Source organism: Lycium barbarum, chromosome 3 (genome assembly GCF_019175385.1).
Source record: "Lycium barbarum isolate Lr01 chromosome 3, ASM1917538v2, whole genome shotgun sequence".
In the NCBI taxonomy this organism is placed as follows: Eukaryota; Viridiplantae; Streptophyta; class Magnoliopsida; order Solanales; family Solanaceae; genus Lycium; species Lycium barbarum.
Window position 1 is genome coordinate 134,486,250 of NC_083339.1, and position 72,089 is coordinate 134,558,338.

Consider the following 72,089-nt stretch of genomic DNA (forward strand, 5'->3'; position numbering starts at 1 on the left):
GATTTAATGATTATTTAACAAACACAAGCCCACCAAATCCGAGGAAAGATACTCAGATTTTGTCAAAGCTCCTATTCAAGCCTACTACTTAATATTAATTATATTGTGGGGAATTGTTAACAATTTAAGTTCTTACCACTTGGTGTTCGTTGTGCTCTTAATGAATAATTAAGAAATTGAGGCATTTTTTGCCAAAGAAAAAATGACAGAGAGAAGCAAATCACGGTTCCTTTATTTTTTTTGGACAGGAAGCTAAAATCGTAAATAGTTTTGAATTTGATTTGGACTGTAAAAATTAGGTAGCTAACTAAACAATTTATGTCATTATCGTCGTGAAACTACATTTACTTGATTACTCAACTCGTTCAATGTTGAATTATTTTATTAGACTTTGTAAGAGAATTAAATGTAATGTTTAGAAAGGGTGATATACGAGTCCGCGATCACGCGCAAGTTCTTGTTTTCCTAGTGAAAAAAACTATTTTCATGAAATAAATATTAGAGTCATATACGTAAATATTTTTCCCACACGAAATACTATACTAATGTTATATACATAAATATTTATTAACACATGATGTTTATACTATACTAATGAACACAAGACATTTGTTTTTATTTATCATCTAGTCATGATTATAAGATAGTAATACATAATTTTCCAACTTATATTTCAACTGTTAAAGTTGAAACCTAGTTTAATGTAACACCAAATACACATAAATATTTACCCATATACTTATTGTAAAGTACAGTATATGACATCTGATTCGTGCGTTTCTTTTCCTTAATGTAAATTAAACAATATTTTGGCATGACTGAAAATGAAATTAAATGAAAATATGGGCATGCTTTTCTTAACAGGACTATGGGCAAGATTTTTATTTTTTTTCAACCTGTGGCAAAGATTATTAATCACTTATTTGTCAAGTTATTTTTGTCAACAATGTTGTATTTCTTACATTGAAATTTTATCATATTTACAGAAATTAAGAGTATTTTCTAATTCTAAAATCTAGTGCACCGTGCGATAAGTGATGTGTATGAACGAAGCGAATATAAACTTTTGCAATAAATTCAATCGAACAACTGTTTTCAATTCGAATTCATATGTATATTTATACATAATAGATCATACTCACCTTGTATTTACTGTTTAAAATTCTTAGTCATCTGCCTTTGCCAGTGTAATGATTAAACAAATGTGGTTATAAAGTTTTAACCGTGCAAATGGATATATACATTTGTTAATTGAAACAAATACCAGTAACACTTCATCATTGAAATATAACTAGTTTAATACTCCTTAGAATTCACATTTCACTAATTACTCCTGAAATCCGTTCGCCACTTTAATTTAAACCTTTGTTCTTTTTCATGTGCACAGTGATTCATGGACCAAAAAATATGTTTTTCTATAACAAGCAAAATGGAAAGTTCTATTCACAAATGGTTGACAAATAGTGATGATCTTTACAGTGATTTGAAATGCCAAATAGGAGTACTACCTTTTGTTGGCAAGTTTTGAATAGTAAGCAAGAGGCGGCGTTAAAAGAGTACAGGCGCCTCCAGTATTGGACCAAGTCTAGTCCGATCGCACATCAAATCTCTGTATGTGCAGCCAAAAACATCAAATCAATTTAACAGTCATCGCCATCTCCTCTTTCCCCAAGAAATCTCCCTGTTGGAGTAAAATATTAGATCCACTTACGTTACAAGATTAAGATCAAACTAGCAATATAAATATGTTTATTCATTTTAATTAATCAATCTTTAAAATTTATATTTTAAAAATAACTTTTAAAAATATTCTAATTATTATTATATATAGCAACATATACAAAATATATGTTCCATCACTTTAGTTATAATTAAAAAAATAAAATTTAAAAATTTAAAAACATATGATGAAATTAAGTCTTTGAGATAAAAAAAATCGGACTTTTTTCTCATTCTGATGACAATTAAAGTTGTTCATTGATGTGAAAAAGAAAATTAGTAAGAATATGAGGTAAAATTAATATCTTGATTTTATATTTTTTCTTTTAAATTCTTTAATATCTTATATGTATACCGACAAGTTGATATCCATCTCAATTAACTAACTGTTCAGATCCAAACATAAGAACCATTGTTGTACATATCGAATTTTTGAAAATCAAAATTAATAAAATATTTTTATTAAATTAATTAAAAAATATATGTTATATCGTCACAAAGAAATAAAAATTAGAAAGATATATGTTATATCGTAAATCACCAAATTTTAATTCCAAAATGAAAATATAAAGTAATATATTTTATAAATGTAAAGAAACAATAATCAGAGAATGCAAAGGAGAGTAAAATAAGTAAAGTATTAACAAAGGAGGAAAACGGGGATAAAAGTCACTCCCTCCCTTCACTTTTACCTATCCACGTTAACAAATCAAGAGAAAAAAAATTCTTTTTCTTATTTTACCCTTCACATTAATTACTCATTTTTAAATCATTTCCTAAGGCTATTAAGACAACACACCAATAAATATAGATATTGTGATAAAATATATGCTTCATTCATTAATTCTTAAAGAACGTGAAAAGTCAAAAGTGAATAAATAAAAGTGCACGGAGGGAATAAATATGTGTAGGAGAATTAAAATTGAATGCATACGTGTATACATGAGAAGAGAATAAATACTCAGTACAATGACATATGTCCAAGTGCGATAAAAAAGTAGTTGGTCAAAGTGTATAATTTATATAAATTTTGGTACGAATTTGCATTGATATAGTTCGTCTCACTTCACGTTTAAAGTATTAACAAAAAAGGAAAACGAGAATAAAAATCACTCCCTCCGTTCACTTTTACTGTCCAGGTTAACATATCAAGAATTTTTTTTTTCTGTTCTTATGGAGTATTAATTTTACCCTTCACATTAATTACTCATTTTCAAATCATTTCCCAAGGTTATTGTGACTTACACCAATACATATGAATATTATGGTAAATTTACACTTCTCCCATATTACTTACCACTTTCTCTTTTGCACGGCCCTTAAGAAATCATAAATAAAAGATATAGTTTACTATCTTACCCTTATCTCTCTCCAATAAATACAATCTATTAAAAGTAGACAATTTTCAAGAACATTTATTATTAAGGGTAAGATGAAAAAAATTTAATTAATTTTATCTTGATTTTGTAAATGAACAAGTAATTTGGACGGAATGGGTAAGATGGAAAATATTTAATTAATTAATCTTGGTTTGTAAATGACCAAGTAATTTGGACATATATTTTTAGTAATGTGGCCAAGTAATATGGACGGAGGGAGAAGTTCATTTGTTAATTATTAAAGAACGTGAAAAGTCAAAAGTGAACAGGTAAAAGTGCACGGAGGAAATAAATTATGCAGAGAATTAAAATTGAAGTGCATACGTGTATAAATGAGAAGAAAATAAATATTCAGTACTATGACATATGTCCACGAGCGATAAAAAAGTATTTTAGTAATGTGGCCGAGTAATATGGGACGGAAGGAATACTTCATTTATTAATTCTTAAAGAACTTGAAAAGTCAAAAGTGAACAAGTAAGAGTGCACGGAGGAATAAATGTGTCGGAGAATTAAAATTGAAGTGCATACTGTTATACCCTATTTTAACCGAGGTCAAAATAGTTTATAACATTCCGGTAATTCCGGGGTTATCTAAAGTTGAGGAGTCGCCACCTAATTATTTACGGTGAATTAGGACACCTGAAGTTTAATTAAAGTAATTATCTAAAGTTGATTTTATTTTTAAAGTCTACGAAACCAAAAAAAATTCTAGGTACGGGTTCAACTAACCTAGAGGGAAGGTATTAGGCATTCTCTAAATTCCATTAATAATGGTTAACCGACCGAACTCAGATTTAATTAGGCTAAGAATGTAGATGTAATATTTTATAATATTTAAGAAATATCTTTATAAGTATTGCTAAAGTTATGGCTAGCAATATAAACATGTTGTTTTAAATAAAACTTGTAGAAAGGATAATAGTTTGCATAAAAAGACCTTAGTTATGAATAAACCAAAGGAAGTATGGGATTGTATAACGTTTTATAAATATTTGAAACAATTTAATAACTAAGTGTTAATTGATTTTAACAGTTATATATATATATATATATATATATATATATAAAATTACTAGATAAAGACGTTTATTTATAACAAAAAGGGTTCTGAATTTGAAGTTGGTAGAAAGGGACTTAACATTGAATACCAATTTTAATAATTAACTAACTTAATTAGATGTAGAAAGAAAAATATGTTTGGCTGTTGGAATTGTTAAACGTCTCGTAAAAAAAAATGAAACAGAATAAAGTTTTGCTAAAATGTTACTTTTATACTTGCTAAAGTGATATATTATGGGCTTCCTCTTTCAAACTAACTAGGTATTATACTCCTATGTGACAAATGTCCTATTAGGCGAGAGTTAAATGACACTAGATAATTAAAAGTAGTCTAATTGTTAATGCTATAATGATCCGGTTTCAGTACACAAACACACAAAGTATCAAACAGAGAAAAGAGAAAAACAAATGTAGGATGATAAGCATGTTCTTCATTCAGCTCCCTGGAAATAGTAAACTGCCCGCAGGCTTTCATTATTCAACGGACGTAAAGGAGAAATGATATCATGTTGGCTCCGTGCGGCATCGGCATCGTTGAGTCTCAAATGAAACTCTTCGGCTCCGGTAAATCATGAAACAAAAGAAAGAAAAGACATTAGGAAAGGGATATCGAAATGCGGTAGATAAATAAAAGAAGAGTAGAACATCACATAAGACCTGCGATATTTAGACATGCTCAGGATCCCATAAGAAAGGCTAGCACATTTAGGGATATACAATCTGTTATACTAAGTATGCTACAATGTCTATGCATAGGTCGAATTAAATGGAAATCACTGGTAGCGCAAACTGGTGCCTAGCTTAGACAGAATATATTAACGTTCTATAGGAGCATACCGAAATCAACAAAAGCATTCAAGTTGCATTCAACAATACAAGTTTTGGACTAGGCATGGTAATGGACAAACAAGCAGGGCAATCGTACGGCTCTTCAGAAAAAGTGTCTTCGTCGTCTTGTGTTGACTCGATCGTTCAAGGTAGGAGAGAGAGAAAACTTGTATGGAAATGGAGTGGCAAGTCTGCCATTGTTGAAAGGAAAATGGGTCTTTGTTGAAAAGGGGAAAGAGGAGAAGACGACAGGATGAGGAGCGTAGAGAGAGGGAGAGTATGAGAGAGCATTGCACAAAAATGGGCGTCGCGGTCTGCCATGGCTAAAGGCGATTAGGGTTTTACTCAAAAGAGAAAGAGATGAGAGAGAGAGGAAAGGGAGAGGAAAGAGGGAGGCGTCTCTGTTTCTGTTAGGTTTTAGGAGTGAAAACGTGGGGTTGGGCCGGGTCAGGTGTTTTAGTTGGGCTGGTCGGGTCGTTGGGCTGGTCTGTTGTTGAAATAGGGTAATGGGCTGGTGCCGAAATTGGTTGTGGTGGGCTAATTATTTGGGTCATTAATTTGGCTGAAATTCCTCCTCCATATAAATTCCATTGGGCTTTTAACTTAATAACTAGTACAATATATATTATGTGTAGAAAATAAAGGACATAAAATCCAAAAATAAAATGATGACAAGGCATTAAAAATTGTGATAAAGTAATGCTCGTAATGTTGATAGTAAAAATAATGAAAATGAAAGTAAGGATATTAATAATAGTAAAAAATAAAAAATAGTAGCGAAAACAAAGTATTTAGCTCGTTAATAAATTTAAAACTCCGAGGAAATAAATTGGAATAAAGGAGGGACAAAATTAATATAAAAATGCCGGGTATCTTGGTGAATTTTATGTTGTTGTCGGAAGTTCAGTGTTCTGAAACCAATGAAATACATTTTAATATACAAGATAAACATGTGACATTTACAGACCAATCATTTAAGAGAGTCACTGGGTTATCAATTACTGAACCTCCTAGATCTTTCTATGCTAAATATAACAAAACCAATGGCAGTCGTCTTTTGAGAAGATATTTTGGTGTTGAAGATGGTAAAAAGAATTTGGAAATGAGGGATTTGAAGAATGTGATGAGTGCTGAAAATGTAGATTTTGAAGATGACCTTGATGCGGTGATGCTAGCAGAGGTATACATTCTTGGTCGTGTTTTATTGGGCGGTAGAATTGATAAAAAGGTGTTGTGGCAGCATATTGTATACATAGAGGACAGTGAATTGTTTGAGCAGTTTAAGTGGGGGTCTTTGTGTTTTGCCGAACTCCTGAGGTGTTTCAAATCAATATATAAGCAAGGGATAAACAGACAACATTGATTATGGTGTTGTTGGTTTTGTTTTTGGCTTTAGTGTTTGGGTTTGGTCTAGGTTCAATGACTATCGCAAACAATATGTTGATATTATTGGCAATTGTCGTGAACCTCTGATGTTGTCGTATGTCAGCAATAAATCTCTGTATACATGAGAATAGAATAAATATTCAGTATTATGACATACGTCCACGTGGCATAAAAAAGTAGTTAGCTAAAGTGTACAATTTATATAGCCTTTGGTACAAGCATTCATTGTTGTGTTAGTCCCTCTTGGACACTTATATATAATAGAAATTTCAATTAAGAGAGTATCGTACTTTCTATTTCATTTTAATTCTGTAACATTATATATTTTTATCGATTTGTTTCGGAACGAAGGATAATTTTTTTTATAGATAAATAACTTAATATTAGAATTTTTGATAACCATGATATGTTGTCAGCTTGTCCGCACCACGACTAACTCCACGATACATGTGCTAACTTTTACCAGTACATGCACATGGTATTATCCACTATTGTTTGGGCAAATGGGAAGAAAACACTAAATATTTTTGTTGTGTTGAAATTTTAACTTGAAATCTCATGGCCCCAACACTTCATATTATCCTTGTGGAGAAGTTTTTGTAGCCACACAAGTATTATTTCATATAAAATATTTTCAAGAGTCTTATATTACAAAAAACTAGATGATGAAAGCCCGTGCCCAATACAAAAAATAGTACCACACTTTTCTTTTTAATCTATCTAAAAAAGAATGATATATTTTTATGTTTAGAAATCATTTAACTTAAAACTTTCCTTTTTACCTTTAATGAAATGATTTAAATCCACATAAATATCTATGACTTGTTTTAGACCAAAAGTTTCAAATATCTTTCCTTTCTTTTTAAACTTCGTGTCTAATCAAACTATGTCACATAAATTAGGACAGAGAGAGTACCTTTTAGTAATATAATTATGAAATTTTTATTATAGAAAGTATTATAATTCAATTAATTGAAAATATCAATAAATTCTTTTACTTAGTCCGCTTCTCCCATATATGACTTTCCTTGTTTGGTTCTCCAGGTTGAAAGATTTGAAATACACCTTCTCCTACCGAGTTTCATGCCATCATCTCTTTCTATGTTACACCCCTTACTTTCGAAGAAGCACTTATTAAATTTCAACGTAAGTATGTCGAGCTATGGCTAAGTACAACAACTTTGGATTATGAGGAACGAAGCATTATTAATTATATTGTATGAGTAAAGGATGAATTATGATCTTGTAAGTCGTAACAGGAAGGATAACCTTGGAACCAAAGGATATGACTATTATCAAGTATTATTAATGATAAATATCATGTATAGAGAGTTTCGGAAGATTCCGGGACCAAGCAAATCGAAGAAAATAAGTTTGTCAAAAATTTAGAAAAAGTTAGCAGAATTTTGGGCAGATTTTTAGTCAACTTTGGAGGGGTATATCTCCTAGTATATTAGGAGTTTTAAGGTGTTTCGAAAGCCTAAAATGAAGTTCTTCGTGTCTAGTTTCCAACGCAACAAACCTCTCCTCGATACAACATCGGAGTAGATAATTATGGATGTTACAATTTAGGCTGACAGAGCAGAAATGCTGCTACAGTGACCGGGCTGCTTCAGTAACCGAGCTGCTATAGTGCCACCGACTCTAATCCACTATATAAGGGCACAATCTGACCCTAAACTTCATTTTCTCCACTCCTCTTCGTCCAAAAATGTATGAGAACTCCCAAGAAACATTGAGAGGTAACTAGTGAGCGGATTAAAGTGACGGGACTATATACGAGGTTCGGAAAGCGTATAGAGTTTTGTGATTCTTGTGCCAAACACCAAATCTTGACCGAGCAAAGGAATTTATCAAAGATAAACAAGATGTCAAGCTCTTCCAGCCTTGATTGAGGTAAGAATATTCTTGTCACACCCTAATTCCGCTAGGGTGTGATGGGCACCCGACCCTTACCTAGGGCCGAGCGAACCCTCAGACTCTTGCTGCACATAAAATCATGTCAAACTTTTCAAATCAAATGAGATGAAATACATCGTAAATTTTTTTTTTCCAGAAATATTCTTTCACGTAGCTTCCAAGCATAACGAATCAATAATCATACAAAATTCAGTACATAACACAGACCGACATTTTGGCTGACGGAGCCGCTTACAGACTGACAACCAATACCCACGACGCTGTCTGCAAAGTCTCTAACGTAATCCAGAAAGCATAACATACCAACTCTGACTCGGCAGCACTCCGGGAACAAATGGAGCTTGCCATCTGCACTGGAACATCTTCTATACTGTCTTCAACTCACCTGGGAGTACCTGCGCGGCATGAAACGCAGCCCCCCGAAAAGAGGGGGTCAGTACGAAATATGTACTGAGTATGTAAAGCATACAACACAGAAAGCGAAGTCACAACTGAAATATGATATATAGAAAGCAAGCACAATAGCCAGCATACTAAGGAGTCGTATCCGGCGTACAACAGGCAAAAGAAGTTCCGGAGAAATCAACACGGCAATCGGGATGACAAAATGTTTGCTTTCTTTTGGAAAACATCTTTGTTTCACACACATAGAAGAATCAACGCACAATTTCCGCGGCCATAAGTCCAGCGGTCACAATCACACATACCGCGGTCAAGTATCCAGCGGTTTTCTATCACAAGTTCGACATACCGCGGTCAAGGGTCCAGCGGTCTATGTCGGCATAATCACAAGTGCGGCAGACGCGGTCAAGGGTCCAGCAGTCAATGCCACACGTCCGGCATGACGCGGTCAAGGGTCCAGCAGTCAATGTCGGGCACGCCGCGGTTGAGGGTCCAGCGGCCAATATCACATATGCGCATATTCACATAACCGGCCCGGGACTCGGTAACACAGAAGATAACCAGACAAAATGCCAAATTATCACTTTCCAAACATAATCACACATGCCAGGATCATGCATCACACAGGACTCAGGTATACCAAAATCGTATATCGGAAAATAAAGAAAATAAGTAGTTTGTCCAGAATCTCAGGGTAAGATTTTTAAAAACGCTTTAGATGTCAAAAACATTTTATAATGCTCATGAAGGTGGTCATAACACCTATCATATAGTGAACAGCATAATAACCAGGAGTTACCTGCGAACTCCGGACAAGAGTACATTGGCTAAAGCCGTACATCACATGTCAGGGTTTCGGTCCCCACAATTGGGTCAATAATCATTAAAATCCGTCTCGGGATAGATAAAATATCTCCCGTTTAGTAGTCGGAACAATAACCATGAGTTCCCTTGACTTACCGTACGGGAATAAGACAAACAGAACAATAAGAGAGGCATCGGGGATAGCGGGCCCACCTCGGGCCAAGTCGAGGCGGCGGACGAGAATCACGCCCATTAGACTCTACGGAGTCATCCAAGAAAGTTTTAGAACGATCGGGTTACATTTGTAAACGTTTTGGAAGTCCAACCACTTTTCTAGTAAAATGCACCTTTTATAATTCAATTCTATTGAATGAATAGTAACGAAAACTAATCTCGGGTTACGATGAGCAGGAAGGTCCCCGAGGCCGAAATCTCAACCTAGTAGACCTAGGGCATGCCAAAGAAGGAAATGATAAGCTTTACATACCTTTCGCGCTACTCACGCTTGTCCAAACTCAATCTCCGTTTCGCCCAAAACCTACAAATGGTCATTTTTACCAATTGTTAACTATAAGGCTTTTGGTATTCAATCTTTAACTCATCACTTGTCTACAAAAATTTGGGCAGCATTTCCCCTATAAACTCGTCTATCCGAATTTCCAATTGCTCTCCTGTTGACACAGAAATACCAACAATAACATATGGACACAACCATATCTTCAATTCTTTTATTTGAACAAGAACAACAACATATCAAAACAGCCCCCAACTGTAACATAACGATGTCCGAAATTCTAACGAACACTTGCAATACACCAAGCACCCCATATGCACTTCTTATACCTTATTTCATGCATTATTTTCAAAAAATTTCAGGGAAATACAACAGCAGCCACTCGACACCACATCATCTACTCATGTGCAATAAAACCACATTATTATCTCTATAATCCTTACAACAACCCACAACAATTTAACTGCAACTCTAACCATTAAATTCCTTCACTCTCCTCACATATCCATGATTACAACAACCAAAATATTAATTCAAATCAGTCCATCAATTTCAATTAAAACAGCCCCTCACCCATAAATTTCAACAAAACAACAAACGAGTTTATAATGTTGTTTTCTCCGTTCTAATTCGTTAAAACTCTAAATAAACACTTTAATAACATAAAAGGAATTTTATAAATACCTTATCAGAAGCTCCACCACGAAAATTTCATCCCCCAAGACCAATATTTATCTCAAATTGAAGGCAACGCAACGTACAACGTTTTTCTCTTCATGAGCTTCGGGATTCGGAGCTCGGATTTTGATCAAAATGGCTTCCTTAGCCTAGGATCTCTCTCTCTCTCTCTAATGTTTTTGGAGGATATTAGCTGAAAATGATCAGACCTCAAGTGAATTTTCCATATATATTAACGTTAATGGGCCTCATGGGCCGAAACATTAGTGTTTGGGTCGGGTCCAAACTTGCAGCCCTGCCAGCCCAAATTGCATCGTCCATATTTCCTTATCCAAATATCATTTTGACGAGAGGTTTGTTGCGTTGAAAACTAGACTCGATGAACTTCATTTTAGGCTTTTGAAACACCTTAAAACTCCTCATATACTAGGAGATATGCCCCCAACAATATGGGCTAAAAATCTGGTCCGAGATTTTACTGAAGTTGTTCCGATTCATTTTGTTTAGATTCGTTTATCTTCTAATCCTCTTCCAACTCTCATGTAACCTCTTATACATACATATACATACCCATATACATACATAACAATCCATACACGTCTCGAAGGGTCCGGAGAATCACCATAACCTTAAACGTAACTGGAGAACTTACGAAGCTTCGACGAAACTCCAATCGCAAAAATATATTCATATCTTTTATCCATCTTCTATATCATTACTAATAATCTCAAATACTTTAAAAGGGCACTCACATTACCTCATATACGCTCATAACGCGATTTCAAATCCTTTAGGTTACGATGTCACCTCGGGATACTTAAGGCAACCATATATATAACGATATTCTTACTAACTCGATTAACTTTCCTTGAACTTTCTTAACTCATTCTTTCTTGTCTTAATTAAAATAGCACAGACTCTTACGGGGTGTAACAATTCTTTACCATGGATATTATGAATTGTATCACGGAGATTTAGTTGTTAAAGCTTCGTAAAGTCTAGTGATTGGTTGATGAATTGGGAGAACATCATATGGGATGTTTTATAGAGCCTATTAGTGTTGATGATGTTGTTATTGCTATTGTTGATGTTGTTGTTGTTGGGCTGTTTGATCACCCTTAGTGGTCTTTGGGGTGTAGTATAAATAGGGGAGGTGCTGCCCGATTTTCCGAAGGTTATAATATTAGCAAGATATGATAGTTGCGACACTGTTTGTTGATGACGGTATTATTTCACTTGTTGTAGACGCAAGAGGATTATGTTAAGCTTTATTGTGGATTGAGAAGGCGATTATCCAGGTATGTTAAGGCTATCATTTCCTTATTTTTGGCATGATCTATGACAAGTGCGAAGCGTAATGATATTCATAATGAATCCACTCCTAGATGTAGGATATCCTGAGTTCCTTGACTTCTTAAGTCCGAAGGGGCATCCATAAGTTGTACGCATTCATAACGATGTCTAATTCCCGAAGGAGACATTCATAAGTTTTCCTTATTCCTATGCATTTCACATTTGATTTTTCAGTCTCGAAGGAGACAAATGAAAAGGGGAAGAAGTTCCCATTTTTGAAAAAGGGGAAGAAGTTCCCGTTTTGAACTAAAAGTTGCTTCGTAGGGAGTCTTTTGATGGTTTCCAAAGATTTTCATGCATTTGCATATTTACATACATGCACGACATCATTTCATGGGGAAGGGGAAAAGGGCTAAGGCGTTATATACGCAAACCACCTGATCAGCTGGTATACGATGATTATGATGCCCGAAGGGGCTGCGAGCAGGGCGAAGGCATGCATTATATATATATATTAAAAGTTCATATGCATGTACATTATTTGCAGTGGTGGTTACCGGTACAGATTGAGTTTCTTACTCTTTTATCATCCGAGTCGAGATATATTGTTTCAGTTCTGCGTTACATACTTGGTACATTATTCGTACTGACGTCCCTTTGCCTGGGGGCGCTGTGTTTCATGCCACACAAGTGCAAACAGATGAGTAGAAGACATTGGCTATAGGATGTTCCCACGCTATCAGCTGGATTGGTGAGCTCCATCTCAGTTTGGAGTGTTGCCGAGTCAAAGTACTTATGTTATGGTATCTCGTATATGTTAGAGACTTTGCAGACAGTGTCCTGTGGGTAGTGCGTCGAGACGTCGACAATTGTGTATAGCGGTCATGTAGGTCGACGTGTTCATATGCACTGTTTTAAAGATTTTAGTGTGACCAAAAGTTTTCTTTGAATTAACGATAAGGGAGAAGTCCCTGACTTGACGAAAGAGCTTTATTTAAAAGGTTTTTCATGTTTTACTTGACGGAAGTGTCATTTCATAATTTAAAGGTTCACATAAGATTGTGACTTATGAATAGAATGGTAGTATGGCACTCAGCCGATTAGTGTCTTGGGTGTTAGTCGCGGCCCTCCGGTTTGGGTCGTGACATTCAATAACACTGAAAAACGCGTTCATGTGTTAGCATATGTTGTAGTCTTAAATTTTTAAGTATAGACCAACTTCATCATTCTAAGAAAATATGTGTATAAGTTTATTGACCGTTTATATTTCGTCTTCTTGATGTTATTCCTCATTATTTGTGTGAGACGTATGTGTCTAAAATTAGTGCATTTTTATACTTACCCAAAGGTATAAGTTTTAAATCTTTTGGTTTTATGACTTCTTTAGCGGTTTTTGTGTTCAATTTAAATCGTTATTTTTTTTTTCTTGAATTTCTCTTTCTTTAAATTTTCTCTAAGCGTACTTTTACCATTTTCTGCACTTATTGTCATTATTTAAATGTCCTATTTTTTTTATTTTTTTTTTGCTATTGTCTCCGACTTCTTCACGTGGATCCTACCTTAATTTTTTATTTTTTTGCAATTGTCTCCTACTTCTTCACGTGAACCCACCTTAATTTTTATTTTTAAAAAATTATTTTAACTATATTAAAAGATTGGGTGGTTGGCGACCAAACCCACTCTTCTAATATAGTAGAAATATTTATGTTAAATATTTTCAAAAGCCTAATATATTTAAAGCATATTTAAGTTTAAGAGTTTCAAAAGTTTTTTCTTTCTTAAACTTTGTCTTGAGAGGGTAGGTTCAAAATAGTCCCTTAACTATGAACTTAACAGTTTTAGTCCTTTAAGTTTGCCACAAGTTAACAAAAATGGTTCCTTAACTATGAGGGTTGGTAAAAAATACCCCCTTAAGTATGTGCTTAACAATTCTTAGTTAAGGGACCATTTATGTCCTTTTCTCTAATTTGGAACAAAGTGAGTCTTTTATCCCACTTTATCTGACAATATTACTATTTAGACAGTTTTAAGATGTCTATAAATACTTTGAATTATTTATTATTGTAACTTATAATATTTTTTCTATAGTTTTCAATATGTAAACTTTTTCTTTTTTTGAAGACTATATATAAAAATTCACAAAGAAATACATAGTTGTACCCTCGTACTCTGAATCGTGTCACAAAAAGCGGGAATGGAGGAAGTAATATTGATCAAATTTAAATCTTAGTCTTCTAATTATTAAAATGAAATTTGTACACGGTACACATGTATAAGTAGGAATCAGTATTTTAAAAGGCGAGGCGTAAGTCCCGAGGCACGGGGCGTAAGCCCCATGGGTATTTAATTCTTAGTATTTCATAAAATAATATAATTAACAATAAATACTTTTAAATAGGTAAATTACATAAAAAATAAAAGAAAACCGTAAATAAATGAAATATGTGTGTGTATATATATATATATATATATATATATAGAGAGAGAGAGAGAGAGAGAGAGAGAGAGAGAGAGAGAGAGAGAGATGCACTTGATCCTCACAAAAAAAACTAATCAAAGCAATCCATTATACGCAACTTACAACTTGTAATTATATATAACATAATTTTACAAGTATAAACAATACAATGAAATGAAAGCTCTTATGAAATGCAAATCAACTCTAACATCTTCAAACAATGCAAAAATCACAATTTTTTAAAACAATATTACTATCATACTATTCATGTTATCTCCCTATAAGCAAATAATTAATAAATTTTATTAGTATCATCATTAAAACGTAACTCTTTCATGAATAAAAACAAAATTACTTCAAAATAGCGAAATAATAACATATGAAAATTTTGATACGTAGGACAAAAGACCAATGACAAGTGAAAATGTATAATTCGGTTATGTATTTTTAAAAGAAATATAAAGTGATGTTCACTCTCACGATATTCTCAAATAATAAATATGCAATACTATGACTTGGTCAGAGGCGGACCCAAATGGAATGGTGGGAGTGCACGTGCACTCTCACCCTTCGAAAAAAAATTATGTTATATATGTGTATATAGCTTGAGAAAATAGTAAATGTGCACTCTAACAAACGAAAGTGTCTTTGGGGCTTCCCTTACATGTCATCCCGGATCGAACCCGAATATCACTTTTAATTATTTTTTGAGCCCATTTTTAGGAAAACAATAAGTTAAATGAGCTCGCCCAAATTCAAACATGCACTGTCACCACATGTTGCACAGCCTTAGCCTCTGAGCTATCTCTTTCATTTGCTTCACTGTGTTAAATTTTATTTATTACACATATTTGACCTATATACTTGTATTTTTGTCACTGCTACGCTATTAGTGACCGGTCCGACAAGATATTATCCCTCACTCATCATTAACTTTTTTATTGGCGTTTATGTTAAGATAATGGTGCCCCCGCCGTCTTAAAATCCCGAGTCTGCCTCTGGACTTGTTATTTGATTTACATCTAATCTTTTTATTTCTATAAATGAAAAACTATTAAGTATCATTCATTTGTTAAAGAATTATAAGGGAAACGATTTTAATGAAGGAATTTAACCATATAATTTGTGTAAGAACTGTTAAGTAAGCCGTGAGCGTTGGACGTTAAGGCATGCTTAGGGCGTACAATCGGACGCTTAGGATGTAAGCCTCAGACGAACTAAGTCCCGCACGTGAGCCCCGAGGAGTTTTGCCAGTGCCTGTCCTGGGGCGAGCCTTTGGGTGAGTCTTAAAAGTGCCTTTTAAAACACTGTTAGGGGTCGTTTGGTAAACGGTATAGAGTGGGATATCCCAATACTAATTTTGGGATTAATTTTATACTATGTTTGGCAGAAGATATTTTCTACCAAAAAAAGTATAAAATGAAGCCTAAACATGAGATAGCCACCTTATCGTATTAACCTTGGGAGTTGGGATTATTATATCGCACCTCCAAGATAGGATAATTAGTCTCCGAATTATAATTCTGATATTATATATAACTCCGGAATAATTTAATCCGCATATCAAACGGCTCCGTAGGAATACACAAAACTTTAAGAGTTAAATATATAAAGTAATATATATCAATAAAAGTTATATCATTGAAGTTTGTTAAAACTGAAAAGTAACAATATTTTATGCGATGTTGTACATGAAAAACAGTTAGAAAAGAGAAACAATGAATTTAAAAAGAACAAAAGGAACTCCAAGCAGCAGGGAGAGATACGAGTGGACAGCCAATCTAAATCCTTTTGATCTTTTTCCATCAAATCTCTTAATCAGAAAAGAAAAGCCACCTTTTTCGCATTAAGTAAACTTTGGATTCTATTTGTTCAGATCGCAAAAGATTCGCCTGAAAATCGCGGAATCCCAAGTAAATCACTTTGCTAAAATTGCACGTTCCGTACTCCTAAAGTAAATGCCTTTTACTTCTCTTTTCCAGTACAAAGATTATATAGAGAGTCAATTAAATGAACACACCTAATTTAGAAGGAACAGTACTTCCCACTTCTACGATTTTGCTAGCTTCTGTTGTCAAACTGGGTGGACTGATTGACATTGCAAGTTCAAAAAAGAAACAACATTTATGTTACTGCTACTACGACTTCTGTTGCTGTAATTCCACGTAAATTGATAGCGAGAGTTCCACTTGAAAAAGAAATAGTACTCCCTCCGTTTTAAAAAAATTATTTTTTTTGACTTAATATAAAATTTAAGAAATAAAGATTTTTTTTTTGAAATATGTGATTCAAAATAAGCCTTAGATATTTGTATGACTGTAAATCATCTGATAAAGTTAAATTTTGTTTCTAAATATAAAATGAGACAATTTTTTTGAGACAGACTAAAAAGGGAAGAAGGACAATCTTTTTGAGACAGAGAGAGTATGTTTAATGAATTATTTTGTGCGGATGATATCAGATTATTCTATCTATTTTTTTTATCTCGATTGGGTGAGAAATATAGATTGTTACGAGTTATGACACTTCACAAAACTTAGGCTTGTAAGGTGAGATGAAATTATCATCCAGCAATTTTTTTTTTTTTTTTTTTGAGGTACAAAAAGAAAGAAATGAGAGAATCGAATAAAATAGTCAATCTTCCCGAAAGGCCTGTTTGGAAAGCCACCCATGTAATTGAACATCCTTAACTAGATTTCTGGCTCTGCTACTGGACTGACCCCGCGGTCAGCCCAATTTCTTTTAACCTAAACCCACATTCTAAGGCTATAACTCCATTGGAGGTTGTTTCTCATCGGATGCGAAAATCTCGAAGGACTTCTACAAAGATCATACCCAATGGCCAGATGTGATCCTTTCCATATTGACAGTTCCAATAAGGATCCTATGTGATGATATGATTTAGGCTATCCTTGCTGCAGATTACTTGGTTAATGTATTTGGTTTGTTGTGATTAATTGAACCGAAACAGGTCAATATACTTCTGCCGTTATACTATTAGTTCAAATATACTCTTTTTCCGTTAGGATTATCCAACGTGAATATCCAATCCTATGTGACACTAACATTTGATGAGATTGACGTCACATGAGATGTCACCTCAGCGCCCTTAATCCGTTTACGCCTTCCATCTGATTTCATATACGATAAACATGCAGTACAATGAGCTGGGATAAATAACAAAAATACGGGGAATGAAATCTAACGGCTAAACACTTGGCCCACTCTCACTTGGATACGTATCCTATTGAGTAACACACTCTCGGAATTAATTGCAAATACTGAAAAATAACTTAACTAAACGATAGAGACTTAAATGTAAATAAGAAAATACAGATAAACCTAAAATCAGATTTGAATTTCCCTCTTTTCCTAATAGATGATGATTAAACGCGGAGAACCTGCTTTCAACTCTTTTCCAATCTTGTAAGAAACATAAGCATCAACAAAAGCATACTTAACTTGATCATAGTCTAGCTCCTCGTTATCCCAATTTCCCATAGTATATGTGTTTGGGCTTTTCATACTCTTCCCAAAGAACAACTTTGCACAGCTCCTTGAAACCAGCATTCCTCAGGTCCGTCTTGCCATACTTAAAAGCCGCCAAGCCTCTTAAATCAACCACATTGACCATACTTAACCCGTGATCCTTCTCCAATATCTCAACGTCATTCTTAACTCCAACCCCAACAAATGTATATTTGGGATTTCGAAGAAAACTAACCAAGGAATCGGGCTGTAAAGAAGTTGAAAGATGAGGCATCGACGACCAACGCAAAGCTGCAGAGTTGCAACCGGATTTTGTTGGTCGCCACTTGATATCGAAGCCAACAGTTAGAAGTTCGAGCATTGCAATCGACTTCACGTATCCAAAGAGTAACAATGCTTGCGGCGTGAGTTTGGGTTGTAGTTATATTCTGGCCCCGCCATACCATAATCCACAATACCTATAGGTGGCATATCATCAAATGGGGGGAACAAAGTTGCTGAACGGCTCCAATTTTTTTTTTTTTTATATAAATTTTGAGTTTAGAAGGGGCAATTCTGAATACTCATATCCACTGTAAATCTTCTACTTATAGACCTGGATGTGGCACTTCTTTTAGGTTTGAAAAGACATTTATCTTTTTTGCCATATTAGTTTCTCATTTTTTCTATTAAATATAATTATTTCCTCTCTTTCAATATGAAGGATATAGCCGTTGCATCATTTTAGCTAATGAAACGTATGGTTATGATGAATAAAGTGAAATTTTCAGTTACAGATTCATATTTAATTTCCGTTTTCTATTAGAATCCTTACCTAGCAAGATTTCTCTCAGAGACGTTGGTAGTTTAAAACTCTGTTACTACCAGTAGCTTATCAGCAGAGATGATGTTTATCGCAACTCGTCTTTTTATCTTTTTACATATATGGATGTGGTTATCTTGAGAAGTGAGCATATTTAACTTTACTTTATAGATTTAAAAAGTTAAAATAATCTTAAATGTGATGGAGGTATAGATTTTCCTAAATGCGAGTCATGGCTGTCGATGGAGTTGAATCAAAAATCTGAAATATTAATATAGCCAGTGGAATTTGAATTTAAAAGCGCACCTAGCAAGTTTCCCTCAGAGAGACGTTCAAGTTCAAAATACATGGGATGATATATGTTTTCAAAATATCACTCATGGCAATTAGAAGGAGTCTGGAACCAAAATGCCAAAAAAAAAAAAAAGCATTTTGAACCAAAATACCCAATAAAAAAAAAAGTTACCAAAATACCTTTAGCGCAGTAATTTACTGCGCTAAAGCAGTTAATGGGGACGGCTCTGTTAACTACTATAGTGCAGTAATTTACTACGCTATAGTGTCCCTCCCATTTTTTTTTTCGGCCCTTTTGGTTAACCCTTCTTCCATTACACTTTTTAACGTACTTTGACCATAGATTAATCATGATTCGGGACCCCGAAATTTCAATATTTTATATAGAACCCTACTTATTTTTGTGCGATTAACAAGGTAGGATCAATACATCAAGGATACACAAAAGTTCGGATGACCGTTTTAGTGGTTGAAAAGTGCTCGAACGCCATTTTCGTTTGAAGGCTCGGTGACATTAGCTTGAAGTTCTTTGCGAATACTTAAACTTGTTCATTAATAATTAATCAAAAGTTAGTCAAAATGGCAGCATTCATACAAAAAAAAAAACTTAATTAAATTGCATCATTCATAACCTTGAGTAGATGAAAATACTTAAACTTGTTCATTAATAAGAAACCCAAACTTTTTAAAATACAATTATCAAAGTAAGAAAAAAACTTTAAAAAACATTCATCAATTAATGCCCTTGAGTTGATCTTCTGCCACCACCGCGAGATGTGCCACCACCACTAGAGGTACTTCCACCACGAAAGTTTCCTCCACCACGAGAGGTACTTCCACCGCGAGATGTAGTTTGACCACCATGCCGTAAAGGACACTTGCGCTTATCATGACCAACATAATTGCAAAATGAGCATTTTCGAGTGTATCTCCCCGGTGGAACATCCATTTCATTATGAATACGCGAGTATGCATTCTTTCTGAATTTACAGATAAATGCTTTATTTGCAACCATTGAAAATGGATCTGGTGGCCAATAACTCTCACTACCAAGTGGGTAGAACCTTCCAGCATACGTTCTTGCATAATTTTCAACCGTATATTCCTCAGTCATGTACGGGGAGACGTTCTTTCCCATTGCGATAAAACACTTGAAGGCATGAGAACATTGCATGTGATATGATTGCCACTTGCCGCATGTGCATGTTCTTGGAATCTCACAAATTGTGTGGACGTTACCTCCTTTACCTTGGTGCACACTTGTTGTGAGTTCAAATATGCGCTCTGCAGGGTTGTACTCCATCCGGTCATGTTTCTGAGCCTTATATTTGTGGTACTCGAACAGTTTTGACGGTTTTGGCATCCATCTTAGACCTGTTGTTGCATGTGTTTTGGCCTCTTTTGATCTACTGACGAACCGCTGCCCCGTACCATCACCTCAACTGTCAAATAGAAAAATGTCATGATTCGAATCAAAATTTATATAACGTAATTTGATGAATAGTTGTTACCAACCACACAACATTCCACACAAAATTGAGTTACAATGTCATTTTTTGACCAATTTAGAGATATCAGTCGTGTTATATCGTTCAGTCCAGCAAACAATATTTGAAGCAATGGGTAGGACCTGGGAACTAGATGATGATGATTTTCATTACTCAAATAACCCTAACGATAGATTCAATCGAGAATACAATAATAAAATGAGAGAGGAGTGGGATTGGCGTGTTAGGGAGGCTGCAGCACTGGAGCACAAGTTAGCGTCAGTAGGGCTTAAACGCCCAAAAAAACGTGTTACGTCAATGCCTCGCGGAACTCTACAAGAGTTTAATTTGGCTCTTAATCGTTTTCGCGAAGAGAACAATCGGATGCAAATACGTTACCATAGGGTAGAATATGGTATACATGGTAGCACAAGATTTAGATCCAAGTGGGATTCGGACTGTGAAATGTCCGATGAAGATTAATATTTTTCTTACAATAAGGTGAGTAGGTAGGGTCATAAAGACCCCCCCCCCCCCCCCCCCCCGAGGGTACTTGGGGGTTTGCAACTATATAAGTAGCCCTTTATTTTGTTATTAGACTATACCATATTCAATGTCGAGTAGTAGAAACTCAGCTTGGTCTTTAGTCTTTACTCCTTCCAAAAGAACTAAATAGCAGTGATGATGAGAGTTCAAATCATAGCAGTTTTTCGAGCGATACCAGTGATTTCAAACTAGATGAGCTAATTCCCCACCTTCTTATAGAACGTAATGATGATTTCTGCAGTGTGAAATATTCAGATCCGCGGGAATATTATTGCGGTTTACGCCGAGAATGGTCACATCGGCTTGCCCAATCAGAACGTCTTGTTCGTGACTTGGAAAATCTCAACGCTCCAATCCCAACAAGGTACTCCTTGTTGACACCCAATTTTGTCCCTCCTTATTTAATTTTATTTACTCGGGCTTCTAAATTCATTGATAAGCCAAACACTTTATTTTTACTATAATTAATATCAATACTTTCATTTTTATTACTTTACTATTAATATTACTAGTATTACTTTATCACAAATTTTAAATGTTCGTCATCGTTTCATTTTCGGGTTTGGAATCGTTAAATTAATTACAAGACGACACTTTGTAAAATCCTTATCTTCTACATATTAATTATTAATTGTCTTTATATAGCATGTACTGTACTAGCTATTAAATTAGAAACCCAAAAATAATTAAATAGAGGAGGAAGGATCAACAATTTTCAGCCAAATCAATGGCCCAAAATACAAATGCAATATTATTTCCCTACCCAAATAAACAACCCGCATTTAATACCCAACCCACATTTTTAACCCAACTAAAATACAAAACGGACCAGCCCATTACCATTTCCATTCGGACCAGCCCATTACCCGACCCGGTCCAGCCCACCTCTTCCTCCTTAACCTAATCCCTTCAACCTAAAACCTTTTTCCCTTTCCTTTCTCTTATCTCCTCACCGCCGCTCACCCCTCCCCTTTTCACCCCTCACGCCTCTGCTCCCACTCTCCCCTGTCTCCCTCACGTTCTCTCCATCCCTCCCCTGCCATCTCCACGTTCACCGCACCATGCCTCTGCCACATCCACTTTCCTTTGCCCCCCACACGCTGTTCCCCACTCCTCTCTCACACGCTCCCCTCTCCTCACTCTATAAAGAGAGAGGGAGATCGAACAGAAAAAAGGAAAAGGAACCCAAGGATCGGGAGCCACGAAAATCCCCTACAAAACACAAGTTTTAATCAACAAAAAAACAGCCAACATATTACTCTACTTTCATTTTTCAGTCTAAGACTTTGGTTACTTTGATCGGGTCCGAGTTTTGTCGAGTTCGGGCATAGATTCGACGACTTCGACACCCCAGTTCATTGCACACAAAAGAGGTAAACTTCGATACATTCATTGCTCATGGTCTTTAGTTTCTGTTTTGTTTAAGATTTTTTTTGTTTATTCTGCGATATGTTTAGTGATTGTGTAATTTCTTTGTCGTCGCATTATTTGTTTGATGTTTGGGAGCTGTTAGGATAGTACATTAATCGTTAATTGAATTTGAAAGATATCTAGTGTAATCCGGATGCCTAAGACTGAATTTCCAGGACTTAGGATACATTTAAAATCAAATATACAGAGGATATACTGTGGGTTATCAAGACAAGAGGAAATTAGACATTCGATATACGTCTGATATATACACTACTGTGTGTATATCCTAGGTATATTACATATACGATCAGGACAGGCCAACATCGTTTCTCTTTTACTCTATCTTCTAGTAAGATACCCGTTATGAATGTAATTTGTTGGGATAGATATGATGAACTGATAGTATGACATGTCGATGCTGGTTGTTAAATTTTGTTTGGCCCTGTCATGTTTCGTTAGTTTCCAATTCTGTCGTTAGTGTGTGTGTTTAGTTCAGTTGTCGCGGTTTGACAATGGATGGCATCCATATGTTATTATCTCATTTCAATTTAGTTTAATCTCATTTTATTAGTGTTTAGATGTTCGTATGAGCTCATGTTGGGATGATTAAGTCGAGATGATTTGGTGTTCCAAAATCAGTTGATCTCCCTTAAATGCTTATCTCTTTCATAATCCTGTCTTAACCTCTTTTGTGCTTAATGTATATGTCCAAATTCTGTGAGCCTAAGAGAAGTCTAAACTTATTTGATGTGCTACTTTATTGTGAACTCGTTACTATCATTTGCTTGACTGTGTTTGTATCTGGTTTCTTTCAGCATGATAGTTTTTCTTTCCCTCAGTCTGTGGTCCTTTCACTTGTTTGTATCTTGCATGCTTGAATATGGTGTGGAACCGTATATGAATGCCTCTCTTATAATATCTTTATCATACCTGATCTCTGCATCTACTTGCCTATTAATTGGACTGTTTTTAGAAAATATGCTGACACTTCTACTGTTTTGAATTCGACCTTTTGCTGGCACTTGCATATATTGGTACACCTATCTAGATTTAGTTACTTTCCTCTTAATAATTAAGGTTATTATGTCATTGATAAATGTGAGATGTTCCATTTGCACCAGACAGGGTATTGAACCTTAGATTTTAAAACCCCTTTTTTTTTTTTCATTGACGATTATGCTTGCTGGTTGTCCATGTGCATCCCACATCCATGCCTCTGTCTTTCATTTATTATTGCTTGTTTAACATGCTTCCATTGTGGCTTTCACTCTACTTGTCATGGTGAGTATTTGAGCTGCATTTAATCTGCCCCCTTGCGCTGGTAAGCAGTCCACATCCTCGTTTCCTTCCTCACTCACTGCTATGTAGATGCCGTTTGCTATTAGTATCTTATGCAATTTATTCTTGCAATGTGTACTGCCACTACTGGGTAGAATGTGTGCTTTAAATGTTATAAATGCACTAATGTTGTTAAGGCACCAAGGCTGTATACCTATGCATACATAAGGTATACTTCAAATATGCCAAAAATATGCACAATATGTATATAATTTGTTTTGTTTGAGTTTTATACCTTACATGTTTGGTGTTATCCATTGATCGTATACTAATACTTTGCCTTCATTTTTATGCATGACCCTCGTATACGAGTTCCGGATTCGTCATCTCCCGCACCAGATGTTGGGCCAAAAGCCCAACGTAATTCTCCTACCGAGTCACCCCCCCTACAGTGGCAGACAGCAGCAATACATAAAATTTGGGCTAAAACCCACTAGCGAAACGGACTGTAGTAGCAGTCCATGAAAAAAAAAAAAAAAAAACGGATCAAGCCCATTTACATTATATCTACCCTTTCATTTTTATTGTTGTGTGCATTTAATGTGCATTGTATGACTAACATTTGTGCTTGTTAATTAAGATAAACCTTAGTGACATTAAGGGTTTTAGTTTAATAATGGGTAGTTAATACCACGAATTACATTCACTTCTATTTTTAAAACTATTCATAGTATCTATAACATTTATTTGAGTAATTGATTTTCAAATAGTATGCCCATATATTTTTGGGTTAAAGAAATCATTTTCCACTCTTACTATCTTATGAATTTCAAAACGTCATTAAGTAGGGATCCAATTATATTTTATAAACATTTTCAAGATTTACCTAACTATACATATTTTTAGCCAAAAATTGGTTAAATAAAGAGTGATAGAAATAGAAAGATAAGTCCAGGCATTTTCATACCATCATATTCATATAATATCATTTTACTTAAAGATTCACATTCGTCGCATTATCTTTTAAAAGACTATTTACTCATAGACAAATCATCCTATTTTCTACAAATCTTATTTTGAATAACATTACTATATTTTTCATTTAAGGCCTTAGCCATATCTTTAAGTCTCATTTAACATTTAGAATCTTCTTTTACGCAAATTATTATGTTTTCTACAAGTATTATTTTAAACAACACTATTATGCTTTCGTTTAAAACCTTAACAACATTTACAAGTCGTATTCAAAATAGCATTAGAAATACTCTTTTATACAAATTATTACTTTTCTACAGGTCCTATTTTAAATAGCGTTCTTATATGTTTATCTATAACTTTAGTCACATTTACGAAGCTACGTTCTTTTCTATAATACTATGTTTACACTTAGCCTAACTAATTGTAAGTTCGGTCGGTTAACCATTGTTAATGGGTCTTAAAGGGTGCCTAATACCTTCCCTTTAGACTAATTGAACCCTTACCCAAAATCTTAAATTTCGCAGACCTTAAACAGAGCTAACTTTAGGAAATAATTTTGATAAACTTTAGGTGTCCTAATTCACCATAAATAATTAGGTGGCGACTCTCAACTTTAATTAACCCCGGAATTATCCGGATGTTATAAATTATTTTGACTCCGGTTAAAATAGGGTATAACACTCCTTAACCATGCTTCAAGTAGGTCCAGAAACTTGCGAGCTTGCCGTGCAAAGGATTAGAAAAGAAAACAATAGAATGCTGGCAAGATGATGTAGATTTTACATGCTGAAGTTGGCCGAAGAACAAGCATCATCAACCGGTAGAGAACTAACTGCTACTGAAAAAAGATGTGTCTCAAGAAACCGCCAATATTTTTCTGAGGACGATATTGAGGACTTGTACTCTGATGATGATTAAGAATGTTGTAATTTTAGTTTTAAGTTTAATTTATGATTATGCTGTTATTTTGAAGAATATTAGTATGTTAAGTATTTTCATCTACTCAAGGTTATGAATGATGCAGTTTAATTAAGTTTTTTTTATTTTTTTTTATTTTTATGAATGCTGCCATTTTGACTAACTTTTAATTAATTATTAATGAACAAGTTTAAGTATTCGCAAAGAACTTCAAGCTAATTACTGCGCTATAGTAGTTAACGGAGCAGTCCCCATTAACTGCTTTAGCGGAGTAATTTACTGCGCTAAAGGTAGTCTGGCAACATTTTTTTATTGGGGTATTTTGATTCAAAATGTTTTTTTTTTGGGCATTTTGGTTCCGGACTCTACAAGCTTGTAAACCCTGCCCCGCACCCAATCATGTCCCATTAAAACAGGGATATTGCTAATAAATCAGCCCTAAAATTAAGCAAATAGAGTGGAAAGGGTGTAACTTCTAATGATTGTGATGATTATTCATTCCTCTTAATTCCCACGTTGGTAAGACTTAATTATTGTTCTCTAATCCAATTCTAGCTTCTCACCCACTTCGCTCTTTTTCCCATACATTTACCACCAAATCAGCTGCTAGTTTTTATTAAATATTCTATTTTTTCTTTCAGAAAATAGTTTTTTTTTTTTACATCCATAAACATCCTAAAAAAGTATGAAGAAGCATTGGAATGATTGTTGTAGAAACTCTTGTAATGGTAAGGGGAGAGAAAAGAGAGATGGAATGGCACTTGGAAAATAAATGAAAGAGACCAAATTATAGGGTAATTACTTGGCATAGCTATCTCTAAGAGAAAACATGATTGGATTATTATTTGTTACATTTGCTTAATCTGTTTAACCAAACAAATACGTGCATGCGGTGATAAAGATTTCTTTTGGCAGCATGTGCATTAGTAATAACAATGGCTTCGGTATGCATTTACCCAAGGCATACTAACCTACTCGTGGGCTATAGCATAACCTGTCCACTGGACTTGGATATGTATAACCCAAACTTTAATCTCTGGGCCTTTTGACTGTAATTGATCCAGTATTAATCGATGAGAGGCTCTGGCCGTTGGTAAGTTTTAAAATTGTCTTTGTCGGGTGTTGAAACGTGGCTTTCAGTTATTGGGAGCAAGACAATGATAATGTCAGAATCACCATCCAATCAACATCAACTTGGCCAATTCCTAAAACAAGACAAGATAAACTAATTTATTGCCATTTCCTCCATCATTTGTACAAAATACGACTCCCTATTCCCAAATATCATCTCATCTCTATCCTTTGGTCTCTCTGTGATTCTGTAATCAAACAGCTTCTTTTATGGCTACTAATCGCTGGCTTAGGCCCGAGGTATATTTTATCCTTCACTTTTGTCTCTACTTTTTTTTTTTTTTTAAATCACTAAATAAATACTCCTTTGATGGAGTAGGTATATCCGCTGTTTGCTGCCGTTGGTGTTGCGATCGGAATCTGTGGACTTCAGTTGGTTCGTAATATGCGTATCAACCCTGAAGTCAGGTTTGATCTGTCCCTCGAATACATGCTTATTTTTGGTTATTTATTTCTTAGTACTATGATTTAGTACATGCTACACTACTGTTTTTAGTACTATCTGTTTTCGGCTGGAAATACTAGCATGTTTCTTTTTCTTTTGGTTAATTCCTCTCAAATAGTTCCTTTTTTCCTACTAATTACCCTTTGCATACCTTGGGTCTCCTTTTTTCCCTGTCATAGATATGATTTCAAATACTTGGAATAATATTTGGGGATCATTTAGAAAAAAAGTATTTATTTGTCAATCTGGTCTATTATTTCAACTTCAAACTTTAAATAGAGAATTTTTAGTTTGAAAAATAGTTTTGAGTAGCATTTCAAATGAAATAGTAATGGTTTTGCCTGCAAAACTTTAATTTTGTTCTGAGTGAAATTCATGTCCAAATAGAATTTCAACTTCCAAATACCCTTTTTCAGTTTCATTTACAATTTTTTTTACCAAACTTCTACTTAATGAAAATAAGAACAAGAATGTTGTGATTTCAATTAAATATTTGTTATTGATAATCATATCAGCATTCGGTTATAGCGATTGAAGTTAATGTTTAGAAGCAACGTAAATTTGTTACACCAAGTTATATGATCTCTTAAATTATACAAAGACTGAAGGATCAAGTTCTCTTCCCCACTATAAGGGTTGCAATAAAAGAAACAAGCAAATAAAAGGCAAGTAATGAGATAATATTCCCTTCATCTCTATTTATGGCATTTTCTCTTTTTGGATATCATTCTAAGCTTTTGTATTACAGAGAAGCAAATTGCTTGATATCATTCTAGCTTTTACATTACTTAAATAAACAAGTACTCTAGTATCTTCATGTATCGAATATTTGCAGCAACATTTATATATACTGGTTTTGACACTGGACAAGAACTTACCATTTTTCTTGTTTAATAAAATTGGAGCAGGGTAAACAAGGAGAAAAGAGCTGCTGGCATTCTGGAGAACTTTGAAGAGGGAGAAAAATATGCTGAACATGCCGTTAGAAAGTTTGCTCGTAGTAGGTCGCCAGAAATTTTCCCTAACCTCAATAGGTTCTTCAGTGACCCTCAAGAGAATTAATCACCCTGTAACAGGGTTAGAATAAAGTTATCAAATTTCACCCTTATCATGGTGATTTGTAATGTAATGTGATCATGATTCTAATCAGCTGTGCTGGATGCATTGCAGTATGTGTGTGTGAGAAATATGTTGATGACTTCCCTGTGGCAGTTTGTATTAAGACTGATACGTTATATGTTCAAATGGTTTTTCTGAATGAAACTCGAGGTACAATGATTAGTTGAAGGAGAAGATACTAACAATTTTATAAAATGAGACAAAGTTACGATCCTTGAAATAATCTGGAAAACATAACCATATGTAATAACTAAAATAAATTAGTTGCATTTGTAATAAATAATTTATATGTAATAACTAAAATAAATTAGCTGCATTCGTTTGACCATAAACCCTTCTCAAGGCATTCCAAACAAGGAAAATATCTCAAACACCAGAGACATTTCTTGGATAATGAAATACACAAGTCAACTAGATTACATATAACGAAGATTCTAACTGTCGTGAACAACTCTTCTGCCGCTTCGATTCTCAACTTTTTGGCTGTTTCACTTGAATTGTCCAAGCATCTCAGTTGTTTGTTCAGTTGGTGCCTCAGAATTCATACACGGATTTGTGGATTTGTGAAGGAAAAAGAAACTTATCAGGGTGGAAGATGCTCAACATCCATTTCATATCTTATTCCTCTAAGTAGAGTCTTCGCTGTTTCCTTCTCCTGCATTAATGACCAAACAAAGTGAGGGAGGGAAGCTGCTCAAATAGTTGATTTCGAGAATGATTAAGGGAACATATGTTATGTTAACTTATCATTGTAAGAAATTGACACTTAAGTACTTAACAACAGGAGATAAAACTTACGGGGCCAGAATAATCAAGAAGGCGGGTGCAATAAACCTCTGCATCTTCAAATCTCTTTTGAGCTTTATAATATCTGGCAAGAAACATTAAAGCTTCAACTAGGTTAGGACCTTCCCGTTCTTCAGCTTCCATAATCTCCAAATCTTTCTTGTAGTAAAATGCTGCCTCTTCGGAACGACCAAGTTCAGCATGCAGTTTTGCTAGCTGGTGAAGTGCAATCGCTTCTCTGTCATTACAATTTGCAGCCCTTCTGTAACATTTGATTGCCTCCTCAAGCATATGAAGCTGTTCTGTTTCAAAACACTGGGCCATTGCAATCCATAATCGAGAATCACTTGGCTGCAAGAACACTGACTTTTTAAAATAATGAAGAGCATAAAATGGCATCCCCATCATCTCATACGCTTGGCCTAACCCATACCAGGCTCGATAATCACATGGATTTATGTCCACAGCCCGCCTATAGGCATCAACTGCTGCTGGAGTGTTTTTCATCTCTACATACTCATGACCCATAAGTGTCCAAGCTGATAGATAATTTTTATTCAATTTAAGAGCCCTCCGAAAATACATTACAGATTTCTCATGCTGCCCCTTCAAACTGTAATAATTCCCAATAATGCAACAAGACTCTGGCCTGTATTTATCTGTCAAAAATACCCGATGTGCAAGATAACTTAAGGCTGAAAAACATTCCTTTGCATACAGCACATTGGAATACATATCCATATCTTCAATTCTATAAGGGTCATTTCTTAGAAGTTCCTCAAATATGACTTCTACTTGTTCAAATTCTCTAAGACTGTACTGAGCTTTAGCAATCTGGGCCTGGATATAATTGCTAAAACTGAAAGTCCCTTGCAAATTTTCATATTTAACCAATGATTCAGAGTGCATACGAAGCTCTTGGTAAGCATAGGCTAGGAAGAAGTCTTTCATCCAGTGGTTATTAAGGTTTAAACTGTTCAATGTTTCAGCAGTGGTGCATAACGACTGCAGCTCAGACCAAGCACTCCAGTTCCAGGGGTAGCTGTTTACTGACTCAACAAGAACTGTCCTAGCACGATTGTCACTGCCTTTCTGCTTAAGAACAAGACCATACAAGTAAAGGCAAAAGGAATCAATATTTCCAATTTTTCGAAGAGCAGACAACTCCCGCTCAATAGAAACCAGTTCGTGGTTCACAATATCACTCTTGCCTAACGGTCCCTCGAGTTCTATCATCTCTTCTTCTTTTCGCTTTTCACCAGCCTTAACAAGCAATAAAGAAGCAAAAAATAAGTATCTATCACCAGGCTTATTGAGTACAATTTAATATTAACATATGAAATAAAGCTAGTTGACTTTATATTTTCTTTTATGGAAGTACATTTAATATTTATTTGTTTGAGAACAAAAAGGAGCTAAAATTTCTCATATATTCTCCTTCAATGACATTTTACTATTCTAGAGAGCATAACAAAATTAGGAAGGGGCCAATCAGCAAAGCTACGCACTGATAACCAAAAAGAAAAAAAGATCTGATGCTTGTATATCCTCATCTCCCCGCTAATGCAGACAACAAGAACCAACCACTCATGGCTCTCCCTTTGCCTGTTTTATGTGACCAAGTTTGGTTAGAGATGGAGTTTAAGGCAAAAGGCTTAAGATAATTTATCTGAATCAGTTAAAGTGTGTCACAGAATTGCTCCCTTTTGCTTCAGGTCCTATGACACGGTTTAATCAGTTGAAAATTCATTCAGCTCTTAGTTGATTGAAAAGAGTACTTTACACTAGTGTCAATCCTGAATGGTACATTTTATGAGAAGGTCACCCATTTCCTTATAAAAAAGAAGAAGAAAAAAAAAAGGGGGGGGGGGGGGGGGGGGGAAGGTCAATCATTCGAGGAACGAACAAAAGGTAGATAATGACACGACATGGAAGGAGTGACATACTACGGGAAGTGAAAAATAAATTCAATGTACCTACACTATTCCGATATGTATTCTCTTCTTTTGGTTGATGATACATTTTTACACTTTCTACTAAGTTGAAAAACCCACTTTTTTACTGACCTGAGAATCTCAGTGGAGAGTGATAGGGTCCATGCCAAAACAGTTTAAGTGAATTATAAGTCTATCTAAGCAATAAGGAAAAATATCAACAGTTCCAAAGATAGGACTGAACTGAAGTTAAGCTAAGGAACCCCCAGCTCCCCACAAAAATAAATAAAAAATAAATAAATAAATTAAAAAAAAAAGAAGGGTGGGGGGTGAAGAAGAAGAGGAAACTCTTTTTCATCCTCAAACGTACGCCAAAGGAATAAGAGAAGGAGACAAGGGAAAAGTCATATGTAAACTCCAGATAAACATACAGCAATATAACACCCGAAAGCTTAACAATCACTTCTTGAAGAGACAGTATTGCCAGTAGTTTGACGGCCAGCGTAAGGATAATCTAATTATTAATAATCATCTAAATAATGAATTCATTGGGACATTGACACCTGGAAACATGTTACATCAGCACCTGAGTTTAGTGTTGAATAAGCCAGGGATATTGTGACCAAGTGTGACAGAGTATAAGCAAGAATTCCCACACCATGTGCATTAGTCCAGTACATCAACTCATGGAAGTGATATTAAAGAATTTCCATATCTTATTTGACGAATGGGCGAAGAAGCTACCCTGAGAGACTCAACTAGGTAGTTGTGTATAAAGGTGCTGACAAGATAACTAAGCTTAAAGAGAAATAGAGTGAATATTGTTGTGTATACAAGAGACTAAGTGGGCAGGAAAAAGGCTGTTGAGTTTAGTTTAAAAAAAAAAAAAAAAAGTTACAAATTAATGTATGGTGGGTTATATAAAGAAATAGGATTGTGGAGAAGATTATAGTAGAACCATGATTTAAGAATAAAGTTGTAGAAGTAAAGAGAAACGCTGATAGGATTATCTTGCCAAGACTAGTATACAGAAAGGAGAGAATCAATGACATTAGTGTCTATACTTTGTAAATACGTTAAGATGAAGAAACCAAAACCAAATTTTGGAAAGAGAAGAATACCATGATCCGAGGGATCTCAAATGAACAATACATCTTTATAGGAAAGATCTTAAGCACATGTGGATGGAAATCTGCACTTTTCTGTTTGATATTTGGATCTTTAGTGCCATTTGCTTAAGGGAAGCTTAAACCCTTCACTAGCTATCTAGCAACCAACTACCCAAGTGTGTGGCCTAGCGGTCAATAAAGGGGGACAGGCTCAAATCCATATTAAAAAACACTAGGTAATTTCTTCCCATCGGTCTAAGCTTGGTTGGCTTACCCGTGGCTTACCCGGTACTTGTGCTACTGGGAGGTAGCAGGTACACGGTGAAATAGTCAAGGTACGCATAAGTTGACCCGAACACCACCGTCATTAGGAAAAAACTATATGCCAACCTACTTATACACTTGTTCAGTTAGGCAAAGAAAAAAAGGATATAACTCCAATTGATATGAGGCTTGTAATATGAAAAGTTTAACGCACGTTAGAATAAAGATGTCAAAAGAATCTGGCCTTTTAGAGACAGCATAAATAGCAGCAACAATGAATGTTTAGGGGATTAATAACTTGCATTAGCATGCTTTCACTATATTTTTAAACAGATAAATTTCTTTTATTTGTTTTCTATTAACAACAGAAATCACCTCAGTGCACAGACCGCTTGAGTGAGATATGGAGCTGAGTTTGTTACTTAGAACTTAGCAGCAAAAAATAGTAAGCGGAGAAGTCTCCTCTCAAGTGTTCACTTCCCATGAGAGAAATCTCAACCACCATAAATATTACCCGAAAGTCTTACATTTTTGACTGTTCTGAGAAGATTATCTCCTTTTTATATATGAGAGAAAGCTCAGCCACAATAAATGTTACCTGAAGTTCTTACATTTTTACTGTTCTGAGAAGATTTTCCCTTTCTTGTTTCAACTACATACCCACTGAAATCCCACAAAGTGGGGTCTCGGGAGGGTAGAGTGTACGCAGACCTTACTCCTACCTTGGGAGGTAAAGAGGCTGTTTTCGGTAGACCCTCGGCACAAGGACAAGCAGTTCGAATCAGTATAAAAGACATGGAAAAATACTGTAAATTTCCCTTTCTTGTTCCATCTTTGATACGCAAGGAAGGTCAATTCAGAATAGAGAAAGACCAGTTTATACAATAACATAAAGAATAAAGCTACCTTGAAGAAAACAACAAAACCAAAAAGCACAATCATTGTCAGAATACTAAGGAAAATATATTAGTTTCTTGCTATATCTGCACAACTTCATTATAACCCTTAAAGTTGCTCACTGTAAGCTGTCACCTTTCCTGGCTATTTAAGGAAAAGACAAAGCAAAGTAAAGTGAAACTAATAAAGAAATATAATGATGACAGACACCACTTTCCTTAAGCTATCCAAACAGAATCACTCTCGGGTGAAAGTTGATTTCTTTACCTACTCCCTTAAGTAACACAACATAGGAAACTTAGCCGCATCTTCAAGAACAGAATACCTAGAGAACTCAAATAAGGTATAAAAAGACATAAGACTTCTCTGAGTGATGAAAATGATGTTCTCTTGTTTGCAAAGTCATTTAATACACATGGAACATGATTGAGCTTTTAATTCCTTCGGTAATGTAATTGGATCCGTAAATGCTGAAAGACACAATTGAGATACCATAGATGACCACACCATCTCCTCATGCGTATAGTATGAATTACTTAACAATTAACATATTATCTAAAAGGTGACTACTTACACAAAATTTGATAATATCAGTACCAATTAACATATTATCTAAAAGGTGACTACTTACACAAAATTTGATAATATCAGTACCAACTGCATAGCGTTATTAGCTTCATCAATGCCAATGCTTAACTTAAAACCAGTTAGAAGTTCCCCTTTGCTAATAATTCATCTAGAAGTCATTTAGATTCACAAAATGATAAAGGTCATTGCTTTTTGGTCTAATAACATCGATACACCCCCAATGACAATATAAATTAATGTGCATCAATAGCGCATTAACAACACATCAAACACCAGGTCAATGCTTTCACTCAAAAACGATAAGCATGAAAGAGGGATGAACAAAAAGAAACATTGATAAAATCAAGTACCAAAGCATAGCGTTATTAGTTTCATCGATGCCAATACTTGACTTAAAACCAGATAGAAGTTCCCTTTGCTAATAATTCATCTACAAGTCATATATCTGGTCCTACTCCATATTTCCTACAAATTCAGATTCACAAAATGATAAAGGTCATTGCTAAATGGTCTCATAACATTGATACACCTGTACGGCATTAATGTATGTGCTTCAAAAGCGCATTAACAGCAAAACAAGCACAAGGTTAACTCTTTCAATCAAAAAAAGATTAAACCATGAACGAGGAGCGAACAAAAATCAAGTAAAAAAGGGACATTTCATAAAAGAAAAGCTGATAGGAACAAACCAAGAAAAGGGCATAACAGCGCAAAAACAGAGCTTTCTTTCCAGTCTGATCACGAAGCACATGACTTGCCCGTCGATACTCTCTACAATCGAAGTAAGACTTAGCAAGCAAGTAAAAATCACTGTCAATGACTTCATTATCATCCTCCAGGACAGGTGGCGTAGCCACGTGGGATACACCAGCAACAGGGGTAGAAGTAAAAGCAGCTTCCGTAGCTGTACGGAAACGGCGACGTATGCTGGAGCTGCCACGCTGGAATCTAGTGTGAGATGGGGTGTACTTTGCTGGGTCTTGCTCAATTCCCACTAACTGCTCTGCTGCCCTGTAACCAAATGAAAAAAATATCCCAATTAATTAATGTATAAACAAGCCTTGTTTTAGGGTTTAGTTGGGGGAAAGAGGATATGTACCATTTTGAGGCGGAGTAGAGGCAGCGGTCGCTGAGGTGACGGACGGCGGCTCGGAGTTCGTTTCTGCAGTTGTCTTTAATACCCATTCGATGGATCTGTCAAAATTCTACATACAAATTATGCAATGGACGGCAGAATTTGGATAAAATGGAGGAATTAGGTCGCCGGATGAACGCGCGGGTTCTGTGCTTTTTCAAATTTTGTACTTTCTACTTCCACATACTGCTACGCTGGATGGAATTAGATTTTGTAATTTCATTCATCATTGCATCTTGAAATAAAATTTTGTAGTAACTAGAAAAATAAATAAAGTATATCCGTAAATCACAGAAAATAAATAATTTTAAATTCCGTCCTGGAGACGCAAATTAGTTACCGCTTCAAATAACTTATTCTTTTATGGTGCGGTTTGGCTGAATTTTTACATATTAGGAAATCAAATTATTAACTAAGTTGATTTTTAAATATTTAAATCAAACTAAATTTAGATAGTATATCATGATATGTTTTGTTGGTTTCAATTTATCGGCTTTAGCCCAAAAATAATTGATATTGTAGCCTCTAAAATTCGATCCAATTATTTTAATAAACAGTATTATATACTCTAAAATTTGATCCAAAATTACTAATATTTCATTAAACCAAGAAAGCATTTAGTTTCTGTTGTAAATTTGCACTTGAGACATTCTAAAATAATCCCTATTATTGTTTCAAAGCATTTGAAAAGCACATAATCAACATATTTTAGTCAAAACTCCTCTTAATTTTTTGAAGTAAGTGAATCCCTTAATTTATATGCCCAAGCCTAAAACACAAAATATTTTGGACTAAACGAGTATTTTCTCTTCCGTTATTAAATTCCGGAATAATTATTTGACATAAAGTATGAGAGGAAATAATAACATAATTGTGACATAAGTAGTTTTAAAATTACTAATTCTGAAATTTAAAAATTCTAACAAACATGAAATATACAGTTGTAATCCCACATTTAATCCCGCGACCTTATGCCACCAAGCAAACACCCTTTTGTGTTGAGCGCTCACTATTTTCATGTATTAGCAAACATGAATTAAAGGGTTCGTTTTAACGCAACAGTCGGTGAAATGTCGGCTCTGCACAAAAGTACAATCCTCAAAGCACCTCTGAATCCCATTTCCCTGTCCCTCCGCCACTTCACCACTCTTCCACCACCTTTACCGCCGCCACAACCACCACTGGACCCCACCACAATTTCCAACATCATACTTCAAACAAACCCAGAATCATTGCAAGACACCCTTAACACCCTCACTCAATGGACACCAAACCTCGTCCACGCTGTCCTAAAACGTCTCTGGAACCACGGCCCAAAAGCCCTCCAATTTTTCAACATCCTCGATCACCACCCTTCATATTCCCACTCATCAACAGCCTTTGATCACGTTATTGATATCTCTGCTCGTATGCGTGATTACAAGGCCCTTTGGAAGCTCGTGGCCCGAATGGAAGCCCGGCGACTCGGCCCGAATCCGAAAACATTTGGTATCATTACTGAGAGGTATGTTTCGGCTGGGAAACCTGATAAAGCTCTGAATGTTTTCCTGTCTATGCATAAACATGGTTGTCCTCAGGATTTGACTTCTTTTAATGCGTTTCTTGATGTACTTTGTAAATCGAAACGGACTGAGATGGCTGATAAGTTGTTTAAGATGTTTAGGGGAAGGTTTAAAGCTGATACGATTAGTTATAATACGCTTGCGAATGGTTTTTGTTTGATTAAGAGGACACCGAAAGCACAGGAAATTTTGAAGGAAATGGTGGAGAGAGGTATGGAGCCGACTATAACGACGTTTAATATAATGCTTAATGGGTTTTTTAAAGCGGGACAGATTAAGGAAGCTTGGGAATTCTTTTTGCAGATGAAGAAGAGGAAATGTGATATCGATGTTGTGACTTATACTACTGTAGTTCACGGATTTGGTGTTGCGGGTGATGTTGAGAAGGCTCGAAAGGTGTTTAGTGAGATGGTGGGGGCTGGTGTACTTCCGTCTGTGGCTACGTATAATGCTTTGATACAAGTTTTGTGTAAGAAAGATAGTGTGGAAAATGCTATTTTAGTGTTCAATGAGATGTTGAGGAAAGGTTATTTGCCGAATGCCAAAACTTATAATGCCATTATCAGGGGATTGTGCCATGTCAGGAAAATGGACAGTGCTATGGAGTATGTGGATAAGATGAAAGAGGACGGGTGTGAGCCAAATGTTCAGACTTATAATGTTGTCATCCGATACTATTGTGATGAAGGGGAAATCGAGAAGGGGCTGAGGGTGTTTGAAAGGATGAGTACTGGGGATTGTTTACCTAATTTGGATACATACAATATCTTGATAAGTGCAATGTTTGTGAGGAAAAAATCAGATGATTTATTAGTGGCTGGGAAATTATTGACAGAAATGGTTGACAGAGGATTTCTTCCTCGAAAATTTACCTTCAACCGGGTTCTAAATGGTCTTTTGCTAACTGGTAATCAAGATTCTGCAAAAGAGATTTTGAGGTTGGTAAGCAAATCTGGCCGCCTCCCCTGCCATTTTAAATTGTGAGAACAACTGCGTATGTATGATACACAAACTAAGTGCCCTTCTGAAGCTTAATGAAACGGTAAAGCTATAAATCTGAGATGAGTTTGTTACTTGCCCTGAAATTCAATCTTGGAGTGTGGTAAAGATGTGGATAAGTATGAGTAATGTGAAGAGTTTGAGATGAAAATGACTTAAAAAGCATGCCATTATCTTTATGCAGCAGCTCATGAGCATGTTTGTCGCCACTCGTGAAATTCAATCTTGGAGTGTGGTAAAACATGGATAAGTATGATGAATGTGAAGAGTTTGAGATGAAATGACTTAAAAAGCATGTCATTATCTCTATACAGCAGCTCATGAGCGTAGAGACTTGGCATTTGAAAGGACTTGTGTTGTTTAGCAGGGCGCTCTGACTTTGGTCCATGACTTGAAGGAGGTGGAGTTGCAAATAAAGTATATCATGCAAATGGAGGTGCACAATTTCATCAAGCGATCTCAGAGTGCTTTCATTTTTGCTTCTACTGGATAATTCTGTACTTCTTATTATTGATATGTATGCAACACAGAAAGGACAGTGACATCCGGTCAAAACCAAATCCGTGTTTACAGGTTCTTTTTTGCCCTCCTTTATTCCTGTTGAAGGCAAAATGAAGGTTAGAAAATAAAGTGGGGTTATACATTTACTAAATTACCTCAAGTCTAATAATCTCAGCAACCTTGCCGTCAGAGGCGGATCCAAGATTTGAACTTTGGACTTTTACTAAAATTCATTTGCTTTATGAGGTTCGAAATCTTATAACCTTTGCAGTTTTAAGTTTAAGAATATGAGTTCATAATTGCTAAAGTTGATGAATGACTTTGAGGATGTTGTTTTTACCCCGAAAGAGAGAAGAGGGGGGGGGGGGGGGGGGGGGAGATACTGTTCAATAAGAAATTTAATTCTGTCTCAAGTTTAATATGTGCTCTCTTCAACTGCTTGATCCCAAAGAAACTAGCAGCTGAACACGCTGAGACTTTGAATTCCTTGCGTTTTGGGATTCTTTTTCTGTGATTTCAGTCTTTGGTTGGAACAACAATGAGCTATAACTCTACACAAAGATGGAAATTCTTGTGTTCATGTTCTTGTAATCATTAACTAACCTGCACCAATTCATGTCTGTAAATGTATAATAGTCAAAATTGTTGCTGATGCGTTTAAAATTTCATTTATGGCTTCATCTATTTGGAATGGCTATTTCTTTCTAATTTTCTTTAAGGTGTTGATAAGCCAATCCCTTGTCTTACCTTAGGTTGTTGGCCTGTATTGCCTTGGGAGAGCTGCCTTTTATTTTCAGTCTGTCTTGAAATACTCAGTTTATGCATCATTGGATTGCTGTGCTTGGATCAGATATCGAGAGTTTCCTTTTCCTTTTATTACTACTTTCAACAACAAATTCTTGTCTATGCGGTAGGATATATAGTGACTCATTAGAATGTTTGAATTGCCAATCTTTGTGAAACACAGAGCGCACTTAAAACACCGGATGATTATGCAAGGACATAGTGATAATCTATGCTGTAGGATATATCAGATCTATTTTTTCATCCAACCTTAACTAAAGCTTCAGACTTTGGTATCATTATAATAGACTAGAAAAACTACAGGATTACTTACTCGGAACCGAAGGTGCTCCTATTATAATAGCTCATAATATTAGAGATTCATGCATATTAATAGATTTTTTTACTTAATTTTATTCAGTTCTATTTTAGCTGAGTGTTTCTACCCCACCTTTCTGTACAATGTAAATTTGCAGTGCTGAGATATATAGTAGCAACATCTTTATCAAAGAAAGAAATAGAGTAGCAACATTTCCTAAGTAGACAATAGGCTGATGTGGTTCCCTCTTCTTTTTTTTTTTCCTTAATGTGTACTTGTGTGCTATACAGCCAATACAAACTCATCAATTCACATGCTAGAAATCTTTTATTTTCTTTTTACTAAAACCCTTTTAATGATTCATAATATCACTTTCAGTGGCACCAAAAGCAGAGAAAAAGCCAGCAGAGAAGAAACCAGCCGCAACAGATCGAGGAGAAAGAAGCTGACAAGAAGAAGAAGAGGGTAAAGAAGAGCGTTGAGACTTACATTGATGAGCAGTTTGATCAGTGATATATTTGAGAAGCTTGCTCAGGAGTCTTCAAGATTGGCTAGGTAGAATAACAAGCCTATTACTTCTAAGGGAAATTCAGACTGCTGTTAGGCTTGTGTTGCCTGGTGTGTTGGCTACACATGCTGTTTCTGAAGGCAGTAAGGCTGTTTCTCAGTTTACTAGTTCTTAGATGGGTGTTGGGGTGGGGTTGGTATTTTTGGGAATGTAAAGGTAGTGCTTTTGTTGGGTTGGAAAAAAATGTAAGATTTGCAGCTGGTTCTTGTGCGATGAAAGAATGGATATGAATATGAAAGAATGTGTTTTTGTGAAGAAAAAAAGTAGCTTCCTTTTATCAAAATGTAATAATATTCATCTTCTTTTGTAAGTTGAGCATGTGTAAACCAACACTGCTGGCACTATGTTTCATCTAATGTCCAAGCTGTCGATAACTGATATTTTGTTCCTTTTTTAGAATCCGCGACTTTTATAGGACGAAAAAAAAAAGAACCAAATTAACACACACACAAAAAAAAGGTTTGCCAAACTGCAAAAATACAAGTTTGGCCTTTCACGCACGAAATTCGTGCATGAAGGAAGCCTTTTGTTTGTGTTTTTTTTTTTTTTAACCTATCAAAATCACGTTTTTTTTTTCCATATTTTGGGCAAAAATTAGTCATATTTCTAAACCTTGAAATATCAATATTTTATATAGAATTTAATATTTTTTTTGCATACAATAATGTTGGCTCATTACATCAAGTCCACCTAAATGTTTGGATCGTCATTTTAGGGGTTCTAAAGTGCCCCGAAGTAAGTTTTGTTAGTTTTGAAACTTGTCATATTTATAAGGTTTTGATTTAAGTGTTTTATTATATTTGAATGTACAAATATAAATATTTTATTTAATAATAATTCATCCAATACAAGAGGTTTATACTAATTTGAAAATAATTCATTCCATTAAATTACAATACAAATTCAAAGTGATACAATAATAAATTACAATAACAATACAATCTTCAAGTTCTAGAGACTTTATTACTTCGAGACGTGCTTGTACCACCACAGCCTTGTTGCCCACACGAACGCTTGTCATGGCCATATTGCTTACATGTAGAGCACTTGCGAGAGTAAGCTCTTTCACTAACATCCATTTGATTGGGTCTACGACTCCGTGAGTTAATGCCCAATTTTTTGATGTAATTCCTTATTAGCAACCATCGAAAACGGCTCGTTTGACCAATGAGCTTCATTACCAAGTGGGAGGAATTGGCCGGAATATGCTCTAAGGTAACTGTGGACCTTGTATTCCCCCGCCACATAGCTTGTTACCGTTTTTCTCATTCTCTCGAAGCACTTGACAGCATGAGAACACGGCATGTGGTATGTTTGCCACTTACCACAAGTGCATGTTCTTGTTTCCTCATAAACGGTATACACGTTTTCACCCTTACCGTTGTAATAACCCGTCGCAACTTCATACACATTTTGAATTGGGTCATACTCGGTCATCTGGTGATGCTCACATTTTTTTCTATAATGCTCCATATTTTTGAAGGGCTTTGGCATCCATGTCCCACCTTCGGCTAATATCGCTCTGGCCTGCCTTGTCCTAACCACAAATCGCTCCACAACCTGCTTGAAAGTCATTCTCACCATTGCGGTGACAGGTAGTCCCCGAGCAGATTTCAGCAAGCCATTGAAAGACTCTGAGCTATTTGTTGTGAGCATGCCCCATCTTTTGCCTCCATCAGCATGAAGCGACCATTTTTCAACTTCGAGCTTCATCAACCAAACGTATGCGGGTTCACTCACTGCCCTAATCAGATCCATTTTTGCAGCCCATTTTCGTTGTTGATGCTCCATCGCAGCCTGATACGCTCAAATTACACCTATTAATGGCGTAAAGCGGACGTTGTCAAATATAGTAACCCAAACGAAGTTGGGGTCGAATCCCACAGGAAATATGGAGAGAAAAGGGTACTAATTGTATGCGATAATAGTCTTTAAAGGCTTTAATCCTATTCCGAATATTTTGAAAAGAGATTTGGTTTGTAATAGCTATTCTGAAGTGTTTGGAATTTGTTTAGATTTTGAGAACCAAAGTTGTGTCCCCGCAATGATTAGATGTTATGCTATGGGTGTCAATATGATATATTTCTAATGGGTCGAGGTTATGCATGCACTTAATCTCTAATACACTTTCTAATATTTTCCAATAGTTAGAAAGTATTTCTTTTCATGATTTTCCCAAATGCAGAAAAGTTATAAATAAGGTTGATTAAATATGCCAAGTAGAACTCATATTATCCCTAAGCGAGTTCATTAAACGAGGGTTAGCGCCCCGAGTCCTTGTTATATTATTTCAAATCACACCCTAGTTCATCTTTCCAAATGAACTAGGGTTTGTGCATGAACAAGTGTTTGCAACCACTTATAGAACAATGAATACGAGAAATAATAAAACACATCACAACCCAATATATATATACAATGTTAGATACCCATTACATAGTACCCATCATTTGGGTCCACAACTTTGATTAAAGAAACTACTCACACATTATGGTCTCAAAAGTAGTTAGCAATAAATGAGACATAAAGCTTACAAAGTATAATAAAGATGATGGAGAATGGAATCTTGTTGTCTTCACTAAGCTCCAAAAGGGGAGTATTCAATGCTCACCCACCAATGGGACTTTTTAAGTGGTTACAATAAAATCTGGATGCAAAGAAAAACCTAAAATGTTCTTTAAATAGGCTCCAAAAAAGCACAGCAAAAAACTGACAAAAGTGCCCCCGATAGCAAGATCGACGGACCGTCGATCGTTCGACGATCCGTCGATTTCTCCGTCCTTTGTACCTTCAGCAATGTGTTCCATTCGACGGTGTCGTCGACCAGTTCGACGCTCCGTCGAGTATTCCGTCTTTTTCTCCTTTTGTTGAGAGATCCTGCTTGACGACACAAACGACGAACCGTCGATCAGTTCGACGCTTCGTCGATGCCTCTGTCCTTTGTCGCCTTCAACTTTTTCATCACTGGAAAATTGAGCTTATCGACGTTTCAAAGGACGGTTCGTCGGCTGATCGACGGACCGTCGATTCTTCATGTCTGGCTAATTTTTCTTTTGTTCTTTGCTTTTTGCTTTTGGGCCATTGTTTTCCTAAAACACAACAAAACATATTAATGAGAACCGGACTTATTTGAAAACAACCAAAATTCATAGTAAAAAAGCGTCGAATGTGCCACAAATCCGCGGCACATCAATATCCCCAACTTAGGATCTTTACTTGTCCTCAAGCAAGTCAGACAAAACAACCACAAAATAAAATTGCCACTATGCTAAAAATAAAGTAAAAGCGACTACAATGGTGTTTGCTCATCGCTACCGGCATGTGAATTTTTCAAATCAACTCCCTCTTTCATCATTCCCAAACAGGGTTCTTTCAAAACAACTTGTTAGAATTGACTTTGACGCTTCAATTGATGACATCACATTATTAGAAGCATTTATGCGTGCGAGTATTCACCATTATGCCCACACTTAGCTTGGAGAATGTCCCACACACAATTTTTCAATAAGAATCGGGACAAGGATGGATGAGAATAGAAAGCACTCGCGCTCACAAAGAAGTTCATGATTTACAAGTGCAGATACCATATGCTTGCCTTTAATTTCAATGCCTAACACTTTCGGATGGTTCAGTTGTGATCACTATAGGACTTGTTCTTGGGTTGTAATGTAGGCTCGGGGACGGGTAGGATACTCATTTGGGAATTAGTGACTCATCCTCCTCGACACTACAGAATTTGACCTTTCTTCTCATGCCCAATCTATTCATTCTTCAACTCATGACTAAGATACGATTTTACTCTTACTAACATTTACAATCTTTTTATGAGACAACATTATTATTGCTATAAAACTATATATATACATATATATACATACACATATGTACATGAAATTCTCTTTTTTTATTTTTTTTATTTTTTTATAAACTTTTTTCAAATTTAATCCGTTATCACATCTAGTCCTCGATTATGCAACTCACACACCCCCATCTTTAGGCTCTTGGCCTTTACTTCACACATATACCACCCCCAGCTTAGGCGATTTGCCTCTTTTCTCTAGTAGTGTCAAGAAGGGAATAGGTGCAAAGATGGAATGAATTCATGAAATGGAAAAAAGGTTTGTTACAGCTAATCAAGAAACAAAGTCAAAGGCTCAACGTGGGAATTAGTGATATTCATATAGAACAGGTTTTGGGCTTTTTAAGGATGACGTGACTATTCAGAAGGAAAGCCTATGATCACTTCACAACAGACTATCCTAAGCAATATAGCACGACCTACCAGGCAAGTTCTGGATCCACATATGCTAACAATGAACACAAGAAGTTCTCACGCTCACAATGGCATAAGGATTTGAACACTCAATTCATATACACTCTAATATCTATGATGTCACAAAAAGAACCATACATGTCAATTCATTACAACCTGAGATACGTAATAAAATTTTGGAGGGGTCAATTTCAAATCAATCCATAAAACACATCATCATAAATATCCTTTTTCATCCAAAATCCATGCCATAATTTCAAAATGCAACAACCATGAAAGTCACAATTACTTTAATCCATAAAACAAATATAAATATCCATAAAACAAATATAAATACTGAAAAGTACATCAGGTTACCCCACCCCCAGCAAAAAGAAGATGCATTGTCCCCAATACATAAAAAATCATACCATTACCCCATGGTGGTGGTGCCGACCTGAAATACTCTAATCCTGCTTTTGCTGCTGAGGTGCCTCCCCCGCAGCAGTCTAAATGGGGGCCCTCTCTGCTGCTGGATCGGTGGACTGAAGCGGTGGAGCTGACTGGCTCTGTGGCTGCAGGTCTTGAGGAGCTATCGTGATCGGCCTGACTGGCGCTGGTATAGCACTAGTGCTGGAAGATGCGCCAGTGAACCTCATGTCCAGGCGTGACCGCCGAATACCCTCCTGAAGCTCGAGGTCTTCATCCTCATTATCCTTCTCCTCATCATCATCATCAGCCAATGTGACAGGCCTCTTTCTCTTGCGGCTTTCCCGAGGCTCATCCTCAGTCACCAAGTCAACTACTCTGATCAAATCGGAAATGCTGGCGACTGGTGCAGGTGGTGTCGGGTCATCTACAATAACCTGCTCTCTCGTCCGAAGGCCGCAATCTCAGATCGGAGTTGGTCAAGCTCGGTCTTCAAATCCCCCGAAGTACCAGACTCACTCTTCTTCTCAATAGTTAATATCCGCATCTCCAAACTGTCAAGGCGGGCATTGACTCTAGCATGATGCCTCTCCATAGCCTCCTGAAGAGGCTCCAACTCCGGTGCAATCTCTTTCCGGACGAACCTACCCAACTGCTGCAATATCCGGGTCACCTGCTGATCAACACGCTCTGCCTTGATTGCAAACTCTCTGAAGTTGGCTCTGTTGAGGACAAAAAGATCCTCGGAAGCTGATGCTGCGGCTGACGGAGGAATAGGAGATGCAGATGGAACAGCAGGCTCAGCTACAGCTGGTGTGGAGGCCTTTGTGGTGGACAAGCCTTCTGTGTCTATATCCATTATGCCCTGTGGTACTGAATCCGTGACATGCTCAGCCTGCTCACCCATGAGCTCTAGCAATGAAGTACTGGTGGCAAGAGATGTACGGAGGGTCTCATCCCTACTCCGTGTGATGTCGCACACCTTTGTTGCGGAGAGAGTAGCTGCAAATGTATCAATGTGCCGCACCTGGGCCAACCTACACAACTGCGTGATAAGGCATGGGAATATCAAGGCTGTCGCCTCCTGTGGTACGCGTGCCCTGTTATATTCCGCATTTTGTACACTCGGATAATTTAAAATAATTGCGGGTAATTAAGAGCAAGGCTATAATCTTGGCCTTGTTTGGTGCACAAGTTGTTCGTAAAAATTTTTGATGTGGAAATATTGAGGAAGGCTAAGGGCAAAATTGGAAACTTGAAAAATGGTTTCATTTATTACAAAAATTAGCCACAAATAATTGGGCTTGGAAAAACAAAAAAAAAAAGAAAAAGGCCCAAGTGTGGCCGGCCATGGGGTGGGCCAAGGCTCACTTGGGATTTTTTTTTTTTTTTGAATAAAAGGGTGGCTTATTATGGATTATCTCCTCACTTCAAGAACTTTCAAGAAAGAAGAACTTGAGAGCAAGACAGGAAGGCCATTCGGCCAAGAGAGAAAGAAAGAGAAAAAAAAAATCTTGAAGCCTTCCATCTTGATTCAAAAAATTTATTTCTTCTAGTACTCCTACTAATTCAAGGGTCCTCTTTAACGTGGTATAATTGTTGAAACAAGAAAACCGCTCTTTGTTGCAAAATCACAATCCTAGCTAAGTTGAGGAGTTGATAAGAAGAGGTAAGATTTAATCCTCTTTTATATGTTATAAATGGTTTATATATGTTGTAGTATGTGGAAATGGATAAAAATCATGGAATTATGCATGTTGGAGAGTTGGTCGTGTATGTGTGTGTAGTGTAGGAAAGATGAACTAATTTTTATATAGTAATTTGGTTGTTGTTGATATGTATTCTATGATGAAAATGAGAATTTGATGATTCAAGTTGAAGTTGTGATGGTTACGGGCTGATTTGGAGGCTAATGTGCTTCTAATATCGTTTCTTGTATTTGCGAGAATAATATTGTTAACGTGTGAATTGTTAAGTGTAGTCATGAATTTGAAAGATAGAAAATGTGTTGTTATTGTCCTTGTTGGAATTGGAAGTTTCGGGTGGAGCATGGTGTGTTGGTGGAATTGTTTGAATATTGTGTAGGTTGATTGAAATGTTCTTGAATTATGTTGAAATGATCTTGGATTAGTAATGAATATGTGAGCGTTGATATCTGCTTGAATGTACGTAGTTGAATTGAATGTTGATAAACTATGTAGAGAAGAAGGTTACTAATGTTAGAATGCAATTTGGGTTGATTGTTGATGTTGTTAGTACGGTTGTTGGTATGGTTGTTGATGTTTTTGGCCGAGTTAAATCCTCGGGGATGTTGAATTTATAAGAGAGATGCTGCCCAAATTTTTGTAGACAAGTGTTAACTTGAGGTTGAATTTCTAAATGCCTATAGTTAATGTTTGGTATTCATTGACATATTGTAGATCTTGGGAAGTCCGGAACTTGAGTTTGGATTAGCTTAAGAAGCGAACGAGGTATGTAAAGCCCTATCTTTCTTTCTTTCTTTTGGCATGTCCTAGTTATAATAGGCTATGATACAAGCCTCGGGGAAAACTCCATTCCTAAAAATCTGAGCATGATTATGACCCTTATTCATTTCAATTGTAATTGAATTATGGACCTTATGTCTTGATATGCTTTGATGGAAAAATAGCTTAAACACTTTTTACTCCTAAAAGAGTCTTGCACCGTAAAACGTCCGTAACTTTCGCAAACAGAACCCGATTGCTTCGAAACGTTCGTAGATGACTTCATAAGGACTAAAGTTCATATTTCTCGTACGGCCCTCGGTTTGACCCGAGGTGGGCCCACAAATCCCGAGACCCTTTTTATATCGTTTTGTGTAACTCGTTTTCGAGCGGCATTCGAAGGAAATCTAGGTTGGTTATTGTTCCGACTTCTAAATGACAATTGTTTCGATTACTCTCTTGATGCCTATGTCACATTTTTTTTATGTAAAAATGATCCCAGAAGTTCCGTGTTAGTATAAACCACCGCGACATCTGAAAGGTATGTACTAAGATTATCGTCCGATTCTTTCTAAATGATCTGTCATTTGGATTGTTCGATCGAGTCTTTTTAAATGTTTTGTATTTTACATTGCATTAGTTTCTCACTACTCTACTCGTGGATGCCTCAATACTTCCTTCACTGAGCCCGGGCCAGGATATGTTATCACGCGTAATCCACTGCATTGTTCGTCGTGTCTCGATGTGAGGGGGCCGACATGACATGTACATAGGTCCTGGAGTATGATGTGCTATGTACATATATTCTGATATATGATGTTATGATATGATATGGTCATCTGATATGTTACGATTTGTTACGGAGCTATTCTCTACTCTGGAGTATGATGTGTTATGGCGCCAGTGACAGGGAGGCGACCATGTTTTGTTCACCGAGTCCCATATTGGGGCCGGGTATGGCATATGTTTTAGCATGCATTATTTATGTTTTATAAATATGTATTTTGATATTCTGGACATTACACTCATTTTCTGTACCTTTGTTCCGGTTATGATTTTGTTTACTGTACTCCAGGCTTTACATACTCAGTACATATTCCGTACTGACCCCCTCTCTTCGGGGGCTGCGTTTTATGCCCGCAGGTACAGACGCTCGATTTGCTGATCCGCCTGCTTAGGATATCGACTCTGCTGCCTTGGAGTGCTCCTTTGTCCGGAGCCCACATTTTGGTACATACTTTTCTGTTGTATATGTATATGTTTATTCAGGGGTACGACGGGGCCCTGTCCCGTCTTATGATTCTGTTGCTACTCGTAGAGGTCAGTAGACATACATGTGGGTTGTGTATATATTTTGGGATGGTATAATTTGTGACAGCCTTATCGGCTTCCGTGCGCTACATCCATTTACATGCAACAGTTTGAAGCGCCATTTGCCCCTTATCTTTGTATAATTCGTTTATATGCTGGTTTGGGTTATTGGGTGCGTACGAGTGTCCAGTTCGGACACTAGTCGCGGCCTACGGGGTTGGGTCGTGACATGCCCGAATGGCTCTACTGATCAAATCACCCAAGTTCATTGGGTACCTCGATAGCATAGCAGCCACAACCACTGCTCTGTCCGGTGTGACTATGTTATTTGCTCCCGTGAGCAGAACCCGATATATGATGAAATTCCACCAAAATTTAGCTTCCAAGCTGATATCTGCCTTATGGATTTTGGTGCCCAGGTTTCTCAACCATGGGGCCTGGTCCGCCGACCCTCTAGCCATACCGTCGCAAACCATTCCCGTACAGATTGGTCAGCCCGTCTTTCAAATTTATCATCATATTCCACTGTGGTCGGTGCCACGAAGTCATCACCAAAATAAAACCGGTTGATTGTGTGTGCTGAGATGTCAACATGGACACCCCGAACATACACTGTGTCCAATGGAGGGGCGGCTTTCAAAGCTCTCTTGTTCTTGTGGCGCTGCTCGAGCATTACCCTGTAGGTAGCATAGAATTCCCGAACCATGGTCGGGCAATAATCCCCTGGAGGCTGTGTGAATGGCTCAAGATGATAGTGCTGGATGAGATCGGTAATCCGAAGGTAGCTCTCTAAGCCGCTCATGCTGATTTGTTCTTCTTCTTCTTGAATATTTCTCCTCGGATGATCCCCATCGACTGTAGTCGCCCCTTTTACATAGTACTTTCGGCAACCTTCATAGGGGAAACGGATTGTCGCTATCTCCATATTTTGCAGCCGCAGCCACTCGTGCTCCTCATCTGAATTGTGCTCAGGAGCGGCTGGTTGGTCTGTTGCTGCATCGGTAGAATCAGCGAATGTGGAGAATGAAGTCCCCTCGGTAGACTGAGATGAGAGAAAAGTGGGTGATTCTGCTTGGGGCGTGGTGGTCTGAGCCCTCGATCGAGTCGTTAGGACTACCGCTTGATTGTCAGAGTCAGGGGGTTCGTCCCTAAGAGTAAGGGCTATTTGACTCCGACCTCGGCCTTTTCTAGGACCACCACCCCGCTTGACTGGATTCTTTGGAGGCATACCTGAGGAAAGAGCACACTTCATTGTTAAGATAACCATAGAAACATAACAGAATCAGTCAAAAGTACAAGACATGCGATCATTGTTAAAGCTTCCAGTGGTCCGTCGATGTGCTAAAGAGTCGTCAAACAGATCGACGAAGCGTCGAAGTTCCCGTCGAACTGTTCGACGCGCCGTCGATTGCATCGTCGATCGCTGGTGAGTCACTGCAAATTTCGATCAAAAGACGGTGAGAAAGACGCCCCGTCGATCAATTCGACGGGTCTTCGATCTCATCGTCGATCTCTTTACAGCACTAAGTTGGCCACTGAAAATTTGAACTGAAAGACGGTGGGAAAGACGCCCCGTCGATCGATTCGACAGGTCATCGAATCCACCGTCGATGCTGTTTTTGCCAAGAAATTTTGATAAGGCTCATTCGATGTTGAGAAGGACGGGCCGTCTAACTGAGCGTCGAATGTTTTCGCATGCTAAACTACAAATCCCATACACTTCTTTGGCCGATGTGCCAATCGTCACGTATTTTGGGGTTACTCAGACTTCACCCCATGGTGGCTTGGGTTAGACTAGGGAAAATATTTGGCGGGCAAAACAACTCGAAGGTCGTAATGCCCTCCAAGCCATCGTGACCCACAATACCCTACTTTGGCATTTTATCGAACAGTTGGTGGGCAAAACAATAACAACCTCATAAATGAGGTGTGTTTGTCGTAATGCCCTCCGACTTGGCTAAAAATCAATGACCCAATAACCACAAACAAACCAACATACCACCCCCAGCAAAACAATATGAGCATACCTGGTGAAAATACAAAACAAGGAAAACAATAAAAAATAAGTAACACAAGTCATGGAATGCAAAAAACAAACAATCACAAGGGAGCACTAAGCCAGTAAGTCACAGACCTGGAAGTATAATGAATATGATTTCAACTTTCTAGAATGGAAAAGCACCCGAAAAAGCACACACAAAGAGGGACAGAGTAGTAGGGTCGGGGGGGGGGGGGAGGGGGAAGCGGCGGTAGTGGGGTGGTGAAGGAAGGGGAAAGTGGGTGGGATTGGGGTAGCAGGAGGTGGTAGGGAGAGAGAGATGTGGTAGTGAGAGAGAGAGAGAGACGTTATATAGAAAAGTGCAACAGACGTGGGTTATCAACCCATGTTTCTGAACCGTTGGGTTAAAAAGACAGAGGGGGTGTTCAATCGACGGAGTGTCGAATCAATCGACGTTTCGTCTTTTTAACACGACCCTCCGTGTCTTTTTTTTGTAATATGAAAAAGAGAAGAAGAACGTCCGTCGATCTGACCGTCGATCAGTTCGACGGAGCGTCAAAACTGTCGTCGATTTGCCATTATTTCCAGTGACCAATCTTTGATGTGATCCACTTGACGGTGCATTCGACGTTTCGTCGATTAGATCGACGGTCCGTCGAATGTGTCGTGTAACTGCTGTCCTGGCAATTTCTGGGTTCAACACTTAGGTTCTGCAACACATCAACAAACATTAAAACAACACAACAACAAAGATCAACAAAATGAAAGAAAAATATATTGCGAAAATGCACATGGGTTGCCTCCCAAGAAGCGCACAATTTAACGTTGCGGCACGACGTAATACCACTTTGGATGCTAAGGTCCGGTGCCATGTTTTAACCGGTGAGCATTGACAATCTTGTCTCCATCAACCATCCAATGGTAATGCTTTACCCGATGGCCATTGACTCTGAAAGTACGCATCCCGTCGTCTGATTTTAACTCCATTGGCCCATTGGGTGACACACTCACCAAAGTAAAAGGGCCGGACCACTTGAATTTCAACTTGCCCGGAAAGAGCTTCAACCTTGAATTGAACAGCAACACCGAATCACCCGGTTGAAAATCTCGCTTCAGAAGTTTGACATCATGATAGTGTTTCATCCGTTCTTTGTACAAACTCGCACTCTCATAGGCATGATACCGAAACTCAACCATTTCATTCATTTGAAACAACCGCGGCTTGGTTGCTTCGTCCCAATTCATGTTCAATTTTTTTAATGCCCACAAAGCCTTGTGTTCAAGTTCAACAGGTAAATGACAAGCTTTACCGAACAACAACCGATAAGGAGAAGTACCAATGGGTGTCTTGAGCGCTGTTCTATAAGCCCAAAGAGCGTCATCAAGCTTAGATGACCAATCAGTTCGGTTTGCATTAACCGTCTTGGATAAAATGCTCTTTATCTTCCGATTGGAGACTTCGACTTGCCCACTAGTTTGGGGGTGGTAAGGAGTTGCCACCCTGTGTTGCACTCCATATTTCTCCAAGATATTAGCGAATTGCTTGTTGCAAAAGTGAGCGCCACCATCACTAATGATTGCCCTTGGAGTGCCAAACCTTGTGAATATGTTTCTTTTGAGAAATTTAGTGACACTCTTGCCATTATTGTTGGGCAATGCTACAGCTTTAACCCACTTGGACACATAGTCAACCGCAACAAGGATGTGTCTCATACCACGAGAACTCACAAATGGGCCCATAAAGTTGATGCCCCATACATCTAACAGCTCAACTTCCATGACAAAATTCATTGGCATTTCGTGCTTCCTCCTAATTGACCCCTGGCGTTGACATTGGTCACAAGATTTCACCATCAAATTTGCATCATGATAAATGGTGGGCCAATAATATCCACATTCAATCACTTTAGCTGTTGTGCGGTTCCCACTGTGATGACCCCCCACGGGAGAGTCATGGCAAGCTTTAAAGATTTTCATGGCCTCAGATTTGGCCACACATCGCCGAATGATGTTGTCGGCACAAGTGCAGAATAAATAGGGCTCATCCCAATAGTATTGATGACTATCTCTCAAGAATTTCTTCTTTTGATAAGCCTTGATATCGTCGGGGATAAGACCTATCACCAAGAAGTTGGCGATATCTGCGTAGCAAGGGGCAACCTCACAAGATACATCTAAGAGCCTCTCATCAGGTAAAACATCATTTAACTCAAGATTTTCACTTGGTCTCCCAGCTTCCTCAAGTCTAGATAGATGATCTGCAACTTGGTTTTCATAACCTTTGCGATCTTTGACCTCAAATCAAACTCTTGCAACAACAATACCCAACGAATCAACCGTGGCTTTGCATATTTCTTTGTCATCAAATATCTCAAGGCCGCATGATCCGTATGAACAATCACTTTGGATCCAAGTAGATAGGCCCGAAACTTCTCAAATACGTAGATGATGGCTAGAAGCTCTTGCTCGGTGATCGTATAATTCATTTGAGCTCCATTGAGGGTCTTGATAACATAATAAATTGGGTGCATGATTTTGTTGTGCCTTTGCCCAAGCACCGCACCAATGGCAAATCCGCTTGCATCACACATGAGCTCAAATGGCATTGACCAATCCGGAGATACAATAATTGGAGTAGAGGTGAGCATTTCCTTTAACTCATTAAATGCCTTAAGGCACTTCTCATCAAATACAAACTTAGCTTCTTTCTCAAGAAGCTTACACATCGGGTTGGCGATCTTGGAGAAATCTTTGATGAACCGCCGATAGAAACCGGCATGTCCCAAGAAACTGCGAACCCCTTTGACAGAGATTGGTGGAGGGAGCTTGGCTATGACATTAACTTTTGCTCGACCTACCTCAATGCCCTTCTCGGAAATCCTATGGCCCAGGACAATCCCTTATGTCACCATGAAATGACATTTCTCCCAATTAAGTACAAGGTTAGTTTCTTCACACCGCTTCAATACCTTACCGAGATTGGCAAGACATTCGTCAAAGGAGTCACCAACAATAGAAAAATCATAAATGAAGACTTCCAAGAAATCTTCCACCATATTTGACAAAATAGACATTATACAACGTTGGAAAGTAGCCGGGGCATTGCACAAGCCGAAAGGCATGTGGCTGAAAGCAAAAGTGCCATAAGGACAAGTGAAAGTGGTCTTCTCCTGGTCCTCTAATGCAATGTTGATTTGGTGGTACCCCGAGTACCCATCCAAAAAGCAATAATAAGCTCTTCCGGCTAGCCGATCAAGCATTTGATCAATAAAAGGCATAGGGAAGTGGTCTTTACAAGTTGCGGTGTTTAGCTTTCGGTAGTCCATACACACTTTCCATCCGGTGACTGTCCTTGTAGGAATCAACTCATTCTTAAAGTTAGCGACAACAGTGATGCCCCCTTCTTTGGCACACATTGCACCGGACTAAGCCATGGACTATTTGCAATTGGGTATACAACACCCGCATCCAACCATTTGATTATCTCTTTCTTGACCACTTCTTGCATAAGAGGGTTTAGCCTCCTTTGATGCTCTACACTTGATGAACTATCCTCCTCAAGCTCGATTCTATGTTCACAAATACCGGAGGGAATTCCCCTAATATCCGCAATAGTCCACCCAATAGATCTTCGATAAGCCCGCAACACTTCAAGCACCTTTTGAGTTTGTTCCTTACTTAACAAAGATGAGAGAATAACCGGTAAAGTATTATCTGGGCCAAGAAAAACATACTTTAAATGAGAGGGAAGTAGCTTGAGCTCAAGTTTTGGAAGCTCAATAATCAAAGGCTTAGCCGGAGGAGTGGTTCTTTTATCAAGATCAAGAGATAATTTCTTCGGCTCATAAGAGTACGAACCCCGGCCAATGAGAGAATTAACTGTTTCAATATACCCTTTCATGTTATCCGCCTCGAAGTTCACCAAAATAGCCGAAAATGTCTCGTCAAAGTGCTCCTCTTCTAACTTATGCTCCACCGCTTCGTCTATCACATCGAACGAATCAATGACTGAAATGCTCTCATAAGCACTAGGCAATTTTAACCCCTTCCTAGCTTGGAAAGTTACCTCTTCATCATTGACTCAGAATTTTATTTCATTCTTTTCCGAGTCCATTAGGGATCTCCCGGTGGCAAGAAATGGCCTTCCCAAGATAATTGGGACTTCTTTGTCAACCGCACAATCAAGGATGACAAAATCTGCCGATAATAAGAATTCCCCCACTTTAACAAGGATGTCATCAACAACCCCTACCGGTCTTTTGATGGTTCTATCAGCCATTTGGAGACGCATGCTCGTTGGTCTAGGAGTTCCCAAACCAGCTTGCTTATATATGGCTAGTGGCATCAAATTAATACTAGCCCCATTGTCACATAAAGCACGAGCAAAATCATGATGACCGATGGTGCAAGGGATAGTGAAAGCCCCGGGATCTCCCTTCTTTTCAACCTTTGATGACGAAATAAAAGCGCTTACATGGTGTGTGACTCCCACCGTATCATTCTTGATTGGCCTTTTGTTCGTCAACAAATCTTTCAAGTATTTAGCAAATCCCGGCATTTCTTGGAATGCGTCTAGGAATGGGATATTCATTGACAACCTTTTCAATTGGTCGTAGAAGCGTTGGCACTTGGCATCCTCTGCTCTTTTCATCAATCTTTGTGGGAACGGGGGAGGAGACTTATATGTTTGAGTCAAGGGTTTAATTGCCCCCGTGACCTTGCTCTTTTGAAAGCTATCACCGGTAGCTTTTTCAACACTTGGCTCCTCGTCACCCTTTTGAACACTAGGGTATACTTCCTTATCTTTCTCAACAATAATAGGAACTTCAATTGGTGCCTCTATTTTTTCTTCAACCTCTTCTTCAATAACCTCATCAACAATCGGCTCGACAATGATAGGTTCAACCACTTTCTGATTTACCGCGTCAAGGATATTTACGCTTCTAGTGGAAATAGCTTTGAATGAGACAATGTGATCGCCTCCACTACTCCTTGGGTTCGGAACTGTGTCGCTAGAAAGGCCCCCTCATTGCGGTGGATGTTGCTCACGAGAAAGATCTCGCATTTGTGACTCAAGTTTATGAATCGAAGCGGTGTGAGAGCCTACCACTTCGGTCAAATTCTCCATCTTCTTGTCACTCTTATGCTGGTTGTCCAGTATCTTTTCAAGCATAGATTCCATTTGAGAAGTCCCTTAATCATTGGAAGGACCTTCTCGCCAATTCTGAGAGTTAGACGTGCGACCCTTTGGTGGAACATAGGCATTGGGATTCCGATTACCATAATTGTTGTTGTTGTAATCCCTCCTGTCTGAACCACCATATTCATTTCGGCCATATTGATTGCTTGGTTGTTGGGGTCTCCATTGCTTTTGATAACCCCCTTGAGAGTGATAGATATAATTTGCATCCTCACGTTGTGGCTGCCCCTCTAGATAAGCTTCCTCCGAGACTTGGTACATTCCGGGAGCATGAGATGGCATCTCTTCGACAACATTCACACTTTTAGCTTCTTTCTCCGTAAGCCTTTTTGACAACAAATCCACGGTGGTTTGCAATTGAGCAAAAGCATGATCTCGCTCATGATTTTCTTTGGCCACCGCGATAGCAGAGGGACTACCATATGACAGGATTTCACTATCACTCGAGTGCCAAGCTTGATTGTGGGTGGTGAGCTTATCAAGAAAATGGGTGATAACGATAAATGACTTATCCATGAAGCATCCTCCTGCGGCAGTATTGACAACAATTTGATTCATTGTATCTAAGCCCTTGTAGAATTTCTCCGTGAGAATACCATCCAGAAATCCGTGAGTTGGAGATTAAGCTAGATAATACTTGAACCGCTCCCATGCCGAATATAATTGTTCCCCCGGTAGCTGTTTGAACTCAAAGATCTTATCTCAAAGTTCAGCCTTTTTGCTTGGCGGGAACCATTTCTTCAAAAATGTATTGGCTAACTAGTTCCAGGTATGTATAGAATTACTGGGGAGCTTTTCATACCATTCCCTTGCTTGGCCAGCCAAGGAATATTTAAAGACCCGTAACCGAAGTGCATCAGTAGAAACAACACCTTGGGATTGTTGAGCACACACATGCAAGAAGTTCTTCAAATGTCGAAGTGGACAATCCTCCGAAGAATTTCAGAAATAATCTTTAAGTTTCAGCAGCTGATAGATAGAACTATCAATTTTGAAAGTAGCATTTCCAGTTCTAGGAGGAACCACAGCAGAAGCATAATCAGCTTCATTGATGAATTCCGCAATGATATTTTCATCTTCATCCTCTTCTGGTGCTGGTGGGTTCACTTGGAGTCCACCTTGGTTTCCTTGATTCTGATTCGGTCTTCCTGCCATGTTCACCTGGTTCACCACAACAGCAAACGAGGTGTGATGGAATAGAAAAAGTTTTAAAGAAGAGTACACAACAATCAGTAATTTCTAAACAGTATTCCCTGGCAACGGCGCCAAATTTTGATATGCTCAAATTACACCTATTAATGGCGTAAAGCGGACGTTGTCAAATATAGTAACCCAAATGAGATTGGGGTCGAATCCCACAGGGAATATGGAGAGAAAAGGGTACAAATTGTATGCGATACTAGTCTTTAAAGGCTTTAATCCTATTCCGAATATTTTGAAAAAAGATTTGGTTTGTAATAGCTATTCTGAAGTGTTAGGAATTTGTTTAGATTTTGAGAACCAAAGTTGTGTCCCCGCAATGATTAGATGTTATGCTATGGGTGTCAATATGATATATTTCTAATGGGTCGAGGTTATGCATGCACTTAATCTCTAATACACTTTCTAATATTTTCCAATAGTTAGAAAATATTTCTTTTCATGATTTTCCAAATGCAGAAAAGTTATAAATAAGGTTGATTAAATATGTCAAGTAGAACTCATCTTATCCCTAAGCGAGTTCATTAAACGAGGGTTAGCGCCCCGAGTCCTTGTTATATTATTTCAAATCACACCCTAGTTCATCTTTCCAAATTAACTAGGGTTTGTGCATGAACAAGTGTTTGCAACCACTTATAGAACAATGAATACGAGAAATAATAAAACACATCACAACCCATTATATATATAGATACAATGTTAGATACCCATTACATAGTACCCATCATTTGGGTCCACAACTTTGATTAAAGAAACTACTCACACATTATGGTCTCAAAAGTACTTAGCAATAAATGAGACGTAAAGCTTACAAAGTATAATAAAGATGATGGAGAATGGAATCTTGTTGTCTTCACTAAGCTCCAAAAGGGGAGTATTCAATGCTCACCCACCAATGGGACTTTTTAAGTGGTTACAATAAAATCTGGATGCAAAGAAAAACCTAAAATGTTCTTTAAATAGGCTCCAAAAACGCACAGCAGAAAACTGACAAAAGTGCCCCCAATAGCAAGATCGACGGACCATCGATCGTTCGACGATCCGTCGATTTCTCCGTCTTTTGTACCTTCAGCAATGTGTTCCATTCGACGGTGTCATCGACCAGTTCGACGCTCTGTCGAGTATTCCGTCTTTTTCTCCTTTTGTTGAGAGATCCTGCTTGACGACACAAATGACGAACCGTCGATCAGTTCGACGCTTCGTCGATGCCTCCGTGCTTTGTCGCCTTCAGCTTTTTCATCACTGGAAAATCGAGCTTATCGACGTTTCAAAGGACGGTTCGTCGGCTGATCGACGGACCGTCGATTCTTCATGTCTGGCTAATTTTTCTTTTGTTCTTTGCTTTTTGCTTTTGGGCATTGTTTTCCTAAAACACATTAAAACATATTAACGAGAACCAGACTTACTTGAAAACAATCAAAATTCTTAGTAAAAAGGCGTCGAATGTGCCACAAATCCGCGGCATATCACAGCCCCCTACATCAATTTTTTAGAGTGCCATTGTGAAACTTTGATTGCAAATTTGCCTTCAAGTGCCTTAGGCAATAGCGATGGTAAACAAAGGGAGGCTGCCACATGATGTGGCATGATTTTACGCCACAATCGATGCTTTTTGACTATAAGTTTTACTTGTTTTTAAGCAAGCCTATGTGATTTTACGTGTTTTTTAGTGTTTTTCAGGTAAAGGAACAGATTCGGCACAATCACAGTTGAAATGCAGAACCAGGTCGTAAATTGAAGTTTACGGTCCGTATTCTACAATACGGGCCGTATTCCATGGTCGTGTTAAAGGATAGTAGAACCAGAAAGTCAAGCTGAGAAGATGGTGGTTTACGAGCTAGGTTTACGGACCGTATTTCAGTTTACGGTCCGTATTCTATCACGTATTTAACTAGTTGAGCATCTGGCAGAAAGTCGAAGTGTTGGATGTTGAAATACGACCATGCAGTTTACGGACCGTAAACCACTTTACGGTCCGTATTTTAAAAGAGTGACTTTGCACAGAACTGAGAAGACGACTTGGGCGTTAACCGTGTTACGGTCCGTATAGTGGTTTACAGACCGTATTTCACCATGACCGGACCAAAGTGCAAATCTGTAACTTTTGTATTTCCAAAACCTATAAATAGTCATTGTAGGGTTTTTAATAGACACCAGTTATTATATTTTTGTCTCTTGGCTTAGAACATAAAATTCTCTCTAGTTTTTGAAGATTCAAACATCAATTCAAACATCAATTCAAGTATTACCAATTCCTTTTTCATTCCAAAGTAAGCAATTATGAATTCTTCAATTTCTTATTTCTTGTTCTTTGTCATGAGTAACTAAATTCCCTTACTAGGGTTGTGAACCCAATGATGGGTGTTTTGTGATTGGGTTTGTGATTGATATACAATTAATGGATTATTAGGGTTTAGTTATTCTTCATTCTTCATTCATAATTAATGGTTGCAAACATTGATTTAAGCCATAAACCCTAATTTATTTGGGAAAATAATTAGGGTTGGTAAGAATAATTAACAAGAACTCAAAGCTTTAAACTTTGTTTAATAAATTCACTTAGGAATAAGACGAATTTACTTGGCATGATTAATCGTTCTTCATTATCACTTTCTTATATTTGGGAAAATCATAGAAAGATATAATCTTTATTTATTGGGAAATAGTAGAGATTCACATCGAGATTAAGTGCATTCATATAATGATCCATTACAAGTATATCAAGATCAACACCCATGATCATACACTCTATCTAACAGGGACACAACCTTAGTTTCTTTTACCATAAATTTCCACCAAAGCAATAGTTTAGCAATTAGTCATAAAAAACCCAACTTTTACACAAATTATCGGATTAAGACATTAGACCTAGAACTTAGCATCTACTACTTTAGTAACCTTTTCACACCATATTCCCTGTGGGATTCGACCCCAATCTTGTTGGGTTACTATATTTGACAACGTCCGCGTTATACCATTAATAGGTGTAATTTGAGCGTATCACCACCCCGGTAAATTATCCATATTGTGCAATATGCCTTTATGACCATCAGACAACACGCATATGCCAGTACGATCCTTAATAACATGAGTTTTCAAATGGGTCAAAAAGATCCCCCATGTGTCGTTGCTCTCGTTAGCGGCAATTGTGAAAGCAAAAGGGAATATTGACCAATTGGCATCCATTCCTATTGCAATTAGGAGCTTGATGTCGTAGGCATCATATACATGCGTAACATCTATGGATATCATTGGTTGGCAGTGAGCAAAACCATCAATGCATGGTTTGAATGTCCAAAATACGAATTTGAAGATTTTACCCTCTATAAGCCGCCACTCTACAACAGTACCATGATTAAAATATTGTAGAGCCGCCATATACCTTGGCAGCGATTGAAAAGAGGTATGCCAATTTCCAAAGACCATCTCAAAAGCGCGTCTACGCCTGAGAAATCCGTTTCTGTTGCTTCTAGTTTTACCATATACGGTTTGAACGTTTCAGATACAATTTTTGATAGGGAACCTGTACAAGTTTAAACAAACAACATTTAGTAATGATCTTTTAATTGATATAAGACATATAGTGTACTAGGTAGGATAAATTACCTTGGCATTTCGGCAACGTCTTTAAGTAACACTTGAGCAATCATGTTTGTATCTAAATTATAATGATCTGCTCGATTTTTTTCCATATCACCTGAAGGAGCGAGTAAAATGCAGGGACCTCTACCCTCGTGCCCATAGAACATCGACAGAATCCTCGATACATGTAGCCCAACACAGCAGCGCCCCAATTATAACATCCTTCTCGGCGAGATCGTCGATATACCGAAGATACCTCAAGCTAACATGCGAACCCGAAGTGTTCGGGAATGGGATGACTCCAAATATAATGAGTAGGTATAGACACGCACGTCGGTCAACATCAACCTGAGGCGTGTCCTCTCCAATCGGATGCTGCATGTCTGTGAGGCGCAAGTAAGCATAAAGGACCGACAACAAAAGCCGACTCTGGCCGAAAATATGTCCGTCCAGAGCCGCGAAACCGGTGAGCCTAGTCAAATCATCCCGGTAAGGCGGCAGCACAGGAGGCTCCTCAATATACAATAGGCGTCCATCAACCTGTAGCCCATAAATGACCTCCACATCCTGAAGGGTAATGGTAGCCTCACTGGTGCGGAGATGAAATGTGTATGTCTCTGGTCACCACCTTCAATCAAGGCCGTCACTAGCGACCTATCGTGCTGTACCCGACCAACTTCGACGCACCGGTAGATACCACCCTGATGTAGTATATCCAGGACACGAGGATGTGGGGGGAGATCAGCTAAGATCTCCCATGCTGAGTCCCCTAACCGGATACGGACCTGAGCCTCAGGCTGTAGCTCGGATGTCCATATATGTTGCGATTTATGCTCAGGCTGAAGATACAGTAACTCTCGGTCGAAGGGCCCCGGATCAAGAGGGTGGTGATCCATCTGTTTACGCATTTTAAATCAATCATTAACGAGTAGTATTAATTATGTAATCTTTTATCGAAAATTTTATTAAGGATTGTGATGACCCATCTGTTTTAAGTATTTTAAATCAATCATTAACAAGTAATATTAGTTATGTAATCTTTTATCAAAAATTATACTAAGGGTTTTCAATCCTAAACTAAGGGTTTTTAATCCTAAAATATAAAGATTAATAATTAATAAGTCAAATAATTAACAATTAGTTAGCAAACAATTAATATAAATAATTAATAAATAATCAATTAACTAACTAATCAAATAATCAACAAGTTATTATCATATATTTAATAAATAAACAATTAAGTAACTAATCAAAAAATTAATAAATTATTATCGTATATTTAACAAATAAAAAATTAATTAACTAATGAAACAATTAAGAAATTATTAACAAATAAAAAATTGGCTTAACAAAAACTAAATAAATAATTAGCTAGTCTAACAATCAATAAATAATTAACTAATTAACAATAGGTAAACAAATTTTAAAAAAAAGGGAGGGAGAGGGGGGGGGGGGGGGGGGGGGAGTCCCAACAGTTCATACGGACTTCCCAAAAACGCACAAAAAAAATGCGCAAAACGGAAATCCACCATAGTTACACAATCATCTTGCTTAGGGTAATAATATATTTAGCAATGTAATAAAAAATTCCTAGTGAAATACTTAGAATGAAGGTTCTTTTGAGTTTTCAAAATGAGTTCCCCGCCGCTCTATTCGAAAATCTAACCTTAGAAACTTGTTCCTACACTTCAATATACCAAGAATATTGACTTTTGGGTTGAAAAAGAACACGAAAAAGACGTTTTGGGGGGGGGGGGGGGGGGTTGGGGACCACTGAAATGGGGCATTAACGGTGTAACATCCCGTATCTTAGAACAAAGGTTAGACTTATATCATTAGAGTTTAGCAGAGAATTTGAAAGTTTGTGCGTTTTGCGAAAATGGTCAACAGGCCTACTTCGAACACCCATAACCCTTTTATTTATTGAGAATTTGAGAAAACTTAAAACATGAAAGTTGTAGCCCTTTGGAATAGATTTACAACGGTATCTTATAGAGCTCAAACAGAGCCCTGTGCTAAGAGTTATGCCTGTTTACTATCACTGATTGGAGCAGAATTTTCAGATTTTGGATTACGTTTTTAGCATTTTCTTACTCGAATTGGGACTCCTTATTTTATTATTGTATGAAGTAAAAACGTCCCTAACACTATTCTAAACCCTAAGAGACTATTACTTTTATCTCTACCTCCATATCTAAAGAACCTATGCACTCCAATCCTTCAAGAACCGCAAGAAAATCATTCTTGCTATCAAGAAACCTTCAAGAGTTGGTTTGACAATCTTGTTTCTTGAGGTTTCCTCTAAGGTAAATCATTCAATCAAGAACCTCTGAATTATACAAGGTTACATAGTTTCTAAACACTAGAATAAATCCATCCTCCCATGTACCTACAAAATCAAGAGTTGTAAAGAATTAGAGAAACCCCTAGTATTTTTCTGTTGACTTTCACTCTAACCAGCCATATTTATTTGGTATTTTCCGATAATCTAACCGTTGGATAAATCCCAAATTTTAACTGAGTGTTAAAAACACATAAGTATAAATTATGAACGGTGGAGATTGGATTTTGATGTCCGGAGCAGTCCCCTTTTATTGCCTGGGTGCCTGCATTTCACAATGCAGGTACTGATATACAGGACGACACATCTGCTCAGTAGGACAACATTCGTATCAGCTTATTGGTGAGCCCCATCTCATTCGGGGTTTAGTCAACTTTTGTGTTATGATTAGTTATGCATCTAAGGTATGTTGGGGGCCTTGTCCCAGTAAGTATGTTTTCCAGTCAGACTCATGATAGAGGTTTCATAGACTAGACAAGTCAGTTATATTATGTCAGACATTCGGAGTCGTATAGCCATTTTGGCTTATTCATGTTATTTCCGCACTCATGTTTAAACAAGTATTTTTATTAAGTATTATGACTTACTACGTTTTATAAAGGCTCATCATGCATTCACGTTATATTCCGCTCATGTTATGCCTCATGATGATTCAGCAAGCCATATGGTTCGCTCGACATGCAGTAAGGCACCGAGTGTCGTGTTTCGCCCAGGCCATGGTTCAAGGCGTGACAAAACTTGGTATCAGAGCCTAGGTTCAAGTGTCTTAGGGAGTCTATGAAACCGTGTTGAGTGGGGTCACTTTTATATGTGTGTGCGCGCCACACATATAAACAGTTGACCATCAAGACATTTAAGATTGTCTCACTTCTTTCAACTCTAGATCATGCAATAGAGCTATGTTCTCAAAAATCACTCGGACTCGTGTGTTGTTTCCCGTTCTACCGAATATGCCTCATCTCAATAGATGAGGGAGATGTAAATCTAATCATTATCGATGTGTTGCTTTCAGATAGAGTCATCATGAATTATTCTAACTCGTGCCATGAAGCTTAGAGCAGTAAGTAACATTCTTTTTCCATCGAATTCTAAACGTATCAAATGTGTAAGCGGCAAGAAGGAAATTCGAGACCCAAGACTTGCCAAATAGTGCATGGTGTGTTTATCAGGTGTTAGTACCATTTTAAAGACAAATTTCGGTATGGTAGCACACGTAGGTTATATACCCTATAGGGGTAAGTTTATTTGGGCTCTTTGACCATGAAGCTATAGTATAAGGGTGATGGTTCATATTTAAGACCCCACGAGGTAGCATGTTACGAAGTTAACCGCAACAGGTATAAAAATTGTCCATGGTAGTTTTGAGTAGGAGAATATCCTAAGAGCCAACCACTTCTAATACTAGAAAGCCTCGACTTTTTCAAGGATGTATATATTTTTGCCATATGATCTATGCACATTACTAGGAAGGGACTGATGCGATAAGAAAATCATGAGCAGACGATATTGATTTTTTTTAGTATTAAGTTCAAATTATTTCAGCTTATTCAGATTAGACCTAGAGAATATAACGTTAGTAAGTTATTACAAGAAGCAGATATTACTATGAGATACAAGATATGATAATTCCCTCTTAGGTTATGTGATCAAGTATTTATCCCTGATGTGTATAGTGCGATATAATTTTGAAAGTGTATAGGGAGCTTGGGGTTAGTTGTTCCAATTCCTTGTTTGAGACAGATGAAATTTCCCTAAGTGTGATTCATGTCTATAGTTTAGAAAGATAGTATACAATCCCAGAATAGAGTCAGATAAGGAGGAAAAGTTAGAAATAACCTTATGCTTCACATTAGTACTTAGACAAGAATTAGGGAATATGATGCTAGCAAGTGGTTAACAGAAGCATAATGAGTAAGTTTGAATAGATACAATGAATTAGAAATTTTCATCAGAGTTAGTAGAAGTACGATTTGAGTTACTTAGTAAAGTTAGCACTACTCAGTGGATAACTGTCTGAATACACCGAAGGCGTGTTAGAACCCAAAGGGTTTAAGTTAAATTTGAGGTATAGAAATTGGTGAAAGAAGAAAACCATCTAAGCAGTAAGAGAGCAAGCTACAGAAGAAGAGCCTTTAAGAGTTATCAGAAAAGAGTTTTCCCCAAGACTGACAAGGCTAGTATGCCAGTTATGTACATTAGAAGCCCGTTCATTTAAGTAATCCAGTTTTCCCAGTAAGTAAGACTTGCTTGAGGTAAGTCGAAGAAATGAGTCGTCAGTATGTTAGAGGAAATTAGCGAAATCACTAGATGACCACTTATCGCTAACTCAAGGGATCCACAGGCTTTAAACGTCAGCTTTTGAAACTAAGAGGGAGATCGTGCGATAAGGTGCCGATATAAACTATGTGTTTTATAAGTTGATAGGTGTTAAGGAGATTATGTCAGAGGATCACAGTTTCATGTAGCCAAGATTAGGTGCGTAGAATGTGATTTTTGTCATGCTGTTGAGATCAAGTACTAGGTAATCATGTTATAAGATAAATTTCTAGATCGAATAACGGATTTTAAGGGTATAACGGTTCCAATTCCAGAATAATTCATGCACTATGTAGTACCAATGCCCAAACGTACTCTACACATGCATAGCATACCTATCTTATGCCCTTGTTAAAGCTTTACACTCCATGTTTAAGATACAAGAATTAAGACTCCATACGATAGTAAGCTATGCAAGGGAATGTTCTTTCATGTTTCTCACATCAGGTTGTACTCATGTCCAAGGTTAAAGACCGCATTCATGTCTCACGTATCTATCGTGCTTTTATACCCATGACCACGTTCTAGCTTCTAAGTGCTTTCCGAATATGATGTTGATTGAGGAGAAGGTAACACAATAGTTTAAAAGACTGAGAATCCTATGGAATGCCCACTGGTCCTTGAACAAGGGAAAAATGCCTTAGGTAAATGATTTATTTCAACTCCAAAGATATGCTACCTACGTTCTCACGTACTCGTGCCCACGGCCGACTTCTTTGAGCATCCACATATAGAAATAGCATAACAGTGGGGTTGGTAGGTAATGATAAGAGTAAGTCAAGATGGATGTCCTACCCACGATTCTACGTAACTCATGCTTATGTTCCTCTGGCTACTGTTTTAAAGCAGCTCGTAGCTTGGCACAAAGGATGCCATTTTCTTTTCTGAAGTACCTATGCCTTGTTTAAGTTCAAGGTAACTTTCTACTTATGCCTTAGGTGCTTGACGAACGAAGCATTCATGCCTATGATCCTTTCCTTCATGAGTCTTATTTTATAATGAAGGTGTCGACTTATAGTAATAAGAGTAAACTATGTTTAACCATGTCCCATTCTGTAAGTATAGCTAAGTTCCAAAGGTAATATCTTATCCATCCCTATGTCTCTAAGTACTCAAGAGTGAAGCCTACAACTTATACTCCATGCAAGTCACACTTATGTCTTATTCACACTTCAGTATTCGTGACCTAATATCCAAATGTCAGGGTATGTAGCTTCGAAGTACTTATGTAAACGTTGTGTCTCTCATGCCCCACGCCATGCTACTCATGTATTTATGTCTTATGCCATATTAGTCCCATTTCCATGTATACATGTTCCATGTTATGTTCTTCAGTCTGATGTACCCATGCCACGTCTATCTTCGAAGATGAAGTGTCTGATTCGTATGAATGATCCCTTTCTCTCACTCTTTAATGATCCGCTTGCAATAATAAGCAAGGTAAGCCAAGATATTCATATCTATGTTTTAGAGCGAACAAGGTAAGGTTAGAAGTGAGGTATGTTCCAAGTTCATAGTGAGATCCCTTCAGGTATTCTATGGTACTTATCTCAAAAGTATTCTACTCAGATTTGATGTATCATGTCATGCCTACGCTAGAGCTTTATGAATACCTATGTTAGAATCATATTCCTAGTATATGACTCAACTCTATCTTATTCGTACCGAGTTGCACTTACATTCAGAGCCTAAGTCGTACTCTTATCTCTTATGTCTATTGTGGTAACACACGAACATCTATGAACAAGTCTCTAAGTGTTCAGATCTTACCTACACTCAGTATTTAACCCTCATATTGTAACAATCATGTTTTCGACATTCAGATTTCATGTTGATGTCCATGTTTACACGTGTTTGTATCCTATGAAAGTTTAGCACTCATGTTTACATGCCAGCTGTTATGCCCTATTTTTAACGGGTTAAAACTAGTTCACAACTTATGACTATGTTTCCTCTGATTTTGTAAATTTTCAGAGTCGCCACCTAATTTTAGGAAATATTAGGAAACCATTTATAAAAAGTAAACTCCATTTTTTAGTCTTTGAAACCTGTGAGATTCTAGGCAAGGGTTTTATTTACCCCGAGGGGAAGGTGTTAAGCATCCCTCAGAGCCTATCCGAAGACAGTCTTTAAACTTAGTTTAATTAACACTAGAGGGGGATTATTTAATTATTTATTATCACCTATTTAAAGAATTGCGAAAAAGAAAACTACTCTCTCAAAACTATTTGTATAAAAAAAAAGAGTTTTTAACGTAAGTATAGCTATGTGAGTAAATGCATATATATAAAAGAAGTAGTTAATGCTGTGTGCATGAGGAAAGTATGTATGACATTTATTTTATATAAGAATAACCTATATAATATAGAATAAGGAGATGTATATTTTTTATAAGAAAATAATCTACATGTGTGATAGTATATCCTAGGTGAATACTTAAAAAAATAGTTATGATGACACGATGATACTATATGTGTACATATAATGAAAATACGACTAAGGGAAATAAAAAATAAGATAGTACAGGTACGGTATGCGCGTATGAAAATAGCGTGTTGGTACACCCATAGTAAAGGAAAGCAATTAAGACAAGATGTAAAATTGTATGTATTAGAAATATATATATTGTTTTCAAAAGAGTACGTATGTATACTTTAGAAGATGGAGTATAATATGATTGTTGTATATAATGTAAACTAAAGATAAGTATTTATAATATAACGTACATACGTATGCATATGATGAGAAAATGATTAAAGGTATTTAAAAGATTTTTATTTTTTTCGGTTAATTTCCTTTAGTCGGAAATCACTTTAACCTGGCAGACAAAAGATGAAAAATAAAAAGGGCAATTATTATTTCTAACACGCCTAAGCCAAAATTAATTATCCAAGGGGAGAGGAAAAGTAGTGACTAAATTTACCATCATACTTAACTATTTTTTTTTTTTAAGTTCATAGACAAGCGAGAAACAAATACGCTACAAATACAATCCATAAAAAATGTTAGTCAAGAATATAAACATGTATATACATGATAGCACGAAGACGCAAAATTTAAAGAGGGGAAGGAAGACGGGGACGCTAGACACGAGCAATTAAATCCTGCAACGGGCTGTTCTCTGATATGGGCAGAATCCAGAGTTGTCATAACTCCAAATGCTCCCAAGGTTCCTCATGAAAAAGAAAAAATAATAAGGATTAGAAACAATTCTCAACAAGGAAAAGAAATCTCTATAACTTTAATTAATGAAAGCTAGATAAACGAATCAAGACAATAGTACTAGCAAGCTGCTCTAAAACAGTTCGTTCAATTTTTTTTTTTTTTTTTTTTAGCAAGATACCAAAAGTGCTAGCAAGCTGCTCTTTAAAATACAGCCACTGTTGGGCTTCAAACTGCCTTAAGATATGCTATTTTTTTTTTCAAAATGCAGCAATAATTTGGCTTAAAAGTGCAGCAACAATCTGCTTCAAATGCAGCCAACAGGTAACCCCAAAAATGTTTAAAAATGTGGTATTTTCACCCTCAAGAACATAGCAATCAGTTGGCCAAAATGCACTCAGTAAATCAGTCCTAAAATGTGGTAAAAATGGCCTAAAACACAGTAGAAAATGGCCTAAAAACGCAGGCAGTAAATCAGTCCCAAAATGGGGTGAAAATGCCCTAAAACATAGTAGAAAATGGCCAAAAAACGCAGCAGCGTTGGCCTCAAATTGCAGCAGCAAAATAAGTCCCGAAATGAGGTGAAAATGGCCTAAAACACAGTAGAAAATGCCCGAAAAACGCAGCAGCGTTGGCTTCAAATTGCAGCAGCAAAATCAGTCCGAAAATGAGATGAAAATGGCCTAAAACACAGTAGAAAATGGCCCAAAAATGCAGCAGTAGTTGGCAACAACCAAAACAGTGTACAATCTTAACACATACATTAATCTCCATTTTTTATCATTGAACCTGATCTACCTTAAACTGAGACAAATAGCAAGCACACTTAACACATGAAGGGAAATTAAACTAATTACTTAACTCTAATACGATTGCAACTAGACACTCTATATGAATCTTGGAATAACAAAACAAAAGATAAAATGCTAGGACAAAGAGGAAAATAATACTTCCAAATCAGCAACCTAACATTAAGACAAACCAAATCACTCTTATTACGGAAAGATTCGAGACAAATAGAACCAAGACAAGAAACGAAGATTACATTCGAAATAAATAAGAAATATCACTACGTTTTCTTTTTAGTTTGATAACCCGAAAATAAAATGTAAGATGAGGACAAAGATGGTTACTAACTTAGTTAGCCATATAACGAGGGAGACTCGCAAAATAGAGAAATTAACCCAAATGAAGAAGTCAAACACAGATTTGACGAATTTAAATTTCACGAATCGGTAAATTTTCCTTTCAAGACAAGTAACTTTTCCCTACTCAAAACAGTAGTTTTTTTTTTAAATCAAAATAGTATCCTTTTCCCTAATAAAAAAATAGTAACTTTTTGACTAGAAAACAGTAACTTTTTAGTGAAAAAAAAAACAGTAGCCTTCTTTTATGTCAAAACAGTAACTTTTCTTAAGTTCAGCAGAGACAACAATATAACCTTATATTGAAGCCAAAATTTAGCTCAGTAACGCAGCAAATCTGTTCAAGAGTAACAATAACAACTAGTAGTGGTAGGTTAAACAGCTTGGCCATATTTCAAGCTTCAAAATATCCAGCTGCTCAGTAACACAAACAACCCATTTTTGGTGAAATGTAGCAATTTGTTTCTCAAAACTGCAGCCTCTTTCAGGCCAACTAGCAACAACAAATTTACTAAAAGAGATGGCGTCTTTCGGCCCTTAAAATGTAGGAAATAATCCTTTCAAGCTATAGTCACTTCTACCAAATATGGGAGCAACCATTTTTCTACCAAATTGGTTGGGATGGAAAAAGAGTTAGGGATTTTGTTTGGTTAGGCTGATTTTTAGGTGGTTTTGGGCCGGGTCGGCGAGAATTGGGCTGGGGCGGTTGAGGGGGATATTGGGCTGCTGATTTGGTTTAGTGAGATGGCCCAATATCTTTGGGTAGATGAATTAATTTTTTAACCCCCCTCTATTTCAATCAATTAAAATATGCTTCTTTGTCCCAATTAGTTCCCAAAAATATACACCTATATAAATTATAATACCAGTAATTTAATATACGTACTTAGTTTAAAACTAGAGTAAAAGATGACTAATACGGTAATAAGCATGATTAAAGGGAAAAATGCCAATGCCAATGTTGATATACGAATATCAACATTTTTTTTTTGAATGGTTTTAATTATAAAAAAAAATGTTTCGTCCTTTTCAATTATAAAATATGATGTTTGGTCATTTTTAAGAGACCATAAAAATGTTCTTGATTTTAGCGAAATATATCTCGAAAAATAGTGTGATAATTAGCGAAAATATTCCAAACTCATTTTCGGGGAATTTTCACGGCTGAGAAGCATAGTGAAATTAATAAAATAAAAGAGGAGGGCCAAAATTGGGTGTCAACACCAGCCAGTCTTCATGTATTTATGTCCCATGTCATGCTCCTCACGTCTAGGTAATCATGTTATGTTCGTGCCTATTTTACAGTACTCATGTCATTCATGCCTACAAATTCTCTTCCAAACCCCATGTATAGTAATCATGTAATCATTCAGCCAATAATCATGTGTTCAGGCCAGCTCAGTATTCATGTTAGCCACATTCAAGATTCAGTAATTAAGATTATGCCGCATCATGCATATTAAGATACCCTGTGAGGTTTATGTTGATACTTTAGTTAGTTGACAGGCATTTGAGAAATGTCATGAGAGTCCGAATTACGAAGGAAGTCCTGCCATAATTTTCGTAAATTCTAGAGTCAGTAGTAACTCTTAAACATTATTATGAATCGAGGACAATGGTTTCATAATTGTAGTTCATGTAGGTGCTACTCAGTTTCATGTTCCTATGTACATGTTTATATGTAATCACGTATTCATTTCTCATGATCCATGACCATGTTTTCATGTAATCATGTCAAGCTCTTATGTTTCATGTCATTTTCATCACGTTCGTGTATTCATGCCATGTCCAGTCCCATACCTAACCAAGACCCATCATTCGAGGACGAATGATCCCAAGGGGGAGATATTGTAACACCCCGTATCTTAGAACAAAGGTTAGACTTATATCATTAGAGTTTAGCAGAGAATTTGAAAGTTTGTGTGTTTTGCGAAAATGGTCAACAAGCCTACTTCGAGCACCCATAACCCCTTTATTTATTGAGAATTTAAGAAAACGTAAAACACGAAAGTTGTAGCCCTTTGGAATAGATTTCCAACGGTATTTTATGGAGCTCAAACAGAGCCCTGTGCTAAGAGTTATGCCTGTTTTACTATCACTGATTAGAGCAGAATTTTCAGATTTTGGGTTACGTTTTTAGCCTTGGACTCCTTATTTTATTATTGTATGAAGTAAAAACGTCCCTAACACTATTCTAAACCCTAAGAGACTATTATTTTTCTCTCTACCTCCCTATCTAAAGAACCTATGCACTCCAATCCTTCAAGAACCGCAAGAAAATCATTCTTGCTATCAAGAAACCTTCAAGAGTTGGTTTGACAATCTTATTTCTTAAGGTTTCCTCTAAGGTAAATCATTCAATCAAGAACCTCTGAATTATACAAGGTTACATAGTTTCTAAACACTAGAATAAATCCATCCACCCCGGTACCTATAAAATCAAGAGTTGTAAAGAGTTAGAGAAACCCCTAGTATTTTTCTGTTGACTTTCACTCCGACTAGCCATATTTAATTGGTATTTCCCGGTAATCTAACCGTTGGATCATATTTAATTGGTATTTCCCGGTAATCTAACCGTTGGATCAATCCCAAATTTTAACTGAATGTGCATAACACATAAGTCTAAAATATGAACAGTGGAGATTGGATTTAGTTGTCCGGATCAGTACTCTTTGAGCCACGAACAGTAGCTACAAAAATCAGTGAAAATCCTCTCAAGGTTTCCAAATTCAAAACTTTTGGAATTCTTCTTCAATGATTCAGACTTTTCTTCAAGTTTTGAAGCGATTAAGGTATGTGGAGTTACTATCTACGTGTGGGAACATCATTGTTCTTCCCCACGCCTCATAATCCATAAATTATGATTCTTTACGAAAACTAGGGTTTCTATACCATGTTC

The 72,089-nt window shown here is 37.0% G+C and overlaps 4 protein-coding genes, 1 non-coding gene and 1 pseudogene across 6 annotated transcripts; 4 read left to right on the plus strand and 2 right to left on the minus strand.

Moving 5' to 3' along the window:
* Nucleotides 1-17,927: 17,927 nt before the first annotated feature.
* On the minus strand, nucleotides 17,928-18,293 carry LOC132631407 (protein RISC-INTERACTING CLEARING 3'-5' EXORIBONUCLEASE 2). The gene has a single exon (XM_060346982.1). The coding sequence runs from the start codon at nucleotides 18,291-18,293 to the stop codon at nucleotides 17,928-17,930; it is 366 nt and encodes a 121-aa protein (XP_060202965.1).
* An 8,571-nt stretch (nucleotides 18,294-26,864) lies between these two features.
* LOC132632721 (uncharacterized) lies at nucleotides 26,865-28,487 on the plus strand. Its single transcript, XM_060348771.1, has 3 exons — nucleotides 26,865-27,019; nucleotides 27,099-27,187; nucleotides 28,133-28,487. The coding sequence occupies exons 1-3, from the start codon at nucleotides 26,990-26,992 to the stop codon at nucleotides 28,284-28,286; spliced, it is 273 nt and encodes a 90-aa protein (XP_060204754.1). The 5' UTR covers nucleotides 26,865-26,989; the 3' UTR covers nucleotides 28,287-28,487.
* A 125-nt stretch (nucleotides 28,488-28,612) lies between these two features.
* Nucleotides 28,613-35,353, minus strand: LOC132632720 (anaphase-promoting complex subunit 8-like). The gene is made up of 4 exons (XM_060348770.1): nucleotides 35,021-35,353; nucleotides 34,611-34,932; nucleotides 29,142-30,392; nucleotides 28,613-28,998 (listed from the first exon to the last, which is right to left on the minus strand). Exons 1-4 carry the CDS (start codon nucleotides 35,104-35,106, stop codon nucleotides 28,927-28,929), a joined length of 1,731 nt encoding a protein of 576 aa, XP_060204753.1. The 5' UTR covers nucleotides 35,107-35,353; the 3' UTR covers nucleotides 28,613-28,926.
* A 657-nt stretch (nucleotides 35,354-36,010) lies between these two features.
* Nucleotides 36,011-40,168, plus strand: LOC132632722 (pentatricopeptide repeat-containing protein At1g74900, mitochondrial). 2 transcript variants are annotated; one of them, XM_060348773.1, is made up of 2 exons: nucleotides 36,011-38,364; nucleotides 39,599-40,168. In XM_060348773.1, exon 1 carries the CDS (start codon nucleotides 36,127-36,129, stop codon nucleotides 37,600-37,602), a length of 1,476 nt encoding a protein of 491 aa, XP_060204756.1. In that variant the 5' UTR covers nucleotides 36,011-36,126; the 3' UTR covers nucleotides 37,603-38,364; nucleotides 39,599-40,168. The 2 variants fall into 2 exon arrangements, with proteins under 2 accessions (XP_060204756.1, XP_060204755.1); XM_060348772.1 differs by having other exon boundaries at nucleotides 36,011-38,190.
* Nucleotides 39,054-40,168, plus strand: LOC132631408 (histone H2B.2-like; annotated as a pseudogene).
* A 15,880-nt stretch (nucleotides 40,169-56,048) lies between these two features.
* On the plus strand, nucleotides 56,049-56,155 carry LOC132634455 (small nucleolar RNA R71). The gene has a single exon (XR_009580177.1). It is a non-coding gene; the product is annotated as a small nucleolar RNA R71 (small nucleolar RNA).
* The last annotated feature ends 15,934 nt before the right edge of the window (nucleotides 56,156-72,089 follow it).

What these genes read in the sequence shown, in the direction of transcription:
- LOC132631407 (XM_060346982.1), bottom strand. Translation starts at nt 18,293, where the DNA reads ATGCTCGAACTTCTAACTGTTGGCTTCGATATCAAGTGGCGACCAACA.
- LOC132632721 (XM_060348771.1), top strand. Translation starts at nt 26,990, where the DNA reads ATGGCTACTAATCGCTGGCTTAGGCCCGAG. An exon ending in ATCGCTGGCTTAGGCCCGAG is followed by an intron (nt 27,020 to 27,098) that starts GTATATTTTATC and finishes TTGATGGAGTAG; the next exon opens with GTATATCCGCTGTTTGCTGC. An exon ending in CGTATCAACCCTGAAGTCAG is followed by an intron (nt 27,188 to 28,132) that starts GTTTGATCTGTC and finishes AAATTGGAGCAG; the next exon opens with GGTAAACAAGGAGAAAAGAG.
- LOC132632720 (XM_060348770.1), bottom strand. Translation starts at nt 35,106, where the DNA reads ATGGGTATTAAAGACAACTGCAGAAACGAACTCCGAGCCGCCGTCCGT. An exon ending in CTCTACTCCGCCTCAAAATG is followed by an intron (nt 34,933 to 35,020) that starts GTACATATCCTC and finishes ATTTGGTTACAG; the next exon opens with GGCAGCAGAGCAGTTAGTGG. An exon ending in TTCTTGATTATTCTGGCCCC is followed by an intron (nt 28,999 to 29,141) that starts GTAAGTTTTATC and finishes TCATTAATGCAG; the next exon opens with GAGAAGGAAACAGCGAAGAC.
- LOC132632722 (XM_060348773.1), top strand. Translation starts at nt 36,127, where the DNA reads ATGTCGGCTCTGCACAAAAGTACAATCCTCAAAGCACCTCTGAATCCC.